We start from the raw sequence: 72,089 nt of genomic DNA on the forward strand, positions 1-72,089 counted from the left end.
ATGAGGTTAGTCAGCACCAGTGACGGAAGGCTATGGGATCTTCTTGGGGTGATTTCAAGGGGCACAAACTGAGGAACCACGAGAGCATGTGTGAAGGTAGAGAAGGTTCCTGTGGAGTTAGCATTGCTTTGGCTGCAAGAGGAGGAGTGTGGCACAAGTTGGGGCAAGCCCAGTGTGAGCAGAGGCTGGGCCACCACCCACAGCTGCTCTGCAGAAGGTTCCAGTGAAGACTGAAGTCCCTTCTCACTCTGATGCCCATAGAGGGTCCTGGAAGGGTTCACTTCGCCCTACAATGTCTGAACCTGCCTAGACAAGTCACTCCCTCCCAAGGCAGTCAATCTATTTTTGGACATCATCCTAGTGCAGTTTCCTAAACTGACTTGAAGTGTCTCTCTAGTTTTGCACCTGGAGCCACAGGGAACCAGCCCACTCCTTTTGGATATTGGAATGTGGAGAACACGGCTTCCCCAATGCCATCCCTCCTCCAGAAAGATATGGCCCCAGCCCCACTGTCTCCTTTTCCACCACCTTAGGCAAAGCAGCAGTCTTGTAGAGTCAGTGCTGTGTGATCACACTCTTTTTAACATTTATTTTGAGGGTAGTTGTGAGTGTCACAATGGATGGCTAACCATCATCCCCCCCACCTCCACAATGACCCAGGGGAGGAGCAGGAAAGTGCCAACTGCAGGCTGGGGATCAGCACACAGTCCAGACCGTCTTCTCCCCCAGTATCCATTTGGAGAGTTGCTGGGTCAGGTGCCACTCCGTGCCCACAACACTGAGGGTATGAGGGCTGAGCAGGGGCATGGGGCTCACACACTAGGCAGCATTGGGGAAAGCTCAGGGAACGTGCAAAAGTGATCAAGTGATGGGCCAGGGTGGAACCAGCCCAGCCTGGGAGCGAGGCAGGGGTGTGTGCTGGAGGCTGGAGTTCCGGACCCAGGCCGCCTTGGGGGACGGAGTGAGTTTCCCAGGCTGGATAGTGAGTATGGCAGGGGCTCACTCCACAGGCAAGTCCTGCCTGCTGCGTGTTCCCAAGTTTGTATGGGGCCACCTGGGCCCTTCACTCAGCCACATCAACGGACAGCATGGCCTTGATCGCGGGGAACTTGTTGCAGGAGAAGTTGGCAAGGAGCTGCTTGGTGCCACTCCGGGTGGGCAGGATCTCAAAACGCACGCGGGACCGCTCTTTGGGACGCAGGGCTGGCACGCTGATGGGGAAGGGCAGGAGTCAGTGTGAGGCCTCAAGTCCTGCTCTGGTCAAGGTCACTGCTCCTTCAACTCCCTCTAGCTGCCACCCTGGGTCATTGAGCCCCTTTAGCCCTGGGACCCCTCAGCAGGGAAAGTAGGAGTCCCATGAGCTCCCACATATAAGGACCAGCTCCAAGCACTGAAGACCTGGACTTCTCTTAAGTTCAAGTTTGGTGAACCCCTAAACCAAATGCAAGTGTGCATCCCTATGGGCAGATTCCCAAGTTCAGAGCCTAGCAGAGTTCTATCTACCCTGCCTGGGGCTTTGGGGAGGTCCCTCTGACCCCCTCCCCGCCATCCCCTACCAGCCCTTCAGTGTGGGACTCACTCGATCTTGAGACTGCCCAGCAGCAGGCCGCTGCCCTCCACCATCAGCACGCAGTCCTTCACGGGCTCATCCAGTGGGTTGGAAAAGAGCATCTGCACGTTCACAGGCTTCTGCACCTGGGCCTCATCCAGCACCTGCGGGGAGAGGGCTTGACAGAGTCAGGGCTAGACTGCTCATCTCATCTGCCCTTGAAAGCCGATGGGGCGGTGCCTGAGACTTGGTCATGGGAAAGATATCGCTGGGGACAAAGGAAGGGAACACCATTTGGTTTAGTCCTCCTAAGCGCCAGTGCCATCCATGCAGGGGGTTCCTAAGAAATTGCTGTCATCCCCAGGCTACAGACAGGACACCCAAGCCCAGAGGGAGAGGCGGCAGGTCGCAGCAGCTGAGAGCACTTAACTTCCCAGCTGGGTTTGTGGGCCCTTTCTCAGTTCATCTTGGGAAGGGCAGCCCCCACTTCCCAGACATGTGGTCTGCACAGGGTCCTTTATCAGGGGCTGGTCAGAGAAGCAACCTGGACTATCTGTTTGCTCCTGAAGATGAAAGCTTGCACTCCTGCTGAGAAGCAGCCAAGCCTGGGCAGATGCGTCACCTCCCTGGGCCTTGACTCCCTCCCTGATAAAGAGGGCTCATCCCTCCCCTCCTCCTTCCTTGGACTAGAAGGGAACAAATGAGATCATGGATGCAGAAGAAAGCGCTTTGGAAACAGAAACCGAAACTAGGTGACCGGTGGATTTTTCTTTTGAGGATCCCTAGAGGTAGCTACTTTGTGTTCATTTGGTTTTCCTTTTTGTTGTCACCAATTCTCCCTGCAACCCTTTTATAGTAATAAACCTGCAGTTCAGATTGACTCAATAACTGAGAGATTTCTGGTTCCAGAGCCGTTTTCTCTTCTTACTAAACTTTGCAATGCCTGCCAATAATTTGTGCATAACTGAAACGTTTTAGAGACCATGGTCTATATCACAATTTCTCCCATGGAACTCATTTAAGTGTATGACATGATTTGAAAGGTGAAGCATAATTTTATGCCATTGGGACCCAAGAATATATATAAATGTTGCCATATTTTTCACACTGATATTCAATTTGAGATTTTCCTATATTTGTTTTCCTTTCTTTATGGCTGCTTACCACTCTATCCTGTTGACCTAAATCTATACATACACCCAAAGAAAAGGATAAGAGCCACTTCAGAAACCTGTGTCTGACATTGTCAGTAGGTCACAGGCCAATGTGAAGGACCTCAGTCTTTGAAAGATTGTATAATCTGGTTCAAAAGTCCTCAATGCCTACTCCCAATCATAAATAAGACAATAGGGTGTTGCCCAAATTATTATCTTCTCATACAGATCACCCATGTGCCCTGCTCTGAGTCAGCTATGCATTAATTCATTCAATCACAATTAGATCATCTTGATTCTCTCAAGTCTAAAGTAAAGGAGAAGTTGTGTTAAAGGGCAAATGCATACAAAGATGTCCTAAAGAAGAAAGAGCAGATATTTATTTAAAGGATTAAATAATTTCCAGGCTGTGTGTATTCTGATTTCCTTTTAAAAGATGTTAGATTCTCTTGAAAGATAAAGCTGATTTGATATGGACATCTAAATGATGTACAGCAAAATTTTGAAAAAGAGAGAAAGCTATAAGCAAGTTTGAGGATACTGGATAAGGGAATATAATGGTGGAGAAACTAACTTTATCAAACACTGATAACTTTCACTCAGAATGTTTCATTTCTTGAAAACACCCTAGGAAACAGGGGCGGCTTCTACAATCATGGATGAAAACTTGCTGGGTGGGAAAGAAGGCAAGCCCGGAGCCCAGAAGCTCTGTTTGGTCCTGCTCGTGGAGGGGCCTCTTTCTGTTTCACAACCACTGTGATGGGCCTAGAACAGGGGTGGCTCCCTCTCCCTAACCTTGGAGATGATGGATCACTCTGGCCCCCATTCTGAAGCACAGCCCAGACTAACCAGGACAGTTAACCAGAGAGCTCTATTTCAGGCTAGTGTCAAGGAGCAGGCCCTGGGTCCCCCTGCCTTCTGTCTGAAATCAGGAATCCCTGAAGCTGGGGTGTAGCTTAGGGAGAGTGGGACGAGGGCAGTCACAAGTTACTCTAGAAATCTGGGGCTAGGGATGCTAGTGACATTGTGATGGAACAACAATAACAAAAAAGGCAATTGCTGTCTAGACTGCTGGGGCAGATGGTGCTGCAGATTTGTGAGGAGTTTGACCCATGAAGCTCTCTATGGGGTCCCAAGGGAAGACCCATCTTCCTCATCCACTCATCTGCCTCTCCTTGCCTGCCAGCCCCTCATCCCTAGATTTGTGCTATCTGGCTCTGGCTGCCTCCACCCTGGGCTGAGGTTGGTGTGGGTAGGGACAGGCTTGGAGTCAGCCCCATACTTCCAGCACCAGTGCTGAGGAAGGGACAGAGTGGCTCCAAGTGCCTCCCACAGACCTTTGAGAGCCCACATGCCTGCATTCCTGAGAGGCAGCCTGGGAGCAGAGCCTGCTGCAAAAAAAATGAGGCATCCTCATTATCAACTCTTGGGAAGATGCTGCTGCTGGGTATGGACTGGCCAGATGTCCTGGAAAGGGCCCTGAGGTCTAGCCTTTGCTCTGGCAGTATTTGGCAATTCTTTTCTCTCTGGGTCTCAGTTCACTCATGTGTGAAATGGAAGGGCATGAAAGCTTGAGACCAGGTTTCTAAGAGTCTTCACTTCTGTAACTCTGGGGTCTAGAGTCAGGAGATGCATGTGAGTTATGCCCATTTCTGATTTGCCCTACAAATGTGTCTGGGGGCTGGGCTGTGGGTTCCCTGAAGGCAGGACCCAGCCCTTGAGGTCTTCTGTGATTCCTGAGCCTAGCACAGCCCAGGACACAGCAGATGTTCAAAGCGAGTGAGCTGAAGAGCCTTCCAGCTGCTCCTCAGCTGGCATTCCCAGTGGGTCTAGAGCTGCAGCCAAAGAAGCCACAGGGCAACGTGCCCATGGATCCTTCCAGAGAGGGAGCAAGGACATGCTTTGCTGCGCCACTGGCAGGATCGTAGTTCCCTGACTGGGGATTGAACCTGCACCCTCGGCAGGGACAGCATGGAGTCCTAACCACTGGACCACTGGGATTTCCCAAGGACACTGCTCTGAGCAGAACTCTTGGCTGATCCTTTTGGTAGAGGCTGGAGCCGAGCTGGGCACTGTGCTTGTCCTGTCGGCAGACAGGGCTTTCCCTGTGGTCAGGGAGGGCTGGACTAGCATGGAGCAGCGCCCCTTCAGCATCCCTTTACCTCAAGGGTCAATGTGGGGTTGTCCAGGATGATGTCCCTCTCCACCACCACCTCAGGCTCATCGGTGACCTGGCACACGGCTGTGGTCCGGATCATGTTGTCCGCCTTCAGGTACTTCTCGTACTGAGCATATGCGATCTTTACAGGGTGCTCTATTTCTGGAAGAAGAAACCAGGGAGCAGCGTGAGAGGTGGGGTTGGCTTCTGAAACCTTAAAAGCTGATGCCAAGCCGCGTCAGTGTGGGCTGGCTGGGAGTACCTGGAGCCCAGGCTTGCCTGAATCTTCCCTACCAGGCCCTGGGGGAACACCCGCCTGCTCCACACCAGCTGCAGAGCGGGGGCCCTGGGACCAGGATGCCAGCTGGCTGGGCGGATTCCAGGAGGAGGAGCTCACGGGGGCTCAGACTTCCTCCCTGCCCTGGTAAATATCAGAGGGCGAATTCCCATCTAAGGGGCAGGGAAGAATACGAGTATTAACTCATTGCCCAATAAAGAAAACAGTAACGATGATAGCACGGTAATAACTAGCAAGGGAAGCCAGGGGCTGTCTACGCAAGAGCTTGGTCCTCTCAGGTGACCGTATAGCCTGGGATCCTATTGCAACAGCATTGGAACCACCACCCTACTTCTGGTGTCTCCTGCTTCTAAGTCACCCGCATGCACCAGTCAGGTGGGCTTTAGAAGCACTTTCCCCTCAGATCATGTCACTCTTCTGTGTCACCTGAAAAATCTCCTGTGGTCCCTCGCTGCCCCAGGAATAAAGTTCAGACCCCTCAGTATGGCCCTGTGTCACTCTCTTCCTCAAAAGAATGTTCCTTCCCACAGTTCTCTTTGTCCTTTTAACAACACAGGTGCCTTACCACCTCCATGCTCTGAGTCACAAGGTCCCCTCAGATGGGGAGGCCTTCCCCAGCATTTCTCCGTTTCTCAAGCTTCAAGGCCCTTCTCTGACTCACTGGGCAAGCAAGGGTGGGGGGCTCGCCTGCCTCTGGGTGGTCTCCCCCTCCCTCATGCAGTCATGCTAGGTGGCTGGGGGGTGCCCGGCACCTACAGGTCACACACTCCTTGAGGTGAGGCTGTAAGGAGGGAGCTGTCTCTGTTTTTAGCACTGGCGGGATTTACCCAGCCTGCCCCAAATATGGAGACGACAGGCCCTGGCATCAGCTGGTCCAGCTCCCTTGAACAGTGAACCCTGAGGCTCAGGAAAGGAGGGAGACTTAACAGAGTCATCCAGAGAGTAGGTGATGACGTCAGGACTCCAAGACCATTTTGCCTGTTTCCTCCTGCCTTCCCATTTAACTCTGTTGCTTCTTGCAGAACTACAGTTTTTTTTAAAAGCATTTCCCTCACATAAATTATTTTTGTCCTACAAAAATAGCTCTTCCCTTGAGCTTTGAAGGTAAATAACAGCCAGCCGGGTGCTTTTGTTATAGGGAAGATTTCTGCTCAGTTCTGCCAGAAGACAGGTTGCTAGGGGATGCTGCCTCTGACAGGTGTGATAGCTTTCAGTTTTTCTGCAGACAAAATTTTTTCAAGATGGGCTATATAAGTAATCAGTTTTTATTAGATCCTTATGTGAAGCAAATAGCCACCCCACCCTTATTAATCTGCTTTGTACGTCTAGACTTTCCATAACAGCTTGAAGGATTTTGCCATCTTGGGCACACCTGCCTGCTAATCCTTCCACAGCCCCAGCCTCTCTCTGCTCCACCTTGTTCCCCTCCCATCTGTGCTACCCAGGAGAACCAACTCACTCTTCCTCCCGGAAGCTCAGGCCTCCAAGAAAACCCATCACTGTCACTGGAAATCAAGGAACTTCACCCACCCACTGGCAGCTGTGGGGGAACACTGGTGGGAATTCAAGCCCTCGTGGTATACTGCAACCCCTCTAGGGTCAAACCGGGAAAGTGATTCATTGTGGGATGGGGGTAAGGTAGGGTGGGAGCTGGAAAGGGGAAGGGGTCGCAGCAGTAAAACCGAGAAAATGGGTGGTGGCACTGGATTTCACATCAGGAATTCCAGGACCAGGATCTGGCATTGCCACCTAGTAGCTATGACACTTAATCTTTTAAGTGAATCACAATCTCTCCAAGCCTCAGTTTCTGGCTCTGTAAAAGGAATGCTGAAATCTGTTCTTGTAAAAGGTCAAATGTGATAGTACATAAGAGTATATAAGGAGCACTCTGCACACTGGGCAAAATGTATGTAAGGGGTATTGTGGTTTGTCTTTAACTGCCAAAGTCCTCTTCCTTTCTCCTCCAGGGCATGAAAGTACTTTGGTTGGCACCACCCCCACTTGTACTGCTCACCCTGTGCTGTTTCCTTCCTTAATCAGTTGATTTGGTTCCAATAGGAACTCTCCAACCCCAAGAGAATACCAGCTACCATGAGTGTGTGGCATCCCAGCAGCCTACAGGTTGAATTACCTTCTTCGGGATTCAGGGATTTAGTGACAGAGTCCTTCCACACCTCATGTACAAGTGTGCCGTTGTAGACGATGGTCCAGGCTGTCATATTCACTGTCACTGTCTTTGTATCACTTGTTAGGTTTTTGAGCATTAGGATCAGGTTGACTTCTTTGCCCACTGTCAGTACACCAGCGACCTTGAACCTCCCAGAGATGCTAGGCTCCCGTTCCTCTCTTGCCAGGCTGCTTGCAGATGTTGCACTAAATGACATTGTGGGTTTAAGTTTCCTCAAAGCCTTTTCAAATACTTGTCTTTCCTGGCTGGAACCTGTGTGGTGGGAAAAGAGAGAAGTATCTCAGAGATGCGGTGGCAACGTGAACAAAGAACAGTGCCCTGCCTGGAAAGGTGGCCTGGAACTAACACTGGTTCTGCTGCTTGCGCAACGATTCTAATCCAAGCAAGTGTCTGACCTCCTCCAGGTCTCCATTTCACCCTCCTTAACATATGTCTGACCTCCAAGCAAGTGTCTGACCTCCCTCAGATCTCCATTTCATTCTCCTTAACATGAGGCTCACAGCCCAGCTCTTCCAATCAGCTCAAATTTCCATCGAGCTGTAGGGAAAGCTGCATAAAATACATAGCTTGATATTTTGCTTAGGTTAATTAGGTTAGATCCCTTCCTTCCTTCACTCTCTCCATCTCTCCCTCCCTCCTTCCCTCCATTCCTTCCTCCTTCCCTCCTTTCTTTTAATAAAAGCTCCTTTGTGAGACTTAAAGAACAAAGCGTGTGTTAGTTGCTCAGTCATGTCTGACTCTTTGCAACCATGGACTGTAGCCCACCAGGCCCCTCTGTCTATGGAATTCTCCAGGCAAGAATACTGGAGTGGGTATCCGTTCCTTTCTCCAGAGGATCTTCCTGACCCAGAGATTGAACCCAGGTCTCCTGCATTGCAGGCAGATTCTTTAACATCTGAGCCACCAGGGAAGCCCAAAGAACAAACCGATAATTTAAAAAATAACAAGTCTGAGTTTAAAAAGATTAGAATGAGTTCATAAGTGAGAAAACTATGATTTAGAATTGCCTCACTGAAAAAAATTCCAAACCACTTTATCATGTTATTCTGTTTTATTTCTAATGATGCTTTGAGAATTAGAGAGTGGAACTTCTGTCTAGGTCAGTTGACAAGAACTTCCCACAGTTGGTATGGTTCCAGGTTATGACTAGTTTAAATTGTTGAGAGAGTTCAGGTTTCAAAAACACAAAGGTTGAACCACAGGATGGGTTCAGCCTTTGTTGTGGGTGCTGCTGAATGTGATACTATAAACAGTCCCCAGAAAGTGGCCAAGATTGTGGCCAAGAAACCATGGCTCTTGGGGCACTAAGAGCTGATAACCAACTCCAAGCCTCTGAGCCAGGGTAGACCACACAGTGCACATGAGTCTCCTTGCCTTGACTGGAAGATAGATCCACTAACGAGGCGAAGATATTGACTTTCCAGTAACATGGACAGAGATACTGAAAGAAGAATGACCATGTTTACCCTTCTGCCCCTAACGTCCCCTACAAACCTGTGAAATTTTAAGATGACTTATTAGAAGCACTTTATCATTTAGTGAAATCTTTCCTATAAGTTACATGTAACAACTGGCAGAGACCCCGAAGACATCTAAGCACATCATGTTAGAGTTAAGGTCCTAAAGAGGAGGAGTGTTTGGTCCAAGTTGTTGGTAATCTGAGAATTAGGGGTGGAAAGAGGGCCAGTCCCCAGAAGTTTAGACCTGAAGTCTAGTAGTTCCTCCCACACACCCCTGAAAAGAAGGCAGGCAGCCAAATTACCCAAGTTGATCGCTCCTGGTGGGCTGGGTTCCTTTTGGTGCCTTCCCATTCTCTAGCCGAGCTGTAAATCCACACCCAGGTCTGACGGCTGAGCAGGGAGCTGAGCCTCTGTGCCCAGAACCTCGAAGCAGTTGCGTTTGCACAATGAGGCTCAGAGCCTAGATACCTATATAGGTCACCTGCCGGGCTTACTCAAGACTAAGCTTCCTGCTTCTGTTTTTTCCTTTGGTGTTGCTGTTGCGCAAATACTTAGCAACCCATTTTATGGGCTTTTCCTCCCTGCGGCCATCAGACACAAGCATCATTAGGTAAAGGAGACTGAGCAACAACAGGTGGAGTGATCAGTCCTGCTGTCACACAAGGGCTGGGGCATTGCCAGGGGTCTGGCAGGGATCCCTCCACCTGGCTGTGGCCCCTCCTCATTGCTCAGGAGGTTTGGCTGGGACAGCCAGAGCCCTCAAGAAGTGGAATTAAGGTGTAACACTCAGATAAGGGGCCCCACAGAATCACACAACTGTATAGACAGTGCGTTTTAAAAGTCACTTTGGGAGGTCATTCCGATGAGGCTGCAGATGTTCAAGTTGATAAAAATCATCACTATTTATTAAGTCCTCACTATGGGCCAGGCACTGCCCTTGATACTTTCTATACACTAGCTCATTTAAATCCCATTGAAGAGAGGCCTTGCTCTTCTCATTTTACAGGTGAGGAAGTGAGGGATCAGAGATGCTAAGAATCGTGCTTGAGGTTGCACAGCTATAAGGGGTAGGGCAGAGTTCACCTCCTGCCCGGGGTTATCAGTTCCTTGGCCCCTACTCTGGTTTCTACATCAGAACACTTTTGAGAATGCTTGTCACACTCAAGCCTGACCCCCAGCCTGTGAGCTCTGGAGGGGCAGGCACCCATCTGCAGGGTGCTTCCTGGCCTCCTGGAGTTGAGCATGAATGGGCACTCGGGGAGGTCTCAGTACATGTTTACTGACTGAGAGAAAGGCCATCTGACCCCAGTGGGAGGAATGGGCCGCAGAGGTACACTGGGGTCTAACGGAAAGCACCAATCTCATTACTCTGATGCCTCCAAAGGACCCACACCCAGCAGCTCATCCACCTGGACTTGGAGCCTACCCCCTGCTCAGCTCTCCTCTTTTGTATACGGCAGCCAGCAGCAGCAGCCATCCAGGGCACCGAACTGTGGGGTTTACTTTAGGGTGCACATGGGTACCTTCTCGAAAGCACTTTTCTTGACACCTCAGAACCAGCAGTGAGGACCCGCTAAAGCAACTATTCCAAAGCGTTTAGAGTGACACGTCGATCCCATTAAGGAGCGACTGGCCTGCTAGAGCAAGCATTAATTCACTGCGGCCTATTTCTAAAATGAACATCACCTTCAAATGTAGAATTTTGTCACTATTGAGATTCCTCAGAGATATTAATTTGCTAACACTGAAAGCAACTTCTGAAACAGAGAAACACACGTAATTTGTGTTAAACGTGGCCTCCTACCAGCTTCTAGGTGACTTTAGGGGGATCAGCACTCAAGTGGATGCTGACGATTTCAGGGACTCGGGCATTGTCCTCATGGTGTAGGAGGTGTCTGCACCTCATCTGGCTTTCAGGGAGCCCACTGAAGCAGACAAAGCAGTCCCCATGTCTCTGGGGACTGTCCATTTCTTTTTTCAGAGGATGTTTCCTGCTTTTGCTTCTTAGAGGCAAGGGGAGTGGACTGACAGAGACCCTAGGGGGTCTTCTGTGGGGGCCATGTTTCTCCCTGTGATGTTCAGTCATGGTGCTGTCATCCTAATGGTGCAATTGGCAAAGGGACACAGCTGGAGACGAGCTAGACTGACAGCTGCCTGAGTCCTTCAGCACATTTCCGCTGGCACTGTGTCTGCCCCTGATGGTTTTGTCCCCACAGGAAACAGTCTGGGGAACTGGGCATTAGATGCCAGGGAGCAATCCTAATATTCAGGCACAGCTGGCTGAGAAAGCGGGAGGAGCATGAGCAAGTTTTCCTTCTCCCGCCTCAAAGCTGTCTTCCCACCGTCAGGCCCTGGGTGGCACAGCCCATCCAAGCCCCTCCTACCTTCTGGATACTTGTACTTTTCGGTGACATCCATGCGAGAGTTGCTGCCCACCGCCTTGGTACTGATGTACTTGCCGACGCTGTGAGTGTCTGAGGAATTCTTCTTCAAGGCACCGTTCGACTCGTAGATCCATGTGATGCGGTCGGCATTGACCTCCGCAAAGATGAAGGGCATGTCGAAGTCCCAGTCCACATTACCCTCTCGGATAGCGATCACCGAAGCAGGGCCGCACTGGAACACCCCTGGGGGCCAGGGTGCAGAGGTTGGATGTGTGCCAAAGCAAGGCCCCTCTGCAACAGCCCGCCTCATAGCCTGCTTCTCTGGGGGCCCTCCCCACCGCCCAGCTCCCCTGCCTCTACCGCAAACTCCTTCAACCCTGACTGTCTGCTCTCCTCTTGGGGCACTCAGCAGGACCCTCTGGGGCTACCGTTATCTTGTGCAATAGCACTCTGGTCAGACTCCAGCTCCACAGAAGACGGCCCACTCCCACATTCTGTAGGTGCATAATTGGTGCTAACTCCCTGCCCTCAGTCTGTTTCCTAAAGAGGAAAGTCTGACTGTCTTGTGCTCAGGGCTGCCTCTTTTCTACTCTGCAAATCATTCTTCCCAAATCACCCCCCCGATTTTGGAAGATTTCTCTGCAAACCCAGCCTACAGAGATGTCCTGCTTCTTTGGGCTCCCAAGCCCTGACCATCACCTCCCTTCTTGAGCACTCAGCATAGCTAGCTCAGACAGCTAGGTAGGTAGGTGTGTGGATACACAGAGAGATGGACAGATAGGTAGATAGATTCATAGATGGATGGGTGGATGGAAGGACATAGATGTAGATACAGGTATAGATACACAGATACAGTTTTCTTCATGAAGTGCCCAGATGAAAAAGTAAGTTACAGCAGAATAGAAGAATATTATTCCATTTGTGTTTATAAAAGAAACACACATTTATAAACCTGAAACAGTGACAGTGACTTTCAGTTTTTTTTTTTTTTACCATGATCTCTAGAAATAAGATTTTACATCATGGCACATATATGGTCCTGAAACAAAAATTCCACAGGAAAATTCTTATTCTTAATGTCCAATACACTCTGATAGTTTCTTTTTCTCTCCTTTCCTCACTTCTTTCCATGCTATTCTATTTCATTTCTTAAAACAATGGTCACAACCCATTAACTTGATTTCATAACCACTAATGAGTTGCAGTGAGAAGTTTAAATAGTGGCCTAGAAAATATCTGGAAGTTACCCTCCTCACACCCAAATTCCCTGAATCTCATTGCTTCTGGTATAGATGTTGCAGCAAGGGAGGGGGGTAAGACTTCATTTTCATTGTAAATCATTTTGGAATGATTTGAATTTTTTTTAACCATTCTTAACCATGCATATATGACTTTTATAATTTTTTTAACTTTGAAAGAAACAACTGAAAATGAAGGTAATGGACAAGAATGCTCTGGAGATCAGGGGAGGGACGAGGAAAGGTTCCTGGAGAGCCCAACGCCTGAGATCTGATGGGAGAGTGGCCATCAGGGGCGGGGAAGGGCCAGCCTGCGAGAAGGAGAGCTCAGCCTGGCGGGGGACACCCAGAAGGTGAGAGGGGTGCTGGGGGCCATGAGCACAGAGGCCTGGAGCTGAGCCAGGGAATCTGGGCTAAGTCCCAAGGCAAAGGGAAACGGAAGGTTTCTGTGCTGGGAGGGATGGGCTACTAGAGGCTGTGTGGGAGAATCACTGTTGGCAGGGGACCTGTTACTCTTCCCTATTACCGGGCATGGGCCAGGGCCTTTGCAGCAGTTGTGTGGGAGCAGGGATGTCAGTCATTTAAACAGCAGCCTGAACCAAGCCAATTAAGAGGAAAATCTACTTTGAAAATACTTTTGTTTTAATCCCTCTCTGTGCCCCCAAAGGCAGAGAAGATTTAGGTGATCTTGCTGTGCCGCTTCCCACCATTGTAAAGATTGAGAGGTCATGACTTAGAGCCAAACCCAGAGAAGGGGGGCACCAGTAGGCTGACAGAGGATTGGTTACCTTGGCTTCTCTCCTGAGGGGTGGCGTCCAGAACCTGCCATCCATTGTACGAAGGGCCCAGGTCAGACCGCACAAACCAGGCTTCATTCCAGACGTGGAAATTCCTGCAGACAGAACCACAGGCTGCAGAGCGTGGCCAAGGCCGCTCAGCAGAGGAACGGTGAAGCGCCACACCTCTGACCTGACGGTGCAGCGCCCTCGCACTCAAGTGAGTTTACTCTGGGCCAGCTATTGTGCTAGACCTCCGAGAGCACCGTCTCCTTAAATTCTCACAGCACGGTTAAGGGGGTACTCTTTTTATGCTCATCTCATAAAAGGGGAAACTGAGGCTCAGAGAAGCCAAGCAGCTAACAATGCAAAGTCAAAGTGTGGCCCCAGATATGCCTAACTCCGAAATCACCATGTTCTCCTGCCTTTCTGAGAAGCAGAGTGGATCTAGGTTAGAGCCAAGACCCAGTGAGCAAACCCACACAGCTTTCTCTTGTGCATCCTGTTGGGGTACACTACTGTATTTCATGTGGGGTGAAAATGAATGGGGTGCAGCAAGATTAACAGGTCTGGCTAAGAGCCACAGAGCCCTGCAGTTGAGATCTGGATAGAAGAATGCACACACCAGTCCTAAAATATTCATCAGTGGAGCCCCCCATCTCCCAATCTGCATGTTCTCAGTCACTGGTCCCCTCCCTCACCAGGTGTAAACAGTTATCCAGAGCTTTCTTCATTCTTTATTCTGCCCTCTATTCTCCTCCTCTCCAATCCCACAACAACTACATTAGCATTGGCAGTGTTGGGTCCAACTTGGAAGAAAATGTAAGTCTGACATAAATTCAAGTTCTATTCAACTTGAAAAACATTTTTTTTTTATATTCATGAGGTGGAAAAGATAGTTTTAAGCAGAGAACCAACTTCAGAATGATACATATGACTAGGTAAAAATATTAAGCTTTCATATACCAAGTAAACAAAGAGACTATCATTCTGTTTCCAGCATAGAAGAATAAACTCATAATGAATGGATAGTCTCTTATGCAAAAACAACAAACTGACAAAAGATAACTATCAGAGAGGAGACAGAGTAGGAGGATTTTGGAAGGGTGTCAAACTTTGAGGAAGAGACTAGCATGGAGGAAGTTGTGCTTTGGTGACCTTGCTCCTAAGGACAAGCTGCAGTAGATGTACAGAGCAGGGCAGTAAAAATTCCAACAGACAGTCCACATCTTTCTGACCTGAGGAGTTAAGAAACAAACCCTGGGTTAACTAGAATCACTAGAGAGTGTGGCAGAAGTCTTGGAAAGGAGAGTCAGAAAGCGGAACCTAGATTTGTATATTAACTCCGCCTAAGCTTCTGGGTGACCCCTGAGCTAGGCATATACAAGGCAAACCACAAACAGTCCAGATAAAAGTTTTAAGAATGAACTGAAACTTGAGCTGCTGCCTACCACAGGTGAGACAGAGTTTGCAGTTTGAGTCTACCCCAGGTAGGCTCCTAAGACAAAATGCAGAATCAAGACAGCCAATGACCAGGATACAATCCCCAATTAATGAACATCCAAAGAACCAGAAAAATGTCACTTATCCTCAAAGCAAAAGACAATCAACAGAAATTAACCCTTAGATAATCCAGATGTTAGAATAAATAAAGAATAAAACTTTAAAGCAGTTATGATAATTATGATCAATGGAATAAAGGAAAATATGCTCATAACAAATGAAAAGAGGGAACCTCTTAGCAAAAAAATAGAAAATATAGAAAAATAACCAAATGGAAAATGTTAACTGGAAAAAAAGACCTGAAATTAATTCAATGGATGGCTTACTAGCAGAACAGAGATAACAGAGGAAAGAGTAAACTTGAAGACAGATCAGTATAAATTATCCAGTCTGAAGAAGAGAGAGGAAAAAAGGTTGAAAAAATCAATAAAATAGGGAAAATATATGCAACATGTATACCAGACACTTACTATAAAGAATATTATAAAGTATTTACAAATCAATAAGATACAAAAGAACCTGTTCCCAGGTGGCTCAGTGATAAAGCCAGATTCTCCTATCTGCAATGCAAGAGACACAGGTTTGATCCCTGGGTAAAGAAGATCCCCTGGAGAAGGAAATGGCAACTACTCCAGTATTCTCTCCTGGGAAATCCCATGGACGGAGGAATCTGGTTGGCTGCGGTCCTTGGTGTCACAAAAAAGTTAGGAACTAAACAACAACAGGACACAGAAGAAGTCAAGCACGCCAGTAATGGGCAATGCGCAGGCAGTTTTCATAAGCAATAAAAATGATCACTAAACATATGAAAATAGTTTTAGCTCCACCACAATGAAAAGAAAATTAAGGCTGATTTGTGTTGTTGTATGGCAGAAAACAAGATAACATTGTAGAGCATTTATCCTCCAATAAAAAATTATAATGACAAAGAGATATTATCATACCTATGAGACTGACAAAGATGAAGGCATAGGATGATACCCATTGCTGTGTGGGAAAACAAGCACTGTCATACGCTACTGGTGGGAGTTTAAATGTGTATGACATTTGTGAAAGGCAATTTGGTAATCAGTGTGAAAAATCTTTAAAAATCTACATACCCACTGAACCAGTAATTCCACTTCTAGAAGTTTCTCCTATAAAAACCCTCAGATACATGCACATGGATGTACACGGAAAAATGTTCACTGAAACATTGTTTGTAATAGCAAAAATAATGGAGGAGAAGTTTACCAATAAGGAGATGGTTAGATAAATTGTGACATAACCATCCAAAGGAATATCATGCAGCCGTCCAAAAGAATGAGCAAAATCAATCTAGCATTTACATAGAAAGATGTCTAAATTATATCACCAAGTAAGAAAAATTACAAGAGCATGTATGTGTATGCATAAGCTTATAAAAATATATACTGATATGATGAACCTATTTTGATTTAGAAAATATATATTATTGAGATTTCTTACAATTATGAAAAAAAAAGTCATCATAAAAAAAGTAGTGGAAGTCCCCCGTAATTCCATTATCTTAGATAACCACAGTTTAAGTAATGGTTTGGTGTAAGTATTATGCATATGGACAGATTTCGGTGCATATGAACTAAGTTGTACATTATTTATTTCTGCAATGTTTTCATTTTCTATAATGAAAATTACTTATTACTTCTATAATTCTGTAATTACAAAATATGTGTGTTAGGTTGTTTCAGTCATGTCTGACTCTATGTGACCCCATGGAGTTTAGCCCACCAGGCTCTTCTGTCCATGGGATTTTCCAGGCAAGAATACTGGAGTGTCCTAGAGGAGAACATAGGCAAAACACTCTCCGACATACATCACAGCAGGATCCTCTATGACCCACCTCCCAGAATATTGGAAATAAAAGCAAAAATAAACAAATGGGACCTAATTAACCTTAAAAGCTTCTGCACATCAAAGGAAACTATTAGCAAGGTGAAAAGACAGCCTTCAGAATGGGAGAAAATAATAGCAAATGAAGCAACCGACAAACAACTAATCTCAAAAATATACAAGCAACTCCTACAGCTCAACTCCAGAAAAATAAACGACCCAATCAAAAAATGGGCCAAAGAACTAAATAGACATTTCTCCAAAAAAAGACATACAGATGGCTAACAAACACATGAAAAGATGCTCAACATCACTCATTATCAGAGAAATGCAAATCAAAACCACTATGAGGTACCATTTCACACCAGTCAGAATGGCTATGATCCAAAAGTCTACAAATAATAAATGCTGGAGAGGGTGTGGAGAAAGGGAACCTTTTACACTGTTGGTGGAATGCAAACTAGTACAGCCACTATGGAGAACAGTGTGGAGATTCCTTAAAAAACTGGAAATAGAACTGCCTTATGATCCAGCAACCCCACTGCTGGGCATACACACTGAGGAAACCAGAAGGGAAAGAGACACGTGTACCCCAATGTTCATCGCAGCACTGTTTATAATAGCCAAGACATGGAAGCAACCTAGATGTCCATCAGCAGATGAATGGATAAGAAAGCTGTGGTACATATACACAATGGAGTATTACTCAGCCATTAAAAAGAATACATTTGAATCAGTTCTAATGAGGTGGATGAAACTGGAGCCTATTATACAGAGTGAAGTAAGCCAGAAGGAAAAACATAAATACAGTATACTAACGCATATATATGGAATTTAGAAAGATGGTAACAATAACCTGGTGTGTAATGAGACAGCAAAAGAGACACTGATGTATAGAACAGTCTTATGGACTCTGTTGCAGAGGGAGAGGGTGGGAAGATTTGGGAGAATGGCAATGAAACATGTAAAATATCATGTAGGAAACGAGTTGCCAGTCCAGGTTCGATGCATGATGCTGGATGCTTGGGGCTGGTGCACTGGGATGGCCCAGAGGGATGGTATGGGGAGGGAGGAGGGAGGAGGGTTCGGGATGGGGAACACATGTATACCTGTGGCGGATTCATTTTGATATTTGGCAAAACTAATACAATTATGTAAAGTTTAAAAATAAAATAAAATTAGAGGAAAAAAAAAAAGAAATATTAATTCATCAGAGAATAAATATGGTGTTAAGCATAAAAAAAAAAAAAAAAAAGAATACTGGAGTGTGTTGCTATGCCCTCCTCCAGGGGATTTTTCCAACCCAGGGATTGAACCCACATCTCTGAAGTCTTCTGCATTGGCAGGCAGTTCTTTACCACTAGCGCCACCTGGGAACCTCTAATTACAAAATAAACGAATATTTTAAAATATGTATATTATATAAACACTAATCGCTAACACAGTTAAGTGTCAACACAGAATAATACTAAGTGTCTGTGTTATATCTTAATCTTCACAGTGTTCTTATACGGGAAGATAAGAATAAGTGTTATCCTCTTTCAACAATTATGGAAACTGAGGCATAGAGAAGTGAAGTGACTTGTTTAAGGTCTCAAAGTCAGTAAATAGGCAGAATGGGATTTTAACCCAGGCAGAAGGGCTGCAATGTCCATGCTTTTAACTACCAAACATTCTCTCTAAATTTTAATTTATTGATACAGGAAGATATTAAATGTTGTAAAACAGACCATTTAATTTGGTCCCATTTGGGTAATGATTACTCAACACACATATATCTGATGTGTGTGAGTATAAACAGCATGAATGTCTGGAAGGCTCTAACTCATAATATTATTAGCGTTTTCTTTGGGTAGCTATATTACTATGACCCCCATTAATTTATTTTTTATTGTTTTATAATCAGGGAAAACTGTTTACATTTTACATGTTGTAAAATGAAACTTGCAAGCCTTTCCGTACGGACCAGATCCAGAGTTCTACACTATACAGTTGTCAGGAGTTAGAAGTGCTTCCTAAGTACTTATCAGGTGCACTATGACCCTGCTAGATTCTCCAGGGAAAAGGGGAAGAGCTAAAAAGTCAGTTCTAAAACAAGACAGAAGGGATAAGGCCATGAGAGGTGAACAGATAATGAAAAAAAATCAACCAATGATAGGAGTGGGAAGAAAGCAATCCCTTACTCACTACTGTAATGAAACATAGCTCATTACAAAATTTCTGGAAGGCAATAGCAATAGGTTCATAAGCATTTAAAATGTTCATTCTCTAACCTAGGATATACCATTTCTAGGAATCTTTCTCATAGGGCTGATCACTGACATGCTCAAGATTTCCATATAACAATGCCTGTTACAGTGTTATTTAAAGTAGGAAAAAAAGGGGGAATAGATAGGTAACATAAGGAATAGGAAACAGTTTACCATTATAGTGGGAAAAGAGATAATGGCTTTTAACATTCAATGGAATATAATACATTTAAAAATCTTATTTTTGAAGATTAATGACATTGGGAAAATGTTCATAATACCCTGTTTAGTCAAAAACACATGATTTAAAACTATGAAGTGGTTAGTTTCCAAGTATGGGGAAAAGCAGGATGTGTCTATTACATGCTCCGCCTTGTGCCCAAGTCTTATAAAATGCATGATCCCAATTCTATAAAAACAACAACTCATAAAAGATTGCATAGAAAACTATCAAATATTTAAAGTATGTGAACAATAGGATTATAGATGATTTTTACTTCTTTATATGTTTTGTGAGATTTCCTACTGTTGTAGGAGAAAAAAGTCATCAAAAAAATTATCTCCAGGCAGACCCACAAAATCTTTTTGGTGGGTTATATTTTTTGTCGGTTATATTTTACCCAGGAGAAAGCAGGAGGAGTGTGGGAAGATGATCTTAGAAGGGTGAGAGGGCAAGAGAGGAAGAGAAAACATTTTGAGGAAGAAAAAAATCAAATTTCAGATTCATTTTGTTTCTGGCAGAGAACCTTAGGAGAAGGGTGAGTTGGTTAAGATATACAGGTGAGTGGCTATGTTTGAATATTTATTTGCAAGGCAAGAATTTAAGACAAAGTAGATAATAAGCACATCCTGGTTCCTCCCTTGTTTGAAAGCCAGCACTTTGCTCACACTTACTTGGGTGTACGTGCCTTTCAAGTGCATCATCAAGCATGTGCTGGTTTGTTTCTGGTTGTGTGTCACACTCTTTTCTACCTCCCAACCTTGGGTTCCGCTCCTGTCTTGAGGGTTTCCCCAGTAAGAGCACATAGAAGCGCAGACTGAAGCATTTATTTTACAAGAAGCTGATCCCTGCCCCTCCTTGCTCCTCCATTCAAATCAATTCTAATTCGACCTTTGAAGTTTCTAAACCACTGTCCCTAGAGACAGCAACTGAGTTATGCTGACATTTGAATTCATGGGGTTAGGGGACCCTCTCTAGAAGTGACCCAGATTTCCACCCCTTACACTGATAAAAGCTTATTTGTCTTTCCAAATGCAGTTCAGATACTAACTCCTTCAAAAAATCTTGTCCTAACATACTCAAGAAAATTAGAGATGCCAAGGGAACATTTCATGCAAAGATGGGCTCAATAAAGGACAGAAATGGTATGGACCTAACAGAAGCAGAAGATATTAAGAAGAGGTAGCAAGAATACACATGGGAGAAGGCAATGGCACCCCACTCCAGTACTCTTGCCTGGAAAATCCCATGGATGGAGGAGCCTGGTAGGCTGCAGTCCATGGGGTCACCAAGAGTCGGACACGACTGAGCAACTTCCCTTTCACTTTTCACTTTCATGCATTGGAGGAGGAAATGGCAACCCACTCTGGTATTCTTGCCTGGAGAATCCCAGGGACGGCGGGGCCTGGTGGGCTACTGTCTATGGGGTCGCACAGAGTCGGCCATGACTGAAGCAACTTAGCAGCAGCAGCAGCAACAATATACAGGAAAACTGTACAAAAAAGATCTTCATGACCCAGATAATCATGATGGTGTGATCACTCACCTAGAGCCAGACATCCTGGATTGTGAGGTCAAGTGGGCCTTAGGAAGCATCACTACAAACAAAGCTAGTAGAGGTGATGGAATTCCAGTTGAGCTATTTCAAATCCTAAAAGATGATGCTGTGCAAGTGCTGCACTCAATATGCCAGCAAATTTGGAAAACTCAGCAGTGGCTACAGGACTGGAAAAGGTCAGTTTTCATTCCAATCCCAAAGAAAGGCAATGCCAAAGAATCTTCAATCTACCGCACACTTGCTCTCATCTCACACATTAGTAAAGTAATGCTCAAAATTCTCCAAGCCAGGCTTCAGCAATATGTGAACCATGAACTTCCAGATGTTCAAGGTGATTTTAGAAAAGGCAGAGGAACCAGAGATCAAATTGCCAACATCTGCTGGATCATCGAAAAAGCAAGAGAGTTCCAGAAAAACATTTACTTCTGCTTTATTGACTATGCCAAAGCCTTTGACTGTGTGGATCACCACAAACTGTGGAAAATTCTGAAAGAGATGGGAATACCAGACCACCTGACCTGCTTCCTGAGAAATATGTATGCAAGTCAGGAAGCAACAGTTAGGACTAGACATGGAACAACAGACTGGTTCCAAATAGGAAAAGGAGTACGTCAAGGCTGTATATTGTCACCTTGCTTATTTAACTTATATACAGAGTAATCATGAGAAACGCTGGGCTAGAAGAAGCACAAGATGGAATCAAGATTTCTGGGAGAAATATCAATAACCTCAGATATGCAGATGACACCACCCTTATGGCAGAAAGTGAAGAGGAACTAAAGAGCCACTTGATGAAAGTGAAAGAGGAGAGTGAAAAAGTTGGCTTAAAGCTCAATATTCAGAAAACTAAGATCAGTGTCTGACTTTGCTTTTTTGGATTCCAAAATCACTGCAGATGGTGACTGCAGCCATGAAATTAAAAGACGCTTACTCCTTGGAAGGAAAGTTATGACCAACCTAGACAGCATATTAAAAAGCAGAGACATTACTTTGCCAAGAAGGTCCATCTAGTCAAGGCTATGGTTTTTCCAGTAGTCATGCATGGATGTGAGAGTTGGACTCTAAAGAGAGCTGAGGGCCAAAGAATTGATGCTTTTGAACTGTGGTGTTGGAGAAGACTCTTGAGAGTCTCTTGGACTGCAAGGAGATCCAACCAGTCCATCCTAAAGGAGATTAGTTGTAAGTGTTCATTGGAAGGGCTGACGTTGAAGCTGAAACTCCAATACTTTGGCCACCTGATGTGAAGAGCTGACTCATTTGAAAAGACCCTGATGCTGGGAGGGATTGGGGGCAGGAGGAGAAGGGGACAACAGAGGATGAGATGGTTGGATGGCATCACCAACTCAATGGATATGAGTTTGGGCAAACTCCAGGAGTTGGTGATGGACAGGGAAGCCTGGCATGCTGTAGCCCATGGGGTTGCAAAGAGTTGGACACAACTGAGCGACTGAACTGAACTGAACACACTCAGAGAGTGCCAACCCTACCTCTATGCTGTCTCTGATTTAACTTCTGTACCACAATCGCCCAGCTTCCTGTGCAGCTGGGAACTCCTCTAGTGAGGTTCGCGTATCTCACTCTGCTTGCTGCCCAGTGTCCAGTGTGGGGTTTGACATGCAATTCATGCATCATGCTCTCTGAATTGAATTGTTCTGGAGCCCTGCCACTCTTGCAGCCTTGGTTTCCGTGCTGTGGGTCTAAGCAAGCTGCTCCAGCTACTTTGGGGACTGGCTAACTAGTAGTGGAGGCTGGTGGCCACGGAGAGATAGATGCCTTAGGAGTTAGGGCTCATGTAAGGGTGTGGGTTATGACAGTTCTTCTCCAGTACTGACCAACTCCACTTCCCTGACCACAAGAATGAGCAATCACCATTTGCCTTTCACCTCGGAGCTCTGTAAAGGCTACAAATACAGTCAAATCTGTGACTTGAGAAACTGGGGGATCAAGTCAAATGAACCAGGAAAACAAGCCAGAAATGTCAAGATTAAGATAAAGTTGGCCAAACTTTTCTAAAATATTTGTTTTCAGGCTTCAGAGACCTCCTTCACAGTGGTACAGAGGGGAGCCGTAATAAAGAAGCTTTTCCCAGAGTGTCCCGACTCCAAAGAAGTAAAAACTCCGGAGCCTTGTGCCTTTTAAGTCAAACCACTGGCATGAGCAGAATGGCTTAGAAGAAAACAGACCCCACTGGATGCTATAATGTGATTCAAAGAGAGCTCCAGAAGAAATTGCTGAGGTCCCCTGACCTAGCCCTTCATTTTACAGACAGGAAACTGAGGTACAGAAAGTTAAGGAACTTACATAAAGTTAGACACTTATTGAGAGCACCCAAATGTCTCCAGTTGTTTACCAGTGCTTCTCCCTGGGCCTCTGGTTTCTCAGGCATGAGATAAGTGGGTCCCTCTCTAAGATCCCTCAGAGATCTTAAAGCTCTTTGACCTGGAATAGTCTTATTGACAGATACCTGTGTCCACCTCTAGCTTGGACACTATTTCAGTTCTACTTTGGGCAAATCGTTTCTCCCCACTGAACCCTGAGATAGCATCTAGTGTCATAGAAAATTTTCATTTGCCACCTAAGTGTGAACCAAAGAACCCAGATTCTTCAGCTGGTTGATGTCCAGCCACTGTCCCAACCCCTATTCTGGAAAATCTCAAGTTATGAGGTCAGATTTCTCAAACATCAGTCAGGAATAGTGATAACATTCTTTGGCATCTCTCTGGTGCTTCATAGTTTACAAAGTGGCCTGGGTTCAAATCCAGGCTCCATCGTTTCCAAGTTATCTGCCCTTGAATGAATGACACTATGTCTCAGGTTCCTCAGCTGTAAAATGGGGTGATCACAATAGCGCCTACTTCATTGTTTCTGGAGAGTACATGCAGGCATTCAGAAAGGGACCTGAAGCACAATTGCTCAGCAAATTATTGTTGCTGCTGTTTTTATTATTAAGCATTCTCAGGTGCTTAACCTCACTTGATCCTTACATTCTATTACTTTAGGCAAATCTGAACAAGGTTGTAAAAGCTTTTAACGTTTGCAACATACAGATTCAGATCGAAGAATTTCTGTCCAAACTCAAACTGTCCTTTTAATAATAGGCAAGGAAAAAACATAGGTTAGTAATTTCACTCCAGGCATAAAATGACTTGTGAGCTAATTCCCTCCAACCCCTGGCAGGAACCACTTTGAAGTGACTCTTGGGAGGTGTAGCTCTAACTCAAAAAGTAGGGTGAGCTGAAGAGTCACAGAATCAAAAAGTTAAAGAGGTTTAAGCGAACATCTAGTTCCAAGCCAACATTTACATTTCACTGATGGGAAAACTGGGGGCCAGAAAGATGGAGTGGCTTATACAAGTTCTAGAGTTAGATGGTGGTGGGACTGGAACTGGGGTTCAGGAATCCCTGTGTACACACCATCCAGTGCTGGTTCCCCACCCACAGTTGACAGGGAAGGGGGAGGAGGGGGAATGCTCAGCACCCACTGCTTTCTGAGGAGGGTTCTGATGAGGGACCCCCAGGAAAAATCAGAGTTTTACGGCCTGACACTCTGCAGTGAAGCCAACAGAAATGACAGTAGAGAATGTCTCCAGGGGTCCAGACTTGCCCCAAGGTGATTATATTTAGAATAAATTATGAAGCTAATGTGTAGCATGAACCAGTAACCAAGAGATCTCAGGTCTAATTCCAAATTCAGCTCAAAGGCCCCAACTTTCTGTTCCCAGGAGGTCTTCCTTGATGGCTCCCTCTCTGAGTTCCCACAGTACTAACTGTCTGGCACACTGCATCACTGCTGCTGCTGCTGCTAAGTCGCTTCAGTCATAGACGGCAGCCCACCAGGCTCCCCTGTCCCTGGGATTCTCCAGGCAAGAACACTAGAGTGGGTTGCCATTTCCTTCTCCAATGCATGAAAGTGAAAAGTCAAAGTGAAGCCGCTCAGTTGTGTCCGACTCTTAGCGACCTCATGGACTGCAGCCTACCAGGCTCCTCTGTCCATGGGATTTTCCGGGCAAGAGTACTGGAGTGGGGTGCCATTGCCTTCTCTGACTGCATCACTAAATAGCCTCTAATGGCCTCCCCACTTTTTGTCCACTAACAGCACCAGAAATGCTCTCAGCAGAAGGACTGAGCCTTATGCTTTCTGACCCCTCTGCAGTTCCTAGTGTGCAGGATAATTACAGAAGGGTTAAGCCTAAGGGGACCACCCTTTCCCTCAAATCAGTCATCTTGTTGGAACAAGCATCTCTTTTTCTAAAGGAAGACAAAGCCAGGAATGGCATTGTCCCAAGGATCAGAAAAGGTTGCAATGGGATTTTGGATACAATAACAAAAGGAAAAAACAGGGAGAAGAAAAGACATTCATTTATGAGAAGTTGGAAAACAAAACCTCACGGTAAGTAGCAGCATCACTAGAGAGAACATTATGCATGTGTAGATTAAGGAAAAACATCTGAAATAAACTTTCTCTCCCCCATTAAACACTAGCATCCATGTGACCTTGGGTGAATTACATACGCGTCCCTCCCTTCAGAGGGGAGGGGATGCTTACAGTATTCAGTGCCATTATTGGTGTGGGCTGTTGTTTATTTGTTTTAATATCTCTTTCTGTTAATTTTAATATTCCATTGACTTTATTCTATTAGTTACCCTAAATACATTTCAGTAAAGTTGCATCTACTTATTCTGGGAATAATAAGCAATAAAGAATTTTTTATGCAGACTATCTCAAAGTTGAACATTTGGAAAAAAGATGACATCTGTTATTAAGTTATCTAGCCATGTATATGCATGTGAATGATTATTATATGTATATCCTTTGAGGATTCAAACAATGAATTATTGACATATGCATGTAGTACTTTATATACGTAGACATCTATGTGTATATACACATATAGACATAATTATTTTCATATAATATAATTCAAACAATGGATTATTGACATATGCATGTAGTACTTTATATACGTAGACATCTATGTGTATATACACATATAGACAATTATTTTCAGTTGCCATCTGGTAATAACTTGTCATATGGTATAACCTTAAATAGCTGTAACCATATCTATTTTATGTATATAAGCAGCTATACAAAGTTATAGACATATGTCTGTAAGTTTTATTTTTATTTTTATTTTTTTGTCTGTAAGTTTTAGATAAGCTACTTTCAGTTAGCATGTATTATATATTACACACATATATGCACATGTCATATTTATGGTTTAGAAATATATATATTTCCAGTTACATATAAAGTTTCTTATTTTCAGTTGAAATCCAGAATAAGCTAACATTTTATTCTATCAATCAAGGTACAAAGAAAGTGTATATATATATATATGTATATATATATATATGAGAAAATATGTCACTTTTCTTTAAGAAAGCCCGTTAAGTCATATGGGTTGCCTGAAATGACATACATTATTCTTCTTACTAGAAAATCAATGATTTCAATGTTTCTCTTCCAAAATATCATAGGGTCTAGGGGCCCCTATAAATTCAGGGCAGTTTCACAGAGCCCAGGAATCATATTTTTCACTGGTATCAGAGCTTTCATCTGGTGGCAAGATAAAATGGACCATCAGCATTTGCAGAACTCTGAGAAGGGTTATTTTGGGTCTTGCTAGCTTCGGCATTTCCTTTCTACACTTAATCTTAGCCAAAAGGCCAAGATATGACAGCATTTCCATTCTAAACCATGTGTTGACATGGTACTTGCCTCCTGATTCCTGTTGGGAGCTGGTCGCAGGAGCTGGGGAGAGCTAGGGAGAAGCTGCTCGGATTGGTGCTCAGAAAGGATCAGATACTCACCACACACTATCACTGCCTTTGTCCATGGGCCGTCCCAAGGGGTCGTAGTAGACATCCACACTGAGGTTTTGGTCTGTGTCATGAGCTGAGTTGAAGTTGGTGATCACTCGGGAGGGAATCCCCAAACATCGCAACACTGCAAGTCAAGGGCAGTCTAAGGACTCAAGGTGCAGTGGAGACAGTACCTGGGGGCCCCCCACTGCTGCCCACCCATTCAGCAAAGGCACACCTCATCCAGAATACCTGTGTTGAGGGTTCCAGCAAAGACCCAGCACTGGCCATATCGGACAGGCCTGAAGCCAGATCTTTGCCACTCCTTGAGGATTTCCACGCTGCCATTCCAGTTCCTAGGATCCCGGCCACCAGTGTAGCTACCGCTCCAGTTCCCAGAAATCACGCCACTGTCATCGTTGCCATTGATCTGGGAAGGAATAAACCCCAAAGGAATCAGCACAGAGAGTGACAGGCAGAATTCAGGGGGCAAGGTAAGGAGTTAAAGAAGGGAGACTCCCTCAAGTCTCAGTGTCTTTCTGGGCAATTTGGATAATAATTGTGATAATGGGTATCAAGAAGTTTATGAATTTGAAAGTGCTTTCCTTAACAGGCCATGTTTGCCCCTAATTCACATGTCATTCCCAGCTCACAGAGAAAATGAAGGCTCCATGGCTTGTCAGTGATGAAGCAGGGGTAGAAAATCAGCTCACAGTCAATTCCTGGCCAGAACTTGCAGGCTGCTGCCACCTGACTTGAAGATCCATAGTTTGAAGCTCTCTTTTGGTGTCCTGGTCTTCTAAAAAGATCACTTTAAAACTTTAGCAACTAACTTATTCTTGAAAAGAATAAAGATGGACTTCCGCTTTTCATCCATCCATTCATTTCACTCAGCTTAATGCATGATTCTTGTATTTGGGTGTTTTTGTGTGTGCTCAATCACATCTGACTCTGCAATTCCATGCCAGGCTCCTCTGTCCATGGGATTTTCCAGGCAAGAAGACTGGAGTGGGTTGTCATTCCCATCTGCAGGGTATCTTCCTGACCCAGGGATCAAACCCATGTCTCCTGCTTCTCTTGCATTGGCAAGCAGATTCTTTACCACTGCGTCACCTGGGAAGCCCTTGATTCTTGAATAAGTCACATGAAAAGAGCACTAGGCTAGAAATCAAGAGACCTGAATCTCTTAGTCTGAGTCTTTTAGAGACTCCTATTGAAATATTTAGGGACAAAATGATGTGATATCTGGAATTTATCACATAATCCATGGAGAAGGGGACACAAATGAAACAAGACTGGCCTTGGGTAGGTATGATGAAGCCGGTGACAGGCATACAGAAGTTCACTTTACTTTTTCCTCTACTTTTGTGAATGTCTGAACTTTTCTATAATAAAAAGTTAAAAGAGGGACTTCCCTGGTTGCCCAGTGGTTATAATCTGCCTTGCAATGCAGAAGATGTGGGTTTGATCCTTGGTCAGGGAAACTAAGATCTCATGTGCCACAGACCAACTAAGCCTGTGAGCTGCACTGGGTCCAGGCACCACAATGAGAGAATCTGTGCACTGCAACGAAGATCCACAACTGTGTGCCACAGCTAAGACCCAATGCAGCCAAATAAGAAGAAAAAAAAGTTAGAAAGAAGAAGGAGAAACTTGAGTCACGAGCCCAGCCTGGCTGCTTGTCAGCTGGGTGATTGCTGACAAGCCGATGCATTCAAGCTCACCTTCCAACACAGGAAACAGAAGAAGCAAGTATGCCCTTATGAAACTGATTAGCGTTTACCCCTACGTCACAGTCAGAACTGCTCCCTCACTCTGTGGGGGTCACAAGACAAGGCCTGTGAGAACCAGCAGTCTGGAAATGCAAGGATCCTTGCCCACGACCAGCTGACCCAGCCTTCACAGCCCCTCTGTGTGCTGGGTAAGCTCTGCACCCTCTCCAGGATGGCCGGGCTGGAATCACAGGATCAGGGCCACGGGGCTCCTTCAAGATGGAAGACTGCACGGCCCATCTCCATCTCTTGAGTCACAGGTGCTCCAGCCTCCAGTGTGGTAATCACAGGCTCATCTCTGACTGAAAGCCGAGTGTTTCAAAGCCCCACACAGGCCATAATTAGCTCGTGGTCCAGCCCAACCAGGAGGGCTGGAGAGAGAGCAGGGAGGTGCAGCTGAGGAGCCTGGCTCTGAGATCAAGTGTTTTGTCCCGAGGGCTGGAGTGAGTCAGCAGCTGCTGGAGCCAGCTTCCTCCCCCACCCTCTCCTGAGCTGAGGAGGCTCAACTTTCTAAGTGGCCTAAACACCAGCTTTCCTAGACCTTGGCCTGGGCTTTAATCCCACCCTTCTAGGACCACTTGGTTTTCAAGGTTCAGCCCAGGTCCACTCCCTCTCTGGACTCTTCCTGCCACCCTGGTTCCCACCGTCTCCTCAGTGCCTCCACACTCTCTGGGCCTCCCCACACCTGTCCTGCCAGGTCCAAGTTAAGAAGCCCTGTCTGATGACCCCCAATATCTACCATGTAGTCAGGAGGTCGTTCAATTAACCATGTAACTAGCTCATTAGCTTGGATATTCTCCAGCTCCAAAAAGACTGGAAATGCCTAGTCCATTAATCACACACACACAGAAGATGACACTTCTGAGTAATTGTTTAGTTTCAGAGGGTTAAAGTTCAAAACTCTCTGACTTTTAGCTTTCTAACTTTTGAGCAGGTTATCCCTTGTTTGGACATTTTTCTGATGGAGATGTTTTCTACCCACTGAGTAGAGAGCATTCCTCCAGCATTCAGCTTGTGTATGTGTCCAGCTAATGTGTGTGTTTGGATAGGTGGGGTAGGTTTCTCACGTGGAGGGAGTGGGTGAGTGAAGGTGGCTCCAGGCGGGCAGTTGGAGGCCTTATTCCGGCTGGACTCACTCGAAAGCTAAGTTGTGAGTGATTTCCTTCAGCCCCCTGGCATCAGGTTCCCCATCCAGAAGACGACCATGTCAACCTCTGTCCTCCCTGCTGGCACTCAAGCCCTCTGTGCTGAGGAGGGGATGAGTCAGAACAAAGGAGCATAGCCCCTTCCCCAGGAGCCCCAGGGATGGAGTAATGTCTCAGGTTTGTGTCCTCCCAGCCCTGGTGGACCCCCACAGATCAAGTCCTTGTCATCTGAGGAAGGCCTCACAAAACAGTGGGAAGGGCTTGGGAGCCGGCAGCCTGGGTCTGGTTCTGCCTCTGCCACTCACTCCTGTGTGTCTCAGGCAAGTCCTTTAATTTAGAGGTGTGTCATACTCTGTGTGTACAAAACGGGGATATAATAACCACCAACTTTATTTTGTGAGACATCAACCAACAAGATGAGTGGTTGTGCCTAACCCATAGCTGAGTTTGATATAGGGGAACAACTAGTTATTATGGTTTTCTCATCACTCACCATTGCACTGAGAACCCGGCCAACATATTTGGGATCGTTTCTGCGGGCCACATCCGTAGCAGGGTCACGGCGAAAATTCAGACTGTTATCCAGGACTGAGAGGCAAATGTTCAGGATGCCTTCTTCAAACTGTTCAAAATGGGGCCATATGTTACTATGAAAGAAATTGCAAGTAGTATCGGCTAATTGAGGGCATGGAGGCTATGCTGGTAAGAGCCACGGGCACTGCCCATATCTCAGCCCCCGCTCCATGGCCCCCAGAACTGAGAGGCTGAGGAACAACCACCCACCTGGCCTTTAACCCTGAGAACTCATCCAGACCTCTTGCTGTACACAAGGCCCTGTACTGAGGCCCCTCAAGTTTAATGAGACTCCCTCACTGTTACGAACTCGAGAGCAGTCACTTGACCTGTCTGGGCCTTAATTTCACCAGCTGTATAACAAGAGATCAGGCTGAGCACATCTCAAAGTTTCCATCTAGTTCTGACATTGATCTCTAGCATATCACTTAGACTTTGGGGAACTGATTATAAAGTGTCTCACTAAAATTGGAATTTGAAGCCATTTTCACAAAATGGAGAAGGCCAAGCTCTTTCTTGCCTTAGAGTCTTCATATATGCTGTTCTTTCTTCCTCCAATGCCTTTCCCCAAGATATCTATCCAGCTCCCTTGTCTCCATTAAGTTTCTTATCCTAAGTTCCTTTCTAAGCAAGGTTCTCCCAGATCACCCCATCAAAAATATCCTCCCTTCCACCCCTCAGTGCACCCACCCCACCCCTTTTTCTTTTCTACGAAATTTAACACAGAACACAACATTTAAAACTCAACATATAAAATATATGGCATTATACTGAAGATAGAATACATGGCAGATGTGCCCTGGTTGACTCCAGAAAGGGATCTGGACATGGCAGAATGTGCACCTGTCCACCCTCTGCTGGACATCCATGGCACTCCATCCAAGGTGCTTCATTGAAATACTTCATTTGTCTGCCGGAAAGAAGAAAATATGGAGGGAATCCCTGGATGTGGCTAGCTGAGCAAACTCGGGAATTCTGTGGATTCAGATGTCATAGTACCATAGGACCCTTGGAAGGTCGAATGCTCACACCAAGGAAATTTCATCACATTATGATGCGGAATGAATAACAGAAACTATACTGTTGTGCAAGTCTCTACTGGGCCTTATCTTCATTCATGCATCATGGTACCAATAACACGTTGTTGCATCAATTTAGTTATGTGTCTGTTTTGCCCATGAAAGTGTGACCTCTTCAAAGACATGAAATATGTCGTATCCATCTCCTGTATCCATAGGTGTACCTTGGCCCCTGGCACATAGTAGGTCATCAATGAATGGATGAACAAATAAGAAGCAGGCAAATGGACAGATTTGGGAACTGCCACCTATCTGTGGGGTCTGCTGTGGAGCTTCTTTGGGTAGAATAGGGACATTACTGCCAGCCTCTATGACCCTTTTACCTGTCCGTAGTTCCAGCCAATCATGCTAATTCGATTTGTGCTTCCCACAAAGATGATGCCAGCATCTTCCTGAACATATTCCTCTCTCTCAGCATGGTTACTCATAAAGACACTATCAGCTGTTTGACAAGAAAAAAACAGATGGCAGGGGATAGAATCTTACAGAGAACTATAGAGACTCGTCCTTTTCTCAGTCCTGAGTACCCACATGGTGGCTGGAGCAAGCCACACCTTCAACCCTTCCCCCAACTCCACTGAGGAATGAAGCCTTGGGCTAAAATGCTTCCACGTCATATCATGAGAACCATAAACTTGAAAGAGAAGCTGGGATGACCTAAGAATCTGAAAATGAGATCTCTGGGAATGAAAAACTTGCTTCTTCGGGCACAAGCTGTCTCCATGCTGCAGAATGATGCTGTAGTCATGACACCATACTATAGAGTTTTCAAAAACTCATGAGATCCTTGCAATAGCCCCAGAAATAGCAAGCTGTCCATCTAATGGTGAGGAATTTGAGGCTCAGAAGGGTAGAGAGACTGCCAGACTCACATAGTGGGTTCAGAGGCAGAGCTGGGCCAAAACCCCTGGCTTCTGACTTCTAGCTTCTGTGCTCGTCCCCTATTCCACAAACTTCCCCTAATCAAACCTGAGCCCATGAAAATCATTCCCTCCATCTCTTTTCCATGGACATCCCTTAGCTGATGGCTGGGAGTGTGGGTGTTTGGATGCCTACCTTGCAACCAGGGGTTAAAGAGCAGTATGAATGTCCCAAGTTTCAGCGTGGAGTCACTGCCCTGGGAGGAGATCTGCATGTTTAGCGTGTACCTTCCAATGGGTGCATTTGCAGGACTAAGGATGGAGATGTTCAGAACATTGTTCCTGCTGGACACAAGTTGTGCACCCCAGCCGCTGCTACTTGTCCCATTGGAGAGTGGAAACACAGCCTTTGTATTGGCCGACTCTGAGGGGTAAGGCCCTGGAAAGACATAGGACAATGGAAACCAAGTAGTCTTGGCTGACTGTGGAGAAACCAGATCCCAGTATAACTGCAGAGATTCTTTGGGAGATGTTATACAAAGAAGCAGCATGTTATGGCACTGGAAGCAACTGGAGATCACATGGTCCAAATCCCTCTTGAGGTTAAGACTGTGACCCTCAGAGATAGGTGAAACTTGACTCTGCTAAGTCAATGGTAGATCTGGGTTAGAGCCTGAGGCCACCACCACCGCCGCCGCCCCTTGGATGCACAGCCCCAAGGTTTCCTCAAGGTGTGTATGTGGGAGGGGGGCAGGGAGCAGTGAGCAGGTACCTGTGGAAGCTGTGAATGTCACACGTCCTCCAGAGCTGAGACCTTGGGATAAGGTCAGTGACACTTGGAAGAGTTGGCCTCTCCGTACCAGGAGATCCTTGCCGTAGAACCTCTCTGTGTGATGTGCCTGCCGGTTGGAGGCTATCTGCCAGTCGACACTCTGGAGTCCTAAAGCCATGAGACAGAAAAGAGGACTTGAGATACTGGGAGAAAAGGGATGGTGGCATATAGGAAAAGGTGTAAGTTACCAAAGAGACAGCTTTTGGACAGGGCTAGCTGGGGAAGAATCTTCTTGGAAAAATCACATTAAAACGCAAGATGGCAAGCACTTCACAACCTACTCCCACCCGCATTTTCAGGTGGCTGATGCTTTGCACACACTACCTCGCCTCCCCTGCCACCTGGCTGACTGTCACTCAGCCCTCAAGGAAGTAGCTTCCCCCAACCAGCGAGGAAACTGAGTAAGCCATTCTGTCCACGCTATCCTCCTTCCATTGTAGACAGTGGCGCACGTAGGACCGGGAGGAGGCCGCTTCTCTTGAATCTACCGCCCTGCTTTGGCTTCCTCTGTGTCTTCCCAGACGCCAAGTGCCTTCTATCACGCCAACACCCAGCAAATGATTACCGTGTCATCTGTACTTTATATGTGCAACACCTTGTTGTCGGCCTATGCCCCTGATGCTGAGAAGGATTCTGGGAAGCATTTTGAGGCCCAGAGATTGGGAAACCACTGGCCTGGAGGGCCTTTCAAAGGCTCACTGGCAAGAGTGGTCTCAAGCCATGAGATCCCTGGATAAGACCCTGAGGACAAATGCCTCAAAATCTACCTCCAACTTCTCAGATGATTGTGTAGGTGAGGGAGCTAAGCTGAGAAGGGTTATGAGAGATTCCATGGGATATGAGGAGTTCAACCTTTCTAAAGCTTTTGAGATATTTAATTCCTTTGAGTTATGTTTGAGACTTTACAACATCCAATCTTCTGCAAATGAAACTGGTCTCTGTCTTTACGATGTGGTCACAGCTATGATGGGAGTGTGACGACTCAACTCTTATTTATATATGTCTGCCTCTGTTCATTAGAATGTGCCTTCTGTATCTTTATATTCTAATGCCTGGCACATTGCTTGACTAGATTAGGACAATCAGATAAACAAATGAAGGGCTAAATGAACAAACAAACATAAAACTAATGTCATGCAATGACCTTCATGACTAGGGCTCCAAATTTAGTCTATAAGGAAAGGTGTATATGGGGTATTCATTAATGTTTATAGAGAGATTACCTGTTATTTGTAGGACACTATGTAAGGCACATGTTGGGGTGTGAAAATGTATGAAAATTAGTTTTAACCCTCAAAGAGCTTCAGCAGTGCATAAGACAACATGTCAGAATGAATGATGAGAGAAATCCAATCTCCTCCCCCAACCCAAAAAGATGTCTAGGACATGCAGGCAAGAATCACTTTCAGTTATAGGAATCAGAAAAAAAATTCATCAAAAATGCCAGGCCTTGAAGGAAGAGAGAATTTTGTCAAGCGCATTTCAGACAACAGGCAGAGAGACCGAAGGCCCAGAAGAGCAGGCGTATTTTTGGCTGGAGCAGAGGTCTTGTCTGGAAGAGAAAGGGGAGACAGAGGGCATGGCTCCAGGGCAGGCCTGGGGCTGGGGATCCTCCAAGCAGCTCCAGGGGTGGGCACAGGCTCATCGTCGACTCAAGTGGGATGCAGAATCTGGGGTGATGAACCAAGGTTGCTGCTGAAGCAGGCTTAGAAGGTAATCGTGCCACCTGCTCAGTGTACTAAAGAGTCATTCATTCACACATCCACTCATTTATTTATGCATTGAGCAAATAACTATTGAAAGAATAAATTAAAAAGCTTTTTTTCTTAAACTCAGGGAATGAAAACATTCATGCAGCCAAGTATCTACTGATTGAAGAGAAAGGCACAGAGGGAAAGGTGGGACAGAGGGAGATGAACATTCCTGCCCATAAATGTTGAACGGTGAGAGCTCAGATCTTGGGTGGTCTCTGGCAAGCATCAAGCTCTATATGACCTGCAGAGACCTGGCTTGCTGAAAGTTAGGACCCTCTAGGGCAAAGTCCCCACCTTCTAAACCCTGCCTCTTACCAACTGCACTTACTATCATCTGTGCATGGGATTTGGTAGAGATTTACTCACTGTCTCGCTTTAGAAAAAAGAAGAGCTCTTAGGTACAGTGGTCTGAGGTCACACAAGTCTCCCCAGAGATTCCTCTCCACTCCCAAATCCAAAAGGATGTGTGTCTTCTCCCCAGGAGAAGCTCACTATTCTCAACCATGGGTTGAGAACAGGAAATATGTCCCCAGACAGCCCTCTGATAGCACAGGTTAAGGAATGGGGGGCAGCAGGGATTCCCATCTGTAGCTGGTTTCTGCCAAGGCTTAAGCACTGTTTACTAGCGCTGTGTCAAGAGCAGAGGCATCTCCACAAATAACAAATGTTGACGAGGGTGTGGAGAAAAGGGAATCCTTGTATACTGTTGGAGGGAATGTAAATTGGTACAGCCACTATGGAAAACGGTATTGAGGGTCCTTAAAAAACTAAAAATAGGACTATCATATGACCCAGCAATTCCATTCCTGGATATCTATCCAAAGAATAAAAAAAGGCCAATTCAAAAAGATACAATGTTCATAGCCGCATTATTTACAATAGCAAGCTATGGAAGCAATCTAAGTGTCCATTAACAGATAAATAAAAAGATGTGGTATGTATGCACAATAAAATACTACTCAACCATAAAAAAGAATGAAATTTTGCCATTTGCAATAACATGGATGGACCTGGAGGGTCTTATGAAATCAATCTGACAGTGGAAGACAAATACTCTGTGTGTGTGTGCGCGTGCGTGCGCGTGCGCGTGCGCGCGCATGCGCATGTGCTCAGTCACTCAGTGGTGTCCGACTCTTTGTGACCCCCATGGACTATAGGCTGCCAGGCTCCTCTGTTCATGGAATTTTCCAGGCAAGAATACTGGAGCATGTTGCCGTTTCCTACTCCAGGGAATCTTCCCAACGCAGGGATCAAACCCTCTTCTCTTGCATGTTCTGCATTGGCAGGCAGACTTTTTACCACTGCACTACCCAGGAAGCCAAATACTATATATTATCACTTACATGTGAAATCTAAGAAAATGAAACAAATGAATGAATACAACAAAACAGAACAGACTTATAGATACAGAGAACAAACTAGTGGTTACCAGTGGGAAGAGAGGGCAAGATAGAAGTGGGGGAAAAGAGTTACAAACTGTTAAGTATAAAATGAATATAAAGATAGATTGTACAGCACAGGAAATATAGCCAATATTTTATAGCAACTTTAAATGGAATGTAATCTATAAAAATTGAAACCCCATGTTATAGATATGAAATTAATATAATATTGTAAATCAGCTACACTTCAATTTTTAAAAAGAGATTTGCAAGAAAAGGGGGGAATCAACACACAGAAGTACACACGGCCAGTTCACATAGGTTTGCCTAAGTCCTGAAAAATAAAACAATTCTAATTATTAAAAAAAAAAAAGTAGAGGTGTGTCTCTTTCATCCCAGAACCCAGCGGCTTGTCTGTAGGGAAAATGATGAAGAAAAGACTGGGCTCTAGGGTGCCTTGACTGCAGAGACACTGAAAGGAGATAAAGGGCACTTTGCACACACTAGGTGGGGTCCTCGGCTGACAGAGATCATCTCTGCCTCTCCCACCGTGAGCGCTGGATGAGAGAGTCTTGCTTCTCCCTGGAGTGCTTGTGGGATGTGCAAGGCTTCTCTGAGCTGCAGGGTGAGGAAAAACAGGACTCACATTTGTCATTAGTGTCCTGTGTGTCAACTGCTGTTAACAGAACACAGAGCAACTTACACACACCATGGATGAAATCTTTATAGAAACTAGAAACTGGGTTGGGGGGATAAACTAGGAGCTTGGGATTAGCAAATACACACTGGTATATATGAAAGAGATAAACAACAAGGTCCCTGGGTAGAGTACAGGGAACTATATCAATATCTTGTAATAACCTATAATGAAAAAGAATATATATTTATGTATAACTGAATCATTTTGTTGTTCATCTGAAACTAACACAACATTGTAAATCAACTATACTTCAGTTGAAGAAAAAAAGAAACTGGAAACTAACACTCAGAGAGATAAATATCTTAAAAATTTTTTTTTAATTTTATATTGGAGTATAGCCAATTAGGAGAAGGCAATGGCACCCCACTCCAGTACTCTTGCCTGGAAAATTCCATGGATGGAGGAGCCTGGTGGGCTGCAGTCCATGGGGTCGCTAAGAGTCGGACACGACTGAATGACTTCACTTTCACTTTTCACTTTTCTGCATTGGCGAAGGAAATGGCAACCCACTCCAGTGTTCTTGCCTGGAGAATCCCAGGGATGGCAGAGCCTGGTGGGCTGCTGTCTATGGGGTCGCACAGAGTCGGACACGACTGAAGTGGCTTAGCATAGCATAGCATAGCCAATTAACAATGTTGTGATAGTTTCAGGTGGACAGCAAAGGAACTCTACCATACATTTACATGTATTCATTCTCCCCCAAACTTCCCTCCCATCCAGGCTGCCACATAACACTGAGCAGAGGTCCCTGTGCTATACAGTAACACCTTGCTGGTTATCCAATTTAAATATAGCAGAGTGCACATGTCGATCTCAAACTCCTTAACCAAAGGAGATGAATGTCTTGTTTGAGGTCATGTACTTAGTGACTGACAGGCCTTACCCTCTCTGTTGCCATGGTCTCCTGTTCTCCACCTGAGAGGGGAACCCTGGCAGTTCCTTCAGTCCAGAATACACCCAGGTGGTGAAGAACCTCACTACACATTGTCCTCCTTTCTGGCATTTGTATTCTGATGCAGAGGAGACGATGAGTCACTGGAAGGCCAATGCATCCCAAAGGCATTCTACATGAGACGTGAGAGAACGGGAACATCCCTGAACCCCCAAGTGGGATGGGCAGGTTGAGAGCATGCTCGCAAAGCTCCCAGGTGGTTCCTGAAACCCTTCTTCGGCTGGCTGCCTTCAGTTGTCACCCCACTTCTGAACCCTAGGATCAGCTTGCCAGTCCAAATCAGTGATCTGATGATCCTGTTTGTGGATTATGCAGGGGCCTTTGTTTTCCCACCTGCCACCCCTTCATGTAGCACTAATCTCAGCCTGAGTTTGTTCTAGAAAGGAAAGAGCAGGGGATAACCTCAGATATGCTGATGAAATCACCTTAATGGCAGAAAGTGAAGAGGAACTAAAGAGCCACTAATGAGGGTGAGAGAGGAGAGTGAAAATGCTGGCTTAAGACTCACTATTAAAAAAAAAAGCTAATAAGATCATGGCATCTGGTCCCATCACTTCATGGCAAATAGAAAGGGAAAAGGTGGAAGTAGTGACAGATTTCCTTTTCTTGGGCTCTAAAATAACTGCAGATGGTGACTGCAGCCATGAAATTAAAAGATGATTGCTTCTCGGCAGGAAAGCTATGACAAATATAGGCAGTGCATGAAAAATCAAAGACATCACTTTGCTGACAAAGGTCTATACAGTCAAGGCTATGATCTTTCCAGTAGTCAGGTACAGACGTGAGAGTTGGACTATGAAGAAGGCTGAGTGCTGAAGAAATGATGCTTTCGAACTGTGGTGCTGGAGAAGACTCTCAAGAGTCCCTTGGACATCAAGGAGATGAAACCAGTCAATCCTGGTTTCAGAGAATCAATTTTAGAGAAATCAACCCTGAATACTCATTTCGAGGACTGATGCAGAAGTTGAAGCTCCAATTCTTTGGCCACCTGATGCAAAGAGCCGACTCATTGAAAAGACCTTGATGCTGGGAAAGATTGAAGGCAGAGGCTAAGAAGTCGACAGAGGATGAGTTGGTTGGATGGCATCACCAATTCAATGGATATGAACTTGGGCAAACTCTGGGAGATGGGGAGGGACAGGGAGGCTTGACTTGCTGCAGTCCATGGGGTCACAAAGAGTCGGACATGCCTTGGTGGGTGAACAACAGGGCAGGGAATAGGGGAGGTGCACAACCATCTGAGTTTACAACTTCATGGATGTTTATGAGCTTCAGAGCTGTTCTTTGTGCCTGCTTGGATGAAGGGCAGGGATGAAAGGAGAGTGGCTTCACCCCTACAATTGACTCATCAACAGAGACTCTCAGAAACATCAAAGAGAGTAACATTTTGGAGACTGAGCATCTCCCCCGACTATTATTCTGGCTGTGAGGACATGGAGTCCCAGGAAGTGATTTTCCCACAGTGGGATGTCTCTGGACTCTTATCCAGGGCCCGTCTCACAATCCCATGCTGCCTCTTGGACTCACTGCTTAACTCCACCAGCAGGCCAGGGGCAGTTTCCCCATCTTCTTTATTCTGAGAATATCAGTGCCACCAGCACCACTGATGTGGTAGTGACTGCTAAATGTCTATCACAGTGTACACTCACTCCTCCTTTCTTGGTAATAAAATCCTTCACGCTAATGGCCAGGCTCCCCTGCAGCTGGGAGTCATGTGAATGAGTTCTGGCCAATGACTTATAGGTGCAAGTTAAATGTATTAATTCTTAATTCCTAGGAAACCTCTTTGGTAAAAAGTGAGGTGAAATTCACCATTTTAACCACTTAAAGCATACAATTCAGTGGCATTTAGTACATTCACAATGTTGTGCAACCATCAACACTTTCTAGTTTCAGAACTTTTTCTTCATCCTCAAGATAAATCCCCCACCCACTAGCAATCACTTCCCACCTCCCCAACTCTAGCCCCCAGCAACCGATAATCTGATTTCTGTTTCCATAGATTTGTCTGCTCTGGTCATTTCGTATCAATGGAGTCATATAGTCTCTGAGTCTGGTTTTTCACTTAGCATTATGTTTTTAAGGTTCATCCATGTGATAGAGTGTATCAGAGGTTCATTCCTTCTTTATGGCTGAATAATATTCCACTATGTTGATACACTGTATATTGTTAATCCATTTATCAGTTGATGGATATTTGGGTTGTTTATACCTTTTGACTCTTCTAAATAGTGCTGCTCTGAATGTTTCTTTGCAAACATTTGTTTGAATACCTGTTTTCAATTCTGAGGAAACCTCTTTTTCCAAAATAGTTGGCAAAGGCCCTTAGCCTGCTTATTTCCATCTTCTTCCACCTGCTGTCCCAGGTCTGGGTGTGATGTGGACTCAGTCTAGACCACACATGCCTTTGGGATGACAGAGTAGGGGCCTACAAGAGCCCAGGCCCCTCAGGATTGTGCAGCTGCCCCACCCACCAGAACTGCCTACATCCAGTAAACGTCTGTCTTGTTCATTTCTTTAAGTCATTGTTATTTGGGATTCACTGTCATTTACAGCCAAACCTAGCTGCATGTAACTGGTAGTGTAATGCCCTCCCCTCTTATTCTGTGGCCCACTCTTGGCAAGGATAAAAAGAGAAGCACAGAACAGATTCTAGACTGTGAAACGTGACTCACAGGACAGATATATTAAAAATCATCTAGCCAAATGTCTTCAAGTTTTTTGTTAGAGACTGCATTAAAAAGGACATTTTGTACATTGCTTACACACATGGGTTTATAATTGATGTGAAGTTTCCCAAAACAGTATGAACCCTTACTATGCACAATGCACAGTGATATTTTCTACTTCATTTTTAAAATAATTTGCTGGTCACAATCCACTAAACTGATTTTACAGCTTGCTAATGGTGAAAACTGGCAGCTTGAAAAGCAGCGATATGATGCAATATTCCCAGTGACAGGTAAAACAACTGAGGTCCTGGAAGGTCTACTGAGGTCACTGGTAGTTGAAAGTCAGAGCTTGGCCCACAAACCGGGTCTTAGATCCTGGTCACTGGGAGGCTGTTACTTGCAACACACCCCTCTCCTCTGGGCATCAGGATGTCTCCAGCTCCTGGCCAGGTCCTCCCTCACCCCAGCCCTCACCAGTCTCTTCTTTCTCTCTCTAGCCTGTGCTGCTTCCCTTCATCTTTCCTCTGCATTCAGACATTTTCAATCCTGTGCAGCATGGGTGGTACAATCTCTTGGTGCTCAGGTGGTGGGGAAATAGGGATTCCCTGGGGGGCACTGAGCAAGGGGCTGGCAAGGGTGCCAGGACAAAACTGAGTGAGCCCTGAACTGGTGGTTCGAGCAGCCTTGAGCAAGGTCTCAGCCTCTCTGTAGAAGGGAACAGTGAAACCAAATATCCTTCCTTGTAGGGTGTTGGTTGGGACCCCACAAGCACCCATCACTGGCACCTGGGCTCCTGTCAGTGGTACAGAGGTCTTAGGATCCCACACATAATGGCACCAGCGACACAGGAGGGAGAAGGGTTTGAGCTTTTTCTGGGCTGTCATAGAGGACCTCAGATGGGCAGACAAGGTGCTGAGTGTTTTACTTGCATATGTCCCTTCACAGTTACAAACCCCTCTGATGTTGTCATTCCCATTTCACAGATGAGGGATTTGAAAGTCCAGTCAAATGTCATCACTTGCCAAACATCACACGCTCAGGCAGAGACCGGCCCAAGCTCACACTGAAGCCAGTGCAGCCTGACCATGTGCCACTCCAGGCTGCACCCTGCATCTAGCCGAGGGGGTGGTGGTGGCGGCAATGGGCATGAGTCCAGGAAGCTGCCAGGGAGAGGGGAACACCCACAGCTTCCTCCTTGCCTTGACATTACACGGTTCGCATGAGAGAGGAAGGAAGGACTCCTGGGTCCCCTTCACTTCCAGAGAGAGTTTCAAATTTCTTAAACCCTCACCGTGCACGAGGAGCACCTGGAGAGTTCATATTAGCCTAAGCCCCACCACTGGGACAGCACTGGTTGCTTAAACTCTACTGGTGATTCTAATATGGAACCAGAGCTGGAGTTGAGAATCACTACCTTAAGCCTACACAGTGTCTATTTACACTACGCAATCAAAGCTACTTTCCACGAATTCTCTCCCCCAAGCCACGTGGCCACTCTGAGCGGGAGGCAGGGGGGCAATCACTATCTCCTATTTACAAAGGAGGAAAACAGGCTGAGATGGAGGACTGCAGATCCTTCTGAACCCCTTTCAGCTCCTACCAAGATGAGAGGCCTCGTTCCCTCTACTTCCATGCAATGGGGAAAGAATTTCCTCTCTTCATCTCACACCCAGGCTGGCATGCGGGCCCTGGGGACCAGAATGATTACCCCATATGTGGAGCACAGCCCAGCGGGGTGGAGGCTGAGCTGGGAAGTTATTTGAGGTGAGCAGAGCAGCAGGGACACAGGCGTGGGGGCCTGGAAATGGAGAAGGAGCTGCCGGCCTCTGAGCTCCCAGGAAACGTGCAGACCCACAGCCCAGAATGATATAGGTCCTCTGTAGGTTGGGGCCTGAAGCCAGAGAGGGTGAGTCCTGAAGTCAGCACTCTGCCTAGCTAAGCTGATGGTGGAGACACTCACCGGCCTAGTGGGACAGGGCGCCTGTCCCCGACACAGAAGTGCTGGACTCCGGTAGGCAGAGGTCTGCATCCATATTTGACCCTTAGGGACTCTGCCTCAGGGCCTCTGTGTGGGCTCTAGGATGGGGAACCCCTTCGCACTGGGCCCAGTGTCTGTGTCCACAGCCTGCATGTCTGTCCAACATGGGGCTCTGGCCTTGGTGCATGGAAGGCAGAGGGTGCCAACCACTGTGGGTAGAAGGCTGCCAGGCCTTCCTCCACCATGTCATCCACCCAGCCCAGGCTGCCGTCTCCACTGGGAGGCAGAATAATCACACCCCACAGATTCCAACAAGAACCTTAACCTGGGAGCCAGAAGCAGCCCTCTCGCACCGGCACGCTGCAGCCCCGCTAGTCCCCGGGTCACATGCACCCGACCACCCATGTTTCTTTTCCTTTTCCCTGCTCTCAGAACACTCCTCACCCCCAAAACTACTTCTGACCAAGTCCAGCTCATCGTCCACACCAGCGCTACCTGGTGATACCTGGGGCCTAGGGTCTCCCCTACCCTAAACCGCCACCAGGGTTAATCCCTTCCTCCGCTTAGGTTGTATAACGCAACCTAATGACAGTCCACTGTGAACCCACCATGGGAAGAGACTGCCCTCTCGATCTCTATGCTTCTGCTGCGCATCGTGGCTCCTTCCCTGAGTGTCCAGTAAGCAAACTCATTCATTCAGGAACTCAGGAATTCATTACTGAGCCCTGCCTGGCTGCATGACTGGGACAGGCCAAGAACCACAGGTGTGACAGCTTCAAGGGAATGAAGGTGTTTCCTTGTCTCTCTTTTTTAAAAATTGATTTTCTCTGAATTGACCATTGTCCACATTTCTCTGTGACCTTTGGGCATCTGGTGGACCCAGAAGTTGAGTCTTAAGTGTGCAGTGTCCCCAGGAGTCACAGACATGGACACGCTGGGCCCCTGGGGATGCCTGCAGGGCTCTCAGTGGGTGGGCTGCTGTGCGTGCACATGCTCCAGGACTGAGCCCCTGCCGAAGCCCATCGCCCTCCGCCCCCTCTTTCCTTTCATGCAAGAGAGCAGTCAGTACTGGAAGGAACCTGGAAGTCCCTCCATTTCAAGCTCTTCATCTTGAATTGGGAGCTGGAGGCTCAGCAGTAGCAGTTGGTAACAGAGTTCAACTGAGAAACCAGGTTCAGTATTGCTTTCCATGTCACAGATTTCACCCACAGTCATGGATGAGCTTGGAACTGGTGGCAGAAAAGATGCTACTAAAACCTAGTCTGGGCCCAGCTATCAAATTTCTGTGGGACCCAAGTAAGGGCAACTCATCATCTGGCAGGAGGGAAGTACGGAGGGAGATGGCCTATCCCCTCTTGCTAAAGTCTACAGAATCCAAGGTTCCCCTTCTTAGCAACCCAGCACTGTTGCATATTCATGGGAAGAAGTCCGGGATAAGGGAAGAGTCCATTTTTGCAGCCACCCTATCCTGGTCTTTGTGACCTCTGAAGTAACCAGCATTCCCCTTTTGCATCGTGCTCAGCGATTTCTTGGACAGACCTTCCTGCAGCCTTAACCTCCATTCACAATATTTTACTGGTTTGACTCATGCCTTGTTTGGGTTTGGCGTCGCTGCCAACCCACTAGGCTGAGCACCCACGACAGGCAATAATTAGCCTGCTGCTGAGCGGGGGCGCTGTCTAAGCAGAGCCCAGTCCTCAAAGTGACCACAGAGTCAGAGAACCCGTGCTCCCCAGCAGTGCTTTTTCACACCCTTCCCTGGTGCCGCTCTTAGGGACTGTCCTCGACATACCTGCTCCTTCTGCTCCTGGTGGTTTCACTCATCAAGTCACTTTCAAAGAGCCTGCCAGTGCTTCCGGATGTGTAGTTTACTTAGGAGCATTCCAGCACCGCTGATGGTTTCTGTTAAATCGACTTACACGCTGTCATCCCTCCCTCCCTTGTAGCTCTGAGACGTGCTTTTCTTTGCCTACATTACTGACAGCTGGTAAAATGACATTGAGAAACATGGGAAGCAGGTGCCAACTGGCTTGAAAGGGCAAAGCTTGTCCATCTAGCTAAGGGGATATGCCTCTGGCTGCACTGAAGAACCTGCCCTATACTCAGGACTTCGTCCCAAACATGCTCTAACCCTGAGACCACACTAGAGGGACTAGGCAGGCATGGAGAAAGAGTTGCCTCTGAAGAGAACCTTAAAAAAAAAACCAGGCTCTAGCTTTCAGAGCCCCAAAGGCAGCTGTCATGAGCTGGGCACTTTGGCCTCTCAGTAGGCCCAAGAGAAGCATGGGAGTCCAGCGGGGACTGGCAGAGAAGATGCCATGCACTCACCAGACATGTTTCGCTTTCCTCTGCCTCCTCTCTGGCTCGTCTGGGAATGGCACGGATGGTGTGGGGAGACTGACTGCCTTGCTGGGATCGCCTTACATTTATAGAGGCCTCTCCTACACACCCCAATTAGAATTCTAATGAGGTAGGCGAGGCACCAGGTCATTCCTGTAGTGCCTGTAAACGTTTCACTTACGACATACTTGTCACCCAATGGAAGGTCATACCTGCTTGTGCAAGACCAGTTTGGGAAGAAGAGGGGAGATAAGAAAAAAAAATGCAGAGTTTGATTTTATTATTTTTTTCAAGATGAACGACTTCCTGGATCATAGGTTTCAGGAAATGATGTAATGCTTGTCCAGAGCTGATGCTGAGAAGTCCCCTGGGGTCAAAGAAAAGTCTCTGCAGAACCTAGAGCAGAAAATTGCCTAATGCTTTCTCATCGTCCTGACATGCCAGTGGTCTCCACTTGCACGAGGGGCGTGAGATACTCATCACAGTTCACTGTACAGGTTGCTGTGTGCCAGAAATGGCGTGTGATTTGTGGTTAGAAGCACTCGGTTCCAATGCTGGCTGGGTCCTGGCCATCACTGGACCTTGAAGTCTTGGAAGCCTTGTCTGTGACTTGAGGGGAGGCCCATCCACTCTTCTCAACTCAAGATGTGGGGGAGTAATCAAATGAAGTGATGTGAGTGGAAAGTGCATGGATGTGTACCATGTGGATTAAATCCAGTTGTCATCTGGAATCAGATGTCAGTTTAATTCCAGATGTGGGGTAGGGGTCAGTGTTAGTCATTCAGTTGTGTCTAACTCTTTGCCATCCCTTGAACTGTAGCCTGCTAGGCTCCTCTGTCCATGGAATTCTCCAGGCAAGAATACTGGAGTGGGCTGCCATTCCCTTCTCCAGGGGATCTTCCCAACCCTGAGATTGAACCTGGGTCTCCCGGGAGTGGGGGGAGGGAGGATCATTCTTTTCAGTGAGGCAGTGAGGACAGCCAGTGAAGCTATACTGTGACACGACTTCATTCTGGTTCTGCCACACGTTGTCTGTAAAACTGGAGGGCAAGTCACGGACCTTCTCTGAGCCCAGCTTCTACACCAGTTTTAAAAAATTAAGAGGGGGGGAGACTCTCATTCTACATTTTTTGTTTGCTTGTTTGTTGTTTTAAGGGTATATGTGTATATATATATTTAAAGATCCTATGGTGGCTATATACAAGTTCCAAGCTTTCCTGTGATAGACAAGGGAGTTTTAAAATATAATGATAATGCTCCAGGGGTTTGTGACAGAGAGGAAACTTCTCAAGGCTTCCGCCAGACTTGGAGTGGGAAGGACGCACCATGACACAATTAGGTCTTTAGGGAGAAGATGGGAACGCTGGACCCTGAGAAAGATGAGACTGAATAAGGCGGATGGGAAAAAGGAAGTCCACGTCATCTGTCTGTCATCTGGGCTCCCACAGCACTTGGTGCCTTTCAGGACCTCTCTTGCCACATGCGTCTCCCGCACTGGGGCCGTCTGGTTACGTCTATCCTCTCCGTCATCTGGGCTCCCACAGCACTTGGTGCCTTTCAGGACCTCTCTTGCCACATGCGTCTCCCGCACTGGGGCCGTCTGGTTACGTCTATCCTCTCCGTCATCTGGGCTCCCACAGCACTTGGTGCCTTTCAGGACCTCTCTTGCCACATGCGTCTCCCGCACTGGGGCCGTCTGGTTACGTCATCTCTCTGTCATCTGGGCTCCCACAGCACTTGGTGCCTTTCAGGACCTCTCTTGCCACATGCGTCTCCCGCACTGGGGCCGTCTGGTTACGTCTATCCTCTCTGTCATCTGGGCTCCCACAGCACTTGGTGCCTTTCAGGACCTCTCTTGCCACATGCGTCTCCCGCACTGGGGCCGTCTGGTTACATCTATCCCCATCACTCACTCTCGAAAGGCCCAGGCTATGTATTACTCACGTCTTCTCAGAACCGAACATGGGCTTGTCGCATGGCAGGAGCACACCTATTTTTGAACGTGTGGATCAATCAATCGATGTAAAGTTGGAAATAATAATTCCCGTCAGTGTAGAACCCAACCTGGGTAGGCATTGGCTAAACACTTCACGTGTGTCACCTTTTCTTGTCTTCAGATCAGTCCTATGGCATAGGTACCATTACCTCTGCTGTCTTACAGGAGGGAGAAATTCCTACCCCTATGTGAGTGACTCCAGAGTCTTTCTGCTTAACCTGGAGGTTGGCTGCCTAAGTGAGGTGGTAGGTCAGCCATTCCCAGGCCTGGCCGCTCTGCATCCATGGCCCCATGGAATGTGGTCGCTGTTGGCTCCTGCAGATGGTCCACAAGAGAGCAGAGCATAGAGAGGTAACAGCAAAGTGAGCTGGACCCTGATCAGCAGCTGGGTGTGTGGCGTGGGTCCTGGCCCCTGCCGTGGGATTGGCTGAGACTCTGGGCAAGGGTCTCACTACGCTGAATCAGTCCTGCCAGAAACCCAAGAGCTGTGTGAATCCAAGGGAATGAGTGGATGTAAAGGGCTGTGCATGCCCTCAAGAGAGGGATAAAGAAATGGATGGGGGAGTTGCTTATTACTGCTGTTGTTGTTGGCCTGAGAGCCAAGAACTGGACCCTTGGCATCTCTTTCAGTGACCTGGCAGGGAAACCTGTCAGATGACAGGTAGGCAGCTCTGCCCTTGTACTCTGAGATCACACAGATCTGGGTCCAAACTCTGGCTCTGACATAGCCCTCCTCTCAGAGTCCTGGTTTTCACATTGGTAAAGCTAAGCTAGAAGCTCAGGGAGGGTCAAAGGAGAGCATGAACACAAGTGCTCAGCACCGCCTCTGGTACCGCTCAGCGTAGCCCCTTCGTGCTGATGTTATCGGTGTTCTCAATGCCCTTAAAGCACTCCCAAGTGTCATAGATTTTGCAATGGGACCCACAGTGTGGACAGTGGTGCCTGCCCAATGACCCCTTGGCATCCCCTTGGAAGGATCTGTAGCTGATCACTCTTGACCCCAAGGTGGTGTGGCAGAAAGATGCCCATGCTGGATTCAGAAACCCCAACTGAAAGCCGGGCTCTGGGGCTTGCCCGCTGTGTGGTTTGCAGAGTCATTTTCCTTCTCTGAGCCTCAGTTTTCCCGTCAGCCTACCCAGACACCTCTCAGCACTGTCGTGAGGCTTCAAACCCTGAAGTCATAGATATGACACTCCCCTATAGACAGGGTGGTGCCGGGTTGCCTCCTCCCATGCCTGCCACTTGCTCGCTGGTCCCTGCAGCTTCTAACTGCTCAGCAGCAGGGCCTTGTGTCCTCACCCTGAATCGACTCCCTGTTAGCAGCTGGAGGATTGCACCATGGCTGCAGCTGCAGCCCCAGCCTGCAGGCGGGCCGTAATTTGCATGCTGTCACAATCTCAGCTAAATGATTTTCAATTCACAGGTGGAGTCACCCAGCTACACGCAGGATGAAATTCCTGCTTGGCCACCCACTTTGCACCTCAGACTCCAGTTAGAATGGAACGTGCAAATATGGACTTAAAAAAAAGAGAGAGAGACACTAATTGATCATTTGCCTTTTTTCTCCCTCTAATTGAGAGATTTAGAGTTGCTGAAAATTTCACAACACATGTAAAGGTACAGAACCTTATAAGAATCATCTAACCCCCAGCCATTCTCCCATAGTAAGAATCCTGTTTCCTGACACATATCTCTTGAAAACTCCGGTGACAGGGAATGCACAGTCTCAAAGCAGTCCCTACATGAAACAGGCAGCTCTGCCTGTAACATCCATGTCGGGGATGATTCTGTTTAAGGCACATGTCCCCCTTCCTGTTTTACAGGAAGTCTGTGAGGGCAGGGGCTTTACTGTATGCTTCACTGCTCCATGCTCAGTGCATCACTGTGCCCAGCGCATGCGGTGGGCTCTCAGTAACTGGAGTTCAAAGTGCATTGAGAGGACTAGAAAGTTCCTCCTTTTTTTTCCTAAACGTTTTATTTTGTATTGTGGTATAGCTGATTGACGATGTTGTGAGTTTCAGGTGAACAGCAAAGGGACTCAGTCATACATATACATGTATCCATTCTCCCCTCCCATCCAGGCTGCCACATAACATTGAGCAGAGTTCCCTGTGCTATACCGTGGGTCCTTGTTGGTTATCTATCTGAAATACAGCAATGTGTACATGTCCATCCCAAACTCCCAAACTATCCCTTCCCCTCATCCTTACCCCTGCAACCATAAGTTCTTTCTCTAAGTCTGTCTCTCTGAAAGTTCCTCCTAAAAAGTCTATCTCCCTTGAGCTTCTGCCCATTGATCTTCACTGCTTCTCTTCCATCCATCACTGACCCCACACAAACCCACCTATCCCCTCTTCACCCAACAAAGATCACATGCTCCCCCAAATATGCCAAAAAAAAAAAAAACCCTTCCCTTCCAACAAGTCTTTTCTTCTTCAGATTAAGCATCAGTTTCTCCAACCATTCCTGGGGAGTCACAATTTGGAGACCTCTCATCTCCTTGATGAGATCAGGTCATCCCCTCTTCTGAAACCTTCAGTGGCTCCCCAGGGCCTCTCGCAGCTCAAGTTCTTTAGTCTGGCATTCAAGACCCTCCAGTGTATGTCCAAATGAATTCTGTTTTTTCTTTTCTGCTACTCTTACATTAACTCTCCTATTCAGCAAAACACACCTAATCATTTTTCCTGGAATCCCATATGTTTTCCCTGCCTCTACACCCATTTGTAAAATGCCCCTGCCTGGAACACCTTCTCTATTTCCTCTGCATCAGGATCTCTCACTACCAAGCCAAAGATCTTCCCTCCTCGTGCTCAATGCAGTGTGCTGTTCCAGGAAAGAGGGCTGGTGCTAAAAGAGGCAAACTGAGGTTTAAGCCTCAGACACACTCTTACTTATCACAAGCACACATTTTTATAATCACACAGACCTTAGGCAAATCACTTAATCTCTCTGAGCCTAAGTTTTCTCCTCTGAAAAATAGGTCTGGTGATGCCAGCACCACTCACCCTCCAGAGCATCCTGAGGAATCCTGTGATGACACATGTAAGTGACAAGATGCAGTGACTTCTCTCCACCCGAGCCTCTGCAACTTGCCCTGTGTCACTCATCAGGCACCTAATGATACATGATCTGACTCAGGAGGGGAGCGTGTGGGTCTGGATGGTTGGCCACCTTTTCCTGACACCAGGCTCTGTGCTGAGTTTCACATCAGTTGACTTTTAAGTGTCACAACAGTCCTCCGAGGAAGATATTTTCAATGCAATCCCATTTAATAAACAAGAAGCCAGAGGCTTAGAGAAGCTAAGGAACTTAACAAGGGTACACAGCTAACCAAGTAGCAAAGCAGGATGTGAACCCAGGTCTGCCAGACAGCAGAGGCCTGTCTATGCTGCCCTGTCCCTGATGAATCCTCCAGTTCAGTGACATATGAGTGACTCTGGACCTTGCATTCAGGAGAGTGTTACTGATTCTGGGGATGATAGTATTAGTAACTCAGGGCTGAACAGAAGGAAGCGTCCCTGCAGAACTAATATGAAAGCCTCGACTTTAATGTGTTTATGCCCACATTTCCCACTCTCACCCAAACGAATAAAGCAAAATGCTGGAGGAAGAGTAGAAGTGTAAAAGTCCTTCATAGCTCATGTCAGCACTGATTTCTTACAATGCCTGTTGAGGGGGGTCAAAGGTAGTCAGAACTGCAGACATCCAGCCTTCAGGGAGCTTCCCTCAGGGAGGAAGACAGGAAGCAGTTTAGGCAGAAGCTGAACTTTTCTTAAACACAGAGACTGATAAGAGCTGAAAAGAGGTGCAGAACGAGTGACGGGCTCCAATTACAGAGATGGAAAAAAGACTTACTTATTGAGGAGAAGGCGGGAAAAGATCAAAGAGAGGACAGCAATCAAGTCGTTCTGGGAAAAGACTGAACATGAGGTTATGGGGAGCACCTAGTGTGAGAACAGTGGGGGAGGGTGGAGGAGGCTAGCCACGCCCCAGAACAGGGTGAGGACATGGATCCTGGGCATGAGGAAGGGACCGCAGAGGGCAGCCCCGCTCAGCACACGTGTGTAATCTCTTAACAGGAGGGGTGGTTCAATCTGTCCAGCTGTCACTCAGTCACCTCTTTCCGGTTGGGGCCGGAAAACCAACCAGGAAAGAGAGGAGGCCACAGCCCACCACCTGGTGGCTTGGGGGACACCACCCGGAAGGCTGGCGATTTGCCCAAGAGCACAGGCACCAGAAGGGCACCAGGAAGCAAAATGGACAGAGGGCACGTCTCTGGGGTTGAGTCAATCCTCAGAAAGGAAGCGACCCAGAGAGGTCATCCAGCCCAACCCTTTCTTTCACAGATGGGAGAACTGAGGCCTTTAGAGAAATGATTTGCCTAAGGTCATGGAATAGCTGGCGTGGGCTCAGAGCTTGGAGAGTGTTAAAGGTCATTTGTCCAACTTCTTTATATGCAGAGTACATCATGCGAAATGCCGAGCTGGATGAAGCACAAGCTGGAATCAAGATTGCCAGGCGAAATATCAATAACCTCAGATATGCAGATGACAACACCCCTATGTCAGAAAGCAAAGAACTAAAGAACCTCTTGAGGAAAGTGAAAGAGGAAAGTGAAAAAGCTGGCTTAAAGCTCAACCTTCAGAAAACTAAGATCATGGTATCCAGTCCCATCACTTCATGGCAAATAGATGGGGAAACAGTGGAAACAGTGACAGACTTTATTTTCCTGGGCTCCAAAATCACTGCAGATGGTGACTGCAGCCATGAAATTAAAAGATGCTTGCTCCTTGGAAGAAAAGCTATCCCTAACCTAGACAGTACATTAAAAAGCAGAAACATTACTTTGCCAATAAAGGTCCATCTAGTCAAAGCTATGGTTTTTCCAGTGGTCATGTATGGATGTGACAGTTGGACTCCGAAGAAAGCTGAGCACCTAAGAATCGATGCTTTTGAACTGTGGTATTGGAGAAGACTCTTGAGAGTCCCTTAGGCTGCAAGGAGATCCAGCCAGCAAATGCTAAAGGAAATCAGTCCTGAATATTCATTGTAAGGACTGCTGCTAAAGCTGAAACTCCAATACTTTGGTCACCTAACACAAAGAACTGACTCGTTGGAAAAGACCCTGATACTGGGAAAGACTGAAGGTGGGAGGAAAAGGGGATGACAGAGGATGAGATGGTTGGATGGCATCACTGACTCAATGAACTTGAATTTGGGTAAACTCCAGGAGTTGGTGATGGACAGGAAAGCCTAGCATGCTGCGCTCCATGGGGCTGCAGAGTCAGACACGACTGAGGGACTGAACTTCCTTTCTTCCTCCGAGGAGAGCACTGAGGCCATGACACCCGAAATTAGAATGCATGCTTCCAGTTCATCACCCTCTTTCTGCTGCCAACTTTCTGTTAAGAAACCCACCTTAGAAAGGCCTCTTGGTTGAGCTGGCAAGAGTAGGGAAATATTTTTCAATCTTATCAATAGCAGAAAATATTAACATTGTTAAGAAGTAAAGTGAAGTGAAAGTCACTCAGTAGTGTCCAACTCTTTGGGACCCCATGGACTATACAATTCATGGAATTCTCCAGGCAAGAATTCTGGAGTGGGTAGTCTTTCCCTTCTCCAGGGGATCTTCCCAACACATGGATCAAACCCAGGTCTCCCAAATTGGAGGCAGATTCTTTACCAGGTGAGCCACAAGGGAAGCCCAACAACACTGGAGTGGGTAGCCGATCCCTTCTCTAGCGAATCTTCCTGACCCAGGAATCAAACCGGGGTCTCCTGCATTGCAAGCAGATTCTTTACCAACTGAGCTATCAGGAAAGCCCCAACATTGTTAAATACAGTACAATTATCACAACATCTGCTTTTATATTCACCATCTCCCCGATCGTTACCTGGTTCCTAAGAAAGCAGATTTTAGTACAATTGCCATGTTACAGGGGAGAGAATGGAGGCCAGACTCAAATTTAAAATTCTGGCCTCCAAATTTTGTCCTCTTTCTTCTGCATTTCAGGTCAAGTGCTAATAATAAATGGGAAAAAAGATTTTCGGGGTCACTCACGTGCTGGATGATTTATAGTAAGTAACTTGTATGTACCATGTTTCACTTTATTTTTGCCACCTGACATAAGTTACTTGATATAAATATGATTTATGAAGAATCTACAGGTTTGGGAAGAGGTAAAGGGCTGTCCAGGGGAGTATGAAGGGGGAAGGAGGGCTGGGCTAGGAGTCGATAGCCTCAGGGCCCTCTCTGACACTTGCTCAGCTGCTCAGCCACAGGCTGGCTCAGAACCAGATGCTCCCTCTCAGGGCCCATTTCCCCAGCCTCCAAAGTGCTAAGGGAATTGAGGCAGTTACTTTGCACTGGTCCTGCCTCTAACCTGGGCCCTTCCCATGGTGCCCGAAGAATCAACAGATCTTCCACTGAGGTCTCAAAAGAGAAGAAGAAAGATTAGAGAGAGAGGCAAAGATTTTTCTATATTCCATGCATTTATCCACCCCAATTTATTATGTCCACAATGTGCAAGGCTCTCTTTAGACACTTTGGGAAATTCAAAGATGAACACGTCTCAGAGGGCAATTTGTACCAAAACATTTAAAAGTACACATATACAAATGTATTTAACACAATGATCCATAAAATTTGTTAATAAGAGGAAATATTTTGGAAAAACAAGAGTCCATGTTCAGTAATAGGAAGTATATTAGATTGTGGCAGATCCACACGTTGGTACAGTGATGGTAGAGTGATTCTGTCTGCCTGCGCAGGGGATGCAGGCTCTATCCCTGGTCTGGGAAGATTCCACAAGCCAAGGGCCAGCTAAGACTGTTCACCACGACTCTTGAGCCTGTGCTCTAGGGCCCATGAGCCACAACGACTGAGCTCGAGGGCCGCAACTACTGAAGTCCCCTTGCTCTAGAGCCTGTGTTGCAAAACAAGAGAAGCCACTGCAATGAGAAGCCCGGGTACTGCAACTTGAGAGCAGCCCCTGCTCGCTGCAACCAGAGAAAGCCCCAAGTGCAGTAACGAAGACCCAGCGCAGCCAAAAATAAATTCATTCATTAGTTTAAAAGAAAAGGGATGATGTAGATATGTAAGAATTTGACACTGAAAGATGTTAATATTAAGTTAAAACACTTACATGAATGAATATATTTAAGTAAGTATACATGAGTGTGATACATATACATACACTTGCTCTCAGAAGAAAATCTAGTATTCCAGCGTATCGAGGGCTATATACAAGAATGTTAATAGTGGTCTATCTGTGTGGTGTGATTAAAAGATAATCTTGACACTGTATGCAATTTTCTATTCTCTCAATTTTTATAAATCATATCACACTTTTATAATCAGAAAAACATATTACCATTCATTAAAAATTACCATATTATCACTGACGTTACTGATATACAATAACATGAAAGAAAATCTTAAAACTTTATGTATAGAAGGACCCAATTTTGATACACCTATAAAGGTAGAAATTTTAACTGTATGAATTTTTAAAAATTGACGTATAGCCAATGTATAATATTATATGTTACAGGTATACAATATAGTGATATAGTAATAAAGTAACTCACAATTTTTACAGGTTGTACTCCATTTATACTTACTATAAAATATTGGCTATATTCCCTGTGTTGTATGATATATTCTTGTAGCTGATTTCATACCTAATAGTTTGTATCTCTTAATCTCCTATCTCTATATTGCCCCCCTTTTCCCTCTCCCCACTGGTATCCACTAGTTTATTCTCTACATCTGCGAGTCTGCTTCTTTTTTGTTATTAAATATAGGAATTTTAAAAGCCTCGAATGTACAACAAAATGCAAATGATTTGCATTCCCTGATTTTGCTTTGCTGTATTGTCTGCTGTCTAGAATGAATGGGCAATAATAAATTATTAACAGGCAAGTAAAATTATGTAACAAGAAGGTTTTTATTTTTCTTAAAAAAAGTATTAATAAAATAGAAGAAATGTGAAAGTGCTAGTCACTCAGTTGTGTCTGACTCTTTGCGACCCCATGGACTGTAACCTGCCAGGCTTCTCTGTCCATGGAATTCTCCAGGCAAGAATACTGGAGTGAGTAGCCATTTCCTTCTCCAGGGGATCTTCCCGACCTAGGGATTGAATCCAGGTCCCGCGCAATGCAGGTAGATTCTTTAGAGCCCCTGCCTCTAAAATGTTGATAGTCTAACAGAGGAGATGAGAAGAGAAATGGGATGACATGGTACAGCAACATTCTGCGAACTCACCGAGATGGGAGCAATCACAGTGGAAAGGGGCTCAAGGAAAGATTCATGGAAAAGACACATTTGAGCCACACCTTAAAAGGTAGGTGTGAACAAACAAAAATTGGAGGAAAGGGCATTCTCAGCAGGGAAAAGGCCTGGAATAGGCTTAATCACACATGACCAGCTCTCAGTCTTTCTTTCCCACCCAACCACCATGCTTAGTCATCAGGGTCATCCACACCTTTTCAAACAAGGCAGTTCTGAATGAGTGCAAAGGGTGCACTTTCCATTCTGGTTTGATCTTATTGTATACTGGATAGGGAAATGAACATGGATTCATTATATATATGTGACTTATACTCATAAGTCACTTAGTTTTTTTATGTGACTTATGTCACATGAATTATTTTAGTTTGAATTATTGGTTCTTGGCAAACGGGTTTAATTGGCAGTTTTCATCTTCACCAATTGCATCTGATACTAACAATTCTTTAATTCTCATGGACAAGTGGGGATTTCCTAATTCATCAGATTCAGATCTTAGTTTCATGCATCTATAAAGAAAGCTATAAATTATAGAGGGCTCAGGCTTGTCCTGGCATCCCTCTGCATAAAGCTTTTCCTAGGCACCACCTGCTTCCAGCAGGCCCCAAACACCTGGCCTCTCTTCAGCTTTGGTCCCAGGAAAGCAGCTAGGAGCACTTCCTCTGGCTCACAGTCTCTGTTCTTAATGATTACATTTCAGTGACATTTGAGCAATAAATTGACTAGAGACTTGGATGCTAATCCTGGCTCCATCACTAACTCAGTTGGAGACCTTGGAAATGAGGGGCTTGGTGTCCGTTAGTAGGCCAAAGCTTCTCTTCAGTCCCCACACCATCACACATTCTACACACTCTCATCCAAATGCTTATTTGGACACAGTGATTGTCAACAAGTGTGGTCCTTTCTCTGAGCTCCCCTGAGAATCTCAACAAAATGGTCTTCATGTGTTTCACACCTGTAAGTCTTAAGGTTTGCTGCTGCTGCTGCTAAGTCGCATCAGTCGTGTCCGACTCTGTGTGACCCCATAGACGGCAGCCCAACAGGCTCCTCTGTCCTTGGGATTCTCCAGGCAAGAATACTGGAGTGGGTTGCCATTTCCTTCTCCAATGCATGAAAGTGAAATGTGAAAGTGAATTCGCTTAGTCATGTCCGACTCTTAGCGACCCCATGGACTGTAGCCTACCAGGCTCCTCGGTCCATGGGATTCTCCAGGCAAGAGTACTGGAGTGGGGTGCCATTGCCTTCTCTGCTTAAGGTTTAGGATTCTAGATTTAAATGATCATCAAAAGAGCACTGAAAAAACAGACACACACAGTGATGCCTGCACATACTTGTATGTGCTTAAGCAATAACTGAAAAGGTTTAAGTAACAGTGATTTTCCTCTAGGGAAGAGACGGAGAGTCTGGTGGTTAAAGAAACAAAGACACAGACTTTTCACTGTATACTCGTTGAATTTGTTTACTGAATACATATTAAGTTAGGAACATCAATTGGTTGCATGTAAAAGAGACCTGAGAAATGATGACTTAAGCAAACATCTTTTGTATTCTTACTAAATAAGAATTCTGGGCCAGGCTGTCCAGAGTTGATACCAAGGACCCAGGATCCTCCCAGCTCTCTGTTCCCCCTTCTGAGGTTCCAGCCTAAATCAGGCCTCAAGCTCATAGACAGCTGCTCCAAGTATGACCCCTGTGTTTCTGGCAGGAAGGTGAAAGGGCAAAGAGTATTGCCTGCTGACTGTGATCCTTTAAAAAAGCTTTACTGGAAACCCTCCTCAGCTTACTTCTGCTTACATCTCATTGCTCAGAACCTGTGTGGCTCTGTCATTTTGGACTGAAGGGATGCTGGGACTCATGCCACATCATGCAATACTGGGATTCTTTTAGTAAGAATGGATATGAGCTTTGTGATTATCAGTGTATGTGCTGTCTTTTTGAAATTAAGACTATCTTTTACAGCAGTTTTGAGTTCACAGCCAAATTTAGGGAGAGGTGCAGAGACTTTCCATTCACCTCTGCCCCAACACATGTATAGCCTCCCCTACTATTAACATCCCCCACCAAAGGGTACATTTGCTACAACTGATGAACCTACATTCAGCTCAGTTCAGTCGCTCAGTCGTGTCCAACTCTTTGCGACCCCATGAATCGCAGCACGCCAGGCCTCCCTGTCCATCACCCACTCCCGGAGTTCACTCAGACTCATGTCCATCAAGTCGGTGATGCTATCCAGCCATCTCCTCCTCTGTTGTCCCCTTCTCCTCCTGCCCCCAATCCCTCCCAGCATCAGAGTCTTTTCCAATGAGTCAACTCTTTGCATGAGGTGGCCAAAGTACTGGAGTTTCAGCTTTAGCATCATTCCTTCCAAAGAAATCCCAGGGCTGATCTCCTTCAGAATGGACTGGTTGGATCTCCTTGCAGTCCAAGGGACTCTCAGGAGTCTTCTTCAAGACCACAGTTCAAAAGCATCAATTCTTCGTCACTCAGCCTTCTTCACAGTCCAACTCTCACATCCATACATGACGGCTGGAAAAACCATAGCCTTGACTAGATGGACTTTTGTTGGCAAAGTAATGTCTCTGCTTTTCAATATGTTATCTAGGTTGTTCATAACTTTTCTTCCAAGGAGTAAGCGTCTTTTAATTTCATGGCTCCAGTCACCATCTGCAGTGATTTTGGAGCCCCCCCAAAAAATAAAGTCTGTCACTGTTTCCACTGTTTCCCCATCTATTTCCCATGAAGTGATGGAAATAGATGCCATGATCTTCGTTTTCTGAATGTTGAGTTTTAAGCCAACTTTTTCATTCTCCTCTTTCACCTTCATCAAGAGGCTTTTTAGTTCCTCTTCACTTTCTGCCATAAGGGTGGTGTCATCTGCATATCTGAGGTTATGGATATTTCTCCCAGAAATCTTGATTTCAGCTTGTGCTTCTTCCAGCCCAGCGTTTCTCATGATGTACTCTGCATAGAAGTTAAATAAGCAGGGTAACAATATACAGCCTTGACGTACTCCTTTTCCTATTTGGAACCAGTCTGTTGTTCCATGTCCAGTTCTAACTGTTGCTTCCTGATCTGCATACAGGTTCCTCAAGAGGCAGGTCAGGTGGTCTGGTATTCCCATCTCTTGAAGAATTTTCCACAGTTTATGGTGATCCACACAGTCAAAGGCTTTGGCATAGTCAATAAAGCAGAAATAGATGTTTTTCTGGAACTCTCTTGCTTTTTCGATGATCCAGCGGATGTTGGCAATTTGATCTCTGGTTCGTCTGCCTTTTCTAAAACCAGCTTGAACATCTGGAAGTTCACGGTTCACGTATTGCTGAAGCCTGTCTTGGAGAATTTTGAGCATTACTTTACCGTATCATAATTACTCAAAGTCCATAGTTTACATGAGGGTTCACTCTTGGTTTTATATATTGTGTGGATTTGGATAAATGAATAATGATATGTACTCCTCATTATAGTATCACACAAAATAGCTTCACTGCCCTAAATTACTCTGTGCTCTGCCTATTCTTCCCTCCCTTCCTCAATCCCTGCAACCACTGACCTTTTTATTGTCTCCATAGCTTTCTCCTTTCCAGAGTACCATATAGTTGGAATCATACAGTGCTTAGCCTTTTCAGATTGTATTAGTAATTAGGTTATATTAGTAATATGCCTTTAAATCTCCTCCATGTCTTTTCATGACTCCATAGCTCATTTCTCTTTAGTGCTGAATGATATCTCATTTTCCTCACATAAAACAGGTTATTTATCCATGTACCCACAGAAGGACATTTTGGTTGATTCCAAGAGGTAATTATGAAGAAAGCTGCCATAAACTTCTGTGTGCAGGTTTTCATGTGGACATAAAATTTCAGTTCCTTACAGTAAGAGTATGTTGAGTTTTGTAGGAAATTGCAAAAGTGTCTTCCAAAGTGGCTGTGACAGCTTGCATTCCCATGAGCAATAAATAAGAGTCTCCGTTGCTCCACAGCCTCTCGAGCATTTGGCGCTGTCAGAGTCCTAGATTTGGGTCATTCTGATATATATGTAGTGGTCATGTATTGTCTTCAAATATATACATTTAAATATATATTTAGTACATATTTTATATAATGTCTGGGAGTTGTTCCACATGTGGATGTAGTTTTGGTATCTTTGTGCAGAGAAAATGAGCTCCACGTCTTACTCTTCTGCCATCTTGTTCCTGTCATCTGAGGTTATTCTTAAGAACTGCTTTGGTTTTCCTAGGACTGGAAAGCCCAGGTACCCCAGTATGACAGAATGCAAGAAATAGGACCAAGAAATGAGATATTCAGGTTTAAGTTCCTGTTTTTTTGAGCAAGTCACTTCCTTTCTCTGAATTTCTACTTCCTCAAGAGAGAAAACAAACAAAAACCCAGAACAATTAGGAAACAGGAAGACAACTCAGGCCAGTCCCAAAGACTCAAGAGCCAGGACCTAAGTCTGAAGGCCCACAATCTCCCCCTCCTGAATTCTGCTTCCTCTCCTCCCATAAGTAACACATGCTCTCTCTGTCTCTTTCTCTCTCACATCCATTAAAATGTTTAGCTCCCTCTCTTTGTGCCTAGCACAGCCTCAGGGTCCCAAAAAGCACCTGAATTGCATAGCAGCTCCAAAGAATTGGATGCTGGATAAATTGACTGGTGTGTTTGCCCCCCATCCATCTACCAGTCCCCACAAGCTGAGGGAATGTCTCCCTCTAATTATTTTCCTAAGGAACAGACTTAAGTTCTAAGGAACAGACTTAAGAAGATGAAGTAAAGATTTGCATGCAACATGTCATTAAGATTGATGGCAAAGTCTGCACTGATATAATCTACCCTGTTGGTTTTATGGATGTCATCAGCATTAATAAGACTCAAGAGAATTTTTGTTTGATCTATGACACCAAGGGTCGCTTTGTTGTTCATCGAATTACACTTGGGAAGGGCAAGTACAAGTGTGCAAAGTGCGAAAGATCTTTGTGGGGACAAAAGGAACCCCTCATCTGGTGACCCATGATGCTCACATATCTGCTACCCCGATCCCCACATCAATGTGCATTGACACCTAATAAATGAACTTGGAGACTGGCGAGATTACTGATTTCACCAAATGTGACACTGGTAACCTGTGCATGGTGACTGGAGGTGCTAACCTGGGAAGAATTGGTGTGATCATCAACCTGGAGAGACATCCAGGTTCTTTTGATGTAGTTTATGTGAAAGATACCAACGGCAACAGCTTTGCCACCTGGCTCTCAAACATTTTCATTATTGGCAAAGGCAATAAACCATGGATCTCTCTTTCAGTGGGAAGGGTATTAACCTTACCATTGCTGAGGAGAGCAACAAGAGACTGGCACCCAAACAGAGCAGTGGATAAAATGATCTCTATGTGACATGACTGGAAAAGTTTTTGTACTTAAATATGATAATACATTTTAAAAAACCTGTTTCTCTCCTGCAAAGCTCCGAAGGATTGTTGAACAGTGCTGCAGATGAGGATTTAGAATAGGTAGAATTTATTATATAGGTATTGTTAGAATTTCCAATACCTGGTTACATCAGAAGACTTAGGCAAGAATCATTTTCTAGTAGGAAAGCTAAGAGATGCGTCTGAGAGGAAACAGAGGTAAGCAGGCAACTCCTACGTAAAGGGAAACTATGGAACTAAAGGGTAGGGCTAAAGTAGACTTACAAATCAAGTAGGTACATAAGTCAGTCGGTTTGCTTCCTCCCTCCTTCCTCCCTTCCTTGATCTTCTTCATCTCCTGGGAGTAGAAGAGGAAGAAGGAGAAAAGCCCTTCAAGGCCTGCCATGTGCCAGCCACAGTGTTGGGTTCTGGACAGTTTCCCTCCCCTGTTCACTCACGTAACATATTCATGGGTTTTGCCATATCTACACACCAGGTATGGCATCATCTACTTAGTATTTTTCTTTGAATCAGCTCTCTTTTCTTTTTTTCCTTTAACTTGTATAGCTACTTTAGCCTTCTACCAATCAATGGCGTCTATAGAAGGGCTTGGTAGGTTAGTTATTTTTCTAGTGCATATTTAAATCAACATATAGCTACTAGAAGTAAAACAACATTTGTCCCCATGTCATAGTTACTCATGCCATACTTCAGGATACATCTAGATTAGCTTCTTCAGTCTTGGCTACCACTCCCTGGTGTAGAGATGATGGTCCTCCTCCTACACATGAAGAAGCCAAGGTTCAGAGGGGTTGTAACTTGTTCAAGGTCACAAAACTAGCAGAGGCAGAGTAAGAATTGAAGCCAATTACATTTCTAAGGCCCGTGCTCTTTCTCTTAACACTGCCCTACAGTGGGAAGGAAGGAAGAAAGGAGATATACAAAAACGAGATCTTTCTGCAGAGTTCAATGCATTCATCCACCCAGCTTGCTCAGTTCCTAGGAAGAGCCAAGCCCCACAGCCCATTCTTGCCTCCCTGGAGAACTGGTTCCCTTCATCATGATCAAGCCCTGTACCTGGCACAGACCTGGTGCTTGATTTGTCTGTCAAGTGGTGGCTCTTCTCCAAGGGCAGATCCTGAAACAACTGTCCTGGTGCCAAGGCTCCTAGAAGCCATCTTGAACCCTGCCCTTTTTTGCTGCCATCACTCAGACCACTGCTTTTGTTTCAGCTTCTGGTCTGGGCAAACAGGCCAAGGCTTTGCCCTCAAGCTGGGACTTGAGCAGGGTTTGGTATTTTAGGTAGTGGATTTATGACAGTAGCCATTTCTTCTGGAACAGTTTGACAGCATTCTTAATCTTTTCTTTCTACCAACAGCATCTGGTTGCCTAGTATAGAGAGAACACACTTGCTTGGCAAAGAAGGGCAGGAGCTTCTGCCGCCTCTCCTTTGGCCCCTTCACCTTGGTCCTGCTGACGTGTGGTCCTTCCATGAAACTGACAGAACACAGTCAGGGTCATGTGGAGACTTAGTCTCAGCGTACCTCCTGCTACATTCTCTGCCCTGCCAATGGCTGGCTCTAGGTCTGGGGGATGCGGGGTGAGAGATGAGAGAAGAGGGTCACGAGTAATGGGGCAAAGGAACTGATATTTATTATGGGCCTCCTGTGTGTCACACACGGTACTAGGTGTTCCATACCTGTTATTTCATTAAATTCTCTCAACAACCTACAACCTTAACAAGTAGGTGTTATCATACTCATCTTATAGATGAGGACATCCAAGCCTAGAAAGTTAAATGACTTGTTTAAGGCCGCACAGCTACCATAAAACAGGGCCAGGATTCAAGCCCAGCTCTGTCTGCCTCCAAAGTCCCTGGTCTTTTCCCTACATCAGGCTACCGTGTCTCTGGGTAGGGTATATTATGAGGGGACTTGGAAATCGTCTAGTTTGGGATCCCCTAGGCTGTGTGCATCAATACACCAGTTCTTCAGGGAGGAGGAGGAGGCCAGGAGATTTTGGAGAAAGTTGGTTTAAATAAATTAAATTGACATCTTTTCTCTGGGATTTCTCAGAGCTTTTAATATCCTACTGTGTACATGAGTCTCTGAGAGGGAGCTGTAGTATGCCACATCATCTAAATTACTGTTTTTTTGCCTGAAAAATACCAAGAAACCCATGTTTTTAGAGCATTTTGGAAGCAGAAAAATACAAAGAGACTTGTGTTCTTAAACCTTTTTGGAAAATATTCATCTAATCAGACTTCTTTATTAAACTTGAGGCAGGAGACTTGCCCAAGTAATATAATAAGCAGAAGCAGGGTAATTCCAAGCACCCCCACACCTGCGTTTCTGTCTCCATGGAGAGGCTCTGCCCATTTCATTAGTTGTTAGGAATAAGGTAAATACCCAGCACATGCCAGGTGCTGGGGTTAACATGGCACCGTGGAGAGGCAGCCACATGGCAGTGCAGAGATGGCACTGGCGATGCTGTGGCAGCATGTGGACCTCCCGTGAACCTGGCTCAAAGGCCTGGAGAAGGCTTCCTGGGAGACTGAACAGATCAGGGACTGGCTCCTGTGAGGTGCCGTCTCAGCCCATGGGAAGCTAGAGCCTCTGCCCCTGGCCCACACGACAGGAACAGCAGAGCTGCCTTAGGACCTCCAGTCACATCCACAAAGCCCTTCCTTCTCTCGTGACAGTGAAAGAAGCAATTGGCAGAGGCAGAGATTCCTGAGGAATTCACTGACAGTGGTTGAAATCCCTCTGCAATGTAAGTAAACATTCCTGGCCTGACCACAGAATGATCATGGAAAGTCTGAGCTGGAAAAGAAAGCTCAGTGACTAATCTGGTCCAGGCTACATGGGGGCATGAGGCCTGGAGGCTGAGGTCGCACGTCACTGGGATCCAGTGAGGGCACCCCCCACAGTTCATGTGCAGTGTGAGACCTTAGGCTATCGAGGTGGAAAATCAAAATGTGATGGTTATGAGGCTGCCTCCTACCTGTGGGGATTGGGTGAAGAAAGGGGGAACTGAATCAAGTGCCTCCGGCCATGGAGCCTTCCCAATTTAGTTCAGTCACTCAGTCTTGTCCAACTCTTTGCAACCCTATGGACTGCAGCATGCCAAGCTTCCCTGTCCATCACCAACTCCCAGAATTTGCTCAAACTCATGTCCATTGAGTCAGTGATGCCATCCAACCACCTCCATCTCTATCGTCCCCTTCTCCTCCTGCCTTCAATCTCTCCCAGCATCAGGGTCTTTTCCAGTGAGTTGGCTCTTCTCATCAGGTGGCCAAAGTATTGGAGTTTCAGCTTCAGCTTCAGTCCTTCCAATGAATATTCAGGGTTGATTTCCTTTAGGATTGACTGGTTGGATTTCCTTGCAGTCCAAGAGACTCTCAAGAGTCTTCTCTAACACTACAGTTCAAAGGCATAAATTCTTCAGTGCTCAGCTTTCTTTATGGTCCAACTCTCACATCTATACATGACTAATGGAAAAACCATAGCTTTGACTAGACGGGCCTTTGTTGGCAATGTCTCTCCTTTTTAATATGCTGTCTAGATTGGTGATAGCTTTTCTTCCAAGGAGCAAGCATCTTTTAATTTCATGGCTGCAGGCACCATCTGCAGTGATTTTGGAGCCCAGGAAAATAAAGTCTCTCACTGTTTCCATTGTTTCCCCATCTATTTGCCATGAAGTGATGGGACCGGATGCCATGATCTTCATTTTTTTGAATGCTGAGTTTTAAACCAGATTTCACTCTTCTCTTTTACTTTCATCATGAGGCTCTTTAGTTCTTTTTCACTTTTTGACATAGGCGTGGTGTAATCTGCATATCTGACGTTATTGATATTTCTCCCGGCAATCTTCATTCCAGCTTGTGTTTCATCCAGCCCGGTATTTTGCATGATGTATTCTGCATATAAGTTAAATAAGCAGGGTGACAATATACAGCCTTGATGTACTCCTTTCCCAATTTTGATCCAGTCTGTTGTTTCTTGTCTGGTTCTAACCATTGCTTCTTGACCTGCATACAGGTTTCTCGGGAGGCAGGTAAGGTGGTCTGGTATTCCCATCTCTTTTAAGTATTTTCCACAGTTTGTTGTGATCCATGCAGTCAAAGGCTATAGCATAGTCAATGAAGTAGAAATAGATGCTTTTCTGGAATTCTCTAGCTTTTTCTATGATCCAACCGATATTGGCAATTTGATCTCTGATTCCTCTGTCTTTTCTAAATCCACTTTGAACATCTGGAATTTCTCAGTTCAAGTACTGCTGAAGCCTAGCTTGGAGAATTTTGAGCATTACTTTGCCAGCATGTGAAATGAATCCAATTGCGTGGTAGTTTGAACATTCTTTGGCATTGCCTTTCTTTGGGATTGGAATGAAAACTGACCTTTTCCAGTCCTGTGGCCACTGGTGAATTTCCCAAATTTGTTGGCATATTAAGTGCAGCACTTTAATGCATTATCTTTTAGGATTTGAAATAGCGCAGCTGAATTCCATCACCTCCACTAGCTTTGTTTGTAGTGATGCTTCCTAAGGCCCATTTGACTTCACACTCCAGGATGTCTGACTCTACATGAGTGGTCACACCATTGTGGTTATCTGGGTCATTAAGATCTTTTTTTTTTTTTTTTTGTATAGTTCTGTGTATTCTTGCCAGCTTTTCTTAATATCTTCTGTTACCTTCTGCATATCTTTCTTAATATGCTTCTGTTAGGTCCATACCATTTCTGTCCTTTATTGTGTTCATTTTTGCATGAAATGTTCCCTTGGTGTCTCTAATTTTCTTGACGAGATCTCTAGATTAGAACTTTCATCCATAGTTCTTCAGGTACTCTGTCCATCAGATCTAATCCCTTGAATCTATTTGTCATTTCCACTATATAATCGTAAGGGATTTGATTTAGGCCATACCTGAATGGTCTAGTGGTTTTCCCTACTTTCTTCAATTTAAGTCTGAGTTTGGCAATAAAGAGTTCATGATCTGAGCCACAGTCAGCTCCCAGTCTTGTTTTTGCTGACTATATAGAGCTTCTGCATCTTCAGCTGCAAAGAATGTAATCAATCTGGTTTTGGTATTGGCCATCTGGTGATGTCCATGTGTAGAGTCTTGTCTTGTGTTGTTTCAGGAGGGTGTTTGCTACGATCAGTGCATTCTCTTGGCAAAACTGTTAGCCTGTACCCTGCTTCATTTTGTACTCCAAGGCCAAACTAACCTATTACTCCAGGTATTGCTTGACTTCCTACTTTTGCATTCCAGTTCCCTATGATGAAAAGGACATCTTTTTTGTTGGTGGTGGTTAGTTCTAGAAGGTCTTGTAGGTAATCACAGAACTGTTTAACTTCAGCTTCTTTGGTATTAGTGGTTGGGGCATAGACTTGTATTACTGTGATATTGAATGGTTTGCCTTGGAAACAGAGACCATTCTGTCGTTTTTGAGATTGCACCCGAGTACTGCATTTCGGACTCTTTTGTTGACTATATGGGCTACTCCCTTTCTTCTAAGGGATTCTTGCCCACAGTAGTAGATATAATGGTCATCTGAATTAAATTCACCCATTCCAGTCCATTTTAGTTCACTGATTCATAAAGTGTTGATGTTCACTCTTGGCATCTCCTGTTTGACCACTTTCAATTTACCTTGATTCATGGACCTAACATTCCAGGTTCCTATGCAATATTGTTCTTTATAGCATCAGACTTTGCCTCCATCATCAGTCACATCCACAACTGGGTGTTGTTGTTGCTTTGGCTCAGTCTCTTCATTCTTTCTGGAACTATTTATCCAGTAACTTCTCCAGTAGCATATTGACTACCTACCAACCTGCGGAGTTCATCTTTTAGTGTCATATCTTTTTGCCTTTTCATACTTTCATGGTGTTCTCAAGGCAAGAATACTGAAGTGGTTTGCCATTCCTTCTCCAGTGGGCCACTTTTGGTCAGAACTCCCCACCATTACCCATCTATCTTGGGTGGCCCTTCTCAGTAGGTCCTAGGAAAACATGACTAATTGCTTTGGACTCCAGGGGTGGGTACTGAGCCCTTCTCAGACTCTGCCTGCACAGCACTGTGTGCCCTTGTTGGGGTGCAGGGGTCACTTCCCATCTCTCTGGGCCTGTTTCCTCATATCTAAGAAGGAAGAGGTTGGGTTTGTGATGTTTATCAGTGAATGATCCATGGAAAGGAGTTTCATATCAAAGACACAGCATAGCTGACGTCCTTCTGTCTTTCACTGCCCTGTTCTACAGCCTTATCCATTTAATCCCTGGCCATTTACCTGCCATGTTTTCTGTCTTGAGATTACAGAATCTGTGTTCAGGAGACTCAAGGCCCAGTCTGGACAGGCCATGCTATTGGCAGAGAATAAATTAAATTTCAACTAACCTGCCAGAGTGAGACTAGGCCTGATGGGGCCACTGCCCAAGCTGCAGGAAGGAGAACCAGCCTGCCCCAAAAGACCCTCTGAAGAACATGGCCCCTCACCCTCTTTTGGGCCCACAGCCACAGGCAGGGGCCAGCACCAGGAACTGATGGCCAGAGCATTGAGGTATTGACATGGTGCTGCCTGTTGCTGTGACAACCCAGAACAGTTCCAGGTCATGGACCGTGCCATTTCTAAAGCTCTAAAGTTTCCTGAGCTCAGAGACCATCCTTCCATCTTGCACGCACTCCCCTCTCAGTGGGCATTTTTCTGAGGTCGGAGGTAGGCAACGAGGAACCAATCTAGAGAAAGTGCCTGCTGCAGTTCAGACTACCTTTGGAGCCCAGTTTCAGTTCTGAAATTTGGACAGGAGGACAGCCATAATGACAATGGGACTGGAAACCCAATTCTTCTTGGAATGTGTTCAGGGAGCCCCCTCTGACTGAGATACTTGTGTAGAGCTGAGTGGCTGCATGAGACAGAAGTATCACAATTAAGGTCTTCAGCAGCTGACAGGCTGTCATGTTGAAGAGGGATTGTCTTTGTTTGGAATGAGCTCCAGTGTAGAAATATCAGGGTGGCAGGTTGGGCTCAACATAAGGGCAACACTTTCCAGAACTCAGATCAAGAGAAACAACACTTCAAAGGATGGTGGATTTGTCCACTGCTGTGGAACAAGTGGAGGCTCAAGGACATGACAGAAACGTTTTGAAAACAGTTGGCAGACAAACCAGGGTCAAGCAGGTTACCCTAGAATGTCAATTTCAGGAAGGGCCCTTTCAGTTTGGAGACTTGATTTCTAGAAAATCCGTAATAGAAGATGCTTGCCCTTTTGGGTGCCCAGTAGTGCCTGAAACCTTCCTGAAAGAAATCACTATCCAAACATCTTTGGATTTATAAAAAAAAAAAAATTACATCTTTTCTCTCATCATTGGCCATCATTCCTCCTTTGGGGCCTCCTTATAAACACTGGGAGTTTTAAACTTCTTTTAACACTTCTCGCTTCACCCTTGAAATTCCTGGAGAATAAATAAACAGTATCTCCCTTGTTAAAGCATCTGTCCTATAAAGTGGGATTCCAGTACCAGGTGCTGCTGGGGGATTTTACATGTGGGTGTGTGTGTTCGTGTGTGTGTGTGTGTGTTCGTGTGTGTGTACTTCCCCCACTTTCTTTGCCAAGTTGGCTTTATTTTACACCTGTGGTTGATGGCTCTTGGATTAATTCCTCTGCTCTGGATTCTTGATGAGATGATTAGAAATGTGGCTACTGTTCACTGCCATCTTCACTCTGCCTTGGGCTATTTAGGAAGCAGAATGCCAAGTTGATCTTTTGACTGCTCTTCCAGAGACAGTGAATAATGATTTAATTTATAGAAATGATCGGGAATGACAGAAGAGACTTGAGATAACCCCAGATCCTCACATCGTGGAAAGTCTGACTGTTTTCCCCAGTGATATTCCATGGTGCAGGTTCAGAAACCATATCTTAAGGGAGAACTCGTATAGGAACAGGATCAGACTTGAACTCAGAAAATAAGGGATTCAGTCTTGTGTCTCCCCACTTCAGATCTCAATTTTCTCATCCATAACATGGAGATTCATTTATTCATTAACTCAACTCAACAGAGCATTGTAGGCAAGAAGTAATAACTTTCTCTACTTGTGAAGTTGCTACACATATGAACTGGTTGAGCCATGTCTGAAAAAGTTTTATAAACTATAAAGTGCTTTGGGAAGGAATGGGTTATTATACATAAGATGGGATCCAAGATTTTTTTTCCTTTCTAATAAAGTCCATTATGTCCAGTTCTAGGGAACTGTGTCTTAGCAATGATCCTACATCTTCTGTGGCTGACATCACTGGAAAAATCGCCCTTTCTTCCATCCTGTCCAAAGTGAAAAGTCAACACATATATGAGAGAACAGAGGCTGACCTACGTCTATACTTGAGTTCTCTTTCAGCAATTAGCTGGAAGCCTAGTTGCTGGGATCTCTCTAGACATATAGTCTTCTAAGAAGCTCTTCACATGCCCCAAGTTGTATAAGGCATCAAGGCCACTTTTCTGTTCTGGGGAAGCTGAGGAAGGCAGCAAGTAGTGACAACCAACACAACAAACTGCATCACTCTTAGAGACATCTTCGTCATTCACTGTGGTCCTGTCTCCCTATCTTACCAGGAAGAGCTGTTGTGATGCTCCAGTGAGACAATGTTGCAAAAGATCTTTGCAAAGTTAAAGAGGTATTTGCAAATAACTTTGCAAAGTTATTTTTCAGGTATTATTTTTCTATGCTTACCACCTGAACTTGAGTTAGCCCTTGTGATGCCTGCCTATCTCCATGCCTCTCAATTACCAATACTGGCTTGGGCTGCAACCACAAGTGATATTTGATATTCTGATCAGTATCTACTAAATACGTTTCCAACACTTTTATTTTTTAAGAGTTGTTCTCTCTCTTTCTAAATAACTTTGAGAATCATTCTCCCAACACAGAAGTTAAAAACTGATTTCACCTGATAGCTTAGCTGTCTGGCTAATGCCACCCTGTTATCAGGAAGTAGAGCTCTATTTCCTTTTTTGTTTAAGCTGCAGTCATTCTAAGTCATGGCCATCTACAAGTTAATGAATATGACTTAATTTCCAAGCCGATGACGGTACTGAGATAGTACACCACTCCTTGCAACACCTCCCAGACAACTTCCTGCAGTTAGACCTACTGATAGATGGGAAGGATTACTTAACATTTCTAAAGCACAAAGGAATTTATGACTTGTTCTTATTAGTTCTTCCTTAGATGTCCCTAAAAGTATGGTCCATAAGACATTGGTGAAGAAATCTGGGTCCTGGGTAACACCATCAACATGACAAATCACCATTTCCATGGATAAGACTTGTGTGATTAATTCCTCCAGTAAATTCCTGTGGGGTCAATCAAGTTTTGACATTAACAGTAAAGGGATTGTGAGAGTGCCATCCAACTATCAATGAAAGTGACTGGTGCCGATGGTCTTTCAAAACTCCACCAAGTAAGCTAATGATTTTCAGATGCATTTTCCTCCAGCTGGGTTTCTCTCTTTCCTACATGGATATCTTAATTTTCTCAAAGGTGGAACAGGGAATCTGGAGCCCTAAGAAGAGAAATAACTCGCCCACATTCATTGAGTAAAGTGGCTGCAGAGCCAAGACCATAGCACTGGTAGGTGCTTGATAAATAAATACTTGATAAATGAATGACTGAAGGAACTCAAAACTGGTACATGTTTCTCTACCCTGACTTGGCTCTACAAAAAGCTAAAATGTGGCAGGTCCAAACAGATGGGCTATAGATGAAGCTCAAATTTTGAAGGTTTTGTATGAAAAAAAAAAAAACTGTAAAATATCTCATTACTAATTTTTAAAAAACTATTGTTCAATCAATAATGTTCAGCCAATAATAGTTTGGATATACTGGGTTAAATAAACTACTATTTTTTTTTAAATGACAAAAAATAGTTTATTTCTTTGATACAGAATATACAATATTGCACTCATGTTGCAAGTAGTGTGTAAAAAAAGAACTCTATTTAGACTGCCATAACAATTGTTTGGGCCTGATATTTCATGGCGTCACCAACAATAACTGTAGCACTGCCCTTTAACCCACTGAAAAGGGCAACGCTTGATAAAGCCTGCTTTTTATTCCAGCGTCAGTGACCAGCAGTTTAAAAACTATATGCATAATGAGGAAACTTCAGTTATATAACTACCTTTCAGTCACATAACTACCTTTAAGTCTGAGGCACTGGTAATCTGTATCCATATATTAAAGAACTAAATACTGTCAAGCTATTTTCCAGGTTTTATCAATTATTTTTCAATAACTTTTCCTTTCCATTGTACTTAATCATATTACCTAATATGCTATTCTTTCCTGAACAAATGAAACTATTTTGCAGCAATAACTATTGTTCATCCTTGTGAAACCCATTATAAACTTTTTTATTCAGACTGAGCTACAAAGTCTGATTTTCTCAGAGTCACTCAGCAATTTGGGTTAATTCAGAGTTAGGAAAGGATTTCCCGCCACCAGCCACACACTCAGCCCCTGAGCTGAGGCCTGAATCCAGACACACAAGAGGGAGTGTTAACCTGATCCTGCTGGGGTCTGGGGACACCCTATTCCTGCCTCACACACACCCCTGACATTTACTTCATAGAGTCACTGTCATTGATACACAAATGCTTCTGGAAGATCTCAGTGCTTTTAAACAGTAACCAATTTGTTTTCCTGGTTTTCATCTATTACATGGGTGGTTGGTAGCTATTTCTGCTGCTTAGTCACTTCAGTCATGTTGGACTCTGTGCGACCCTATGGACTGCAGCCTGCCAGGCTTCTCTGTTCATGGGATTCTCTAGGCAAGAGTACTGGAGTGGGTTGCCATGCCTTCCTCCAGGGGATCCCCAGGACCCAGGGGTTGAACCCGTGTCTCCTGCATCTCCTGCACTGCAGGCAAATTCTTTACTACTGAGCCACCAGGGAAGCCCACATGAATATAAAATACTATTAAAATCAATCATATTTGTTTCTTTTTTTAATATGGCAAGAAAATTTTAAATTCCATGTATGGCTTCCCTTTGTGGCTTACATTATAAATCTATTGGGCTCTATTGCAATCTAGATTAGAGAAGCTTTAGAAAAAGAATTATTGCAGGGTTACAGGAGATGAGTAAAATAGGTGAGAGATTAAGAGATACAACCTCCCAATTATAAAATAAGCCACAGGGATGTAATGTGCAACATTGGGAATATAGCCAATAATATTGTAATAACTTTGTATGGTGAGAGAGGATAACTGCTAGATTATCATGGTGATTATTTTATAATGCATAAAAGTATCAAATCACTTTGTTGTACAAAAAAAGAAAAAAGCCTTAAAAATTAACCAAAAAGAATTATATATGAATTGTTAACCTTTCAGCAAAAATTACTTTTTCAGTCTAGCTGAGAAACTAGGAAATAAAGATAAGGGTAATTAACTTTCTTGGCAACAACAAAAAGATTCCTCCTTCTTTTTTCTACCTTAATTCTTTCCCTAAAGTTTCCTTTGCAGTCTCTTTAACCACATACCTAGAAAGCTGGGAAATCCACTGAAGTATTGGTAGCTTGTTGGGTGGCTGACCAGCCAACCCAGGAAGCCAAGCATCTAACCAGAAGAACAACCACCCCAATTCCAACTGCCACAGGCACAGAAGTCATATTCGAACCAAGGAAGTATTTTTGGAGTATACTCTTGGTGAATAAGTTTTCATAACAATAATTGCCATAATAACTGACATTTTTATAGCACTTTGCAAATTTATCACGTATTTTCATGTATCATCCCATTCGATTCTTGTAATGACCCTATAATATAGGCGTTATTATGATCCCATTTGATACAGACACAAAACTCAAAATGATTAAAAGCTTTGCTTATGCCCACACAGCTAGAAGGTGGTAAATGTGGTTCGAAACCCTGGCCTCCGAATACAGGTCTTTAGTTTGTATCTCAGGGCATCCAG

At 45.2% G+C, this 72,089-nt stretch overlaps 1 protein-coding gene and 1 pseudogene across 1 annotated transcript; one reads left to right on the forward strand and one right to left on the reverse strand.

Annotated features, from left to right (window-relative positions):
• Positions 1–562: 562 nt before the first annotated feature.
• On the reverse strand, positions 563–44,532 carry TGM3 (transglutaminase 3). The gene is made up of 13 exons (XM_005893928.3): positions 44,418–44,532; positions 32,592–32,759; positions 32,016–32,258; positions 31,283–31,401; positions 29,801–29,929; positions 26,643–26,820; positions 26,400–26,535; positions 13,218–13,321; positions 11,192–11,434; positions 7,291–7,599; positions 4,866–5,023; positions 1,580–1,713; positions 563–1,211 (listed from the first exon to the last, which is right to left on the reverse strand). Exons 1-13 carry the CDS (start codon positions 44,422–44,424, stop codon positions 1,064–1,066), a joined length of 2,076 nt encoding a protein of 691 aa, XP_005893990.2. The 5' UTR covers positions 44,425–44,532; the 3' UTR covers positions 563–1,063.
• A 1,859-nt stretch (positions 44,533–46,391) lies between these two features.
• On the forward strand, positions 46,392–60,088 carry LOC102268535 (small ribosomal subunit protein eS4-like; annotated as a pseudogene).
• The last annotated feature ends 12,001 nt before the right edge of the window (positions 60,089–72,089 follow it).

Source organism: Bos mutus, chromosome 13, assembly GCF_027580195.1.
Source record: "Bos mutus isolate GX-2022 chromosome 13, NWIPB_WYAK_1.1, whole genome shotgun sequence".
In the NCBI taxonomy this organism is placed as follows: domain Eukaryota; kingdom Metazoa; phylum Chordata; class Mammalia; order Artiodactyla; family Bovidae; genus Bos; species Bos mutus.

Coding starts and splice junctions, on each gene's coding strand:
- TGM3 (XM_005893928.3), bottom strand. Junction 5,024..7,290: donor ATCCCTGAATCCCGAAGAAG/GTAATTCAACCT, acceptor TTCTTCTTCCAG/AAATAGAGCACCCTGTAAAG. Junction 1,714..4,865: donor ACCCCACATTGACCCTTGAG/GTAAAGGGATGC, acceptor CTCTCCCCGCAG/GTGCTGGATGAGGCCCAGGT.